The 72,089-nt window shown below is 34.8% G+C and overlaps 1 long non-coding RNA gene across 1 annotated transcript; it reads left to right on the top strand.

Moving 5' to 3' along the window:
• Positions 1-12,731: 12,731 nt before the first annotated feature.
• LOC126940556 (uncharacterized) lies at positions 12,732-34,849 on the top strand. Its single transcript, XR_007720797.1, has 5 exons — positions 12,732-13,003; positions 22,132-22,207; positions 25,844-25,960; positions 29,832-29,943; positions 34,394-34,849. It is a non-coding gene; the product is annotated as an uncharacterized LOC126940556 (long non-coding RNA).
• Positions 34,850-72,089: the final 37,240 nt, after the last annotated feature.

Below are 72,089 nucleotides of genomic sequence, written 5' to 3'. Positions count from 1 at the left end.
AAGAGTATTGCAATATATATATTTAACATATTGCCAACATTTTAGTGTAGAAAAATTGTCCAGAAATGTTATATTTCTCAAAATCATTATTAGATGTACTTATTTTATGTTATTTTATAGAATGTGATTTGAGAAGACTTGTTCCTAAATCAATAATTTTAATCATGTAAGTTTTAACTAAATTTAGATAGTATTTTAGACACAATTATTTCTGAGTGCCTAATTTAAGTGATTCATGTAATAAACAGAAAAAAACAGAAGCAAGATATTTTTGAATTAAGATGGGAAAATCTAGGATAAAAAAACATAAAGAGAAATTTGAGATTCAAGGGTGTGAGATAAGGTAGAATTTGGCTAACAAAACAAATGAGTAAGGAAGCTTTTATAAATTATGATTATACTTTAAATTCTGGGATACATGAGCAGAATGTGCAGGTTTGCTACATAGGTATACATGTGCCATAGTGATTTGCTGCACCCATGAACCCATCATCTAGATTTTAAGCCCTGCGTGCATTAGGTATTTGTCCTAATGTTATCCCTCTCCTTGCCCCCTACCTCCTGACAGGCCCCGGTGTGTGATGTCCGCCTCCCTGTGTCCATGTGTTCTCGTTGTTCAACTCCCACTTAATGAGAACATGCAGTGTTTGGTTTTCTCTTCCTGTGTTAGTTTGCTGAGGATGATGGTTTCCAGCTTCATTCATGTCCCTGCAAAGGACATGAACTCATTTGATTTTTATGGCTGCATAGTATTCCATGGTGTATATGTGCCACATTTTCTTTATGCAGTCTATCATTGATGGGCATTTGGGTTGATTCCAAATCTTTGGTATTGTAAATAGTACTGCAATAAACATACTTGTGCATGTGTCTTTATAGTAGAATGATTTGTAATCCTTTGCGTGTATACCCGATAATGAAGTTACTGGGTCAAATGGTATTTCTAGTTCTAGATCCTTGAAAAATCGCCACACTGTCTTCTACAATGGTTGAACTAATTTACACTCCCAACAGTGTAAAAGCGTTCCTATTCCCCCATCCTCTCCAGCATCTGTTTTTTCCTGACTTTTTAGCGATTGCCATTCTAACTGGTGTGAGATGGTATGTCATTGTGGTTTTGATTTGTATTTCTCTAATGACCAGTGATGATGAGCTTTTTAAAATATGTTTGTTGGCCACATAAATGTCTTCTTTTGAGAAGTATCTGTTCATATACTTTGCCCACTTTTTGATGGTTTTTTTTTTTTTTTTTTTTTGTAAATTTGTTTAAGTTCCTTGTAGATTCTGGATATTAGCCCTTTGTCAGATGGATAGATTGCAAAAATTTTCTCTGTAGGTTGCCTGTTCACTCTGATACTAGTTTCTTTTGCTGTGCAGAAACTCTTTAATCAGATCGAATTTGTCAATTTTGGCTTTTGTTGCCATTGCTTTTGATGGTTTAGTTATGGAATCTTTGCCCATGCCTATGTCCTGAATGGTAATGCCTAGGTTTTCTTCCAGGGTTTTTATGCTTTTAGGTCTTACATTTAAGTCTTTAATCCATCTTCAGCTAATTTTTGTATAAGTCATAAAAAGAGGTCCAGCTTCAGTTTCTGCATATGACTAGCCAGTTTTCCCAACACCATTTATTAAGTAGGGAATCCTTTCACCATTGCTTGTTTTTGTCAGGTCCTTTTAATCACTCTATTGACCAGGTAGAACATTCCTCCCTTCCTTTCCCTCCTCTCCTCTCCCCTCCCTTCCCCTCTCTTCTCCTCTCTCTTTGTCCTCCAGCAGAAATAAGGATTTGGATAATTCTGATCCTTTTATATGGGACAGAACAGGAAAATAAAGACTAAAAAAAAAATACCTTTTATAAGATCCAAAATGAATTTCCTGAGACTTCAACTTTTGCTGAGCAGAATGAGAATAGAAAAGATTTTCAGATTGTTTACTAGAAATTGGTCCAGTTTCAAAATTGCCCACATGTTATTATAAAGCCTAGTTAAATGGAGCTTAAAAAAAATCTTAAAGAATAGCTATTTCCTGAGAGGGAGATACACGGAATCAAGATCAAGGAAAGATTTTCCCCATGGGCATATATATCAGCTGATTACCAGAACCATACCATTACAATGCTCCAAAAAAAGTATCAGTGACAGTGTCAAGCTGTTACATATCATCTAATTTTACTCTTGGAAAGCATTTTTGTCTTAAGCTATTGGAATTAATATATTACTTAATTGGTTTTAGCATACATGTGGACCATCAATTTTAAGTGGCATAATAGTAATCTTTATGCTTAAAATGAAATATTTATAATTTTAAAAAGTAATAAAAATCAGTGCATATGAGTGTAAGAAGAATACATTTTTCCAATAATATTGATCCATATGATGAGTAGCTAAAATTGAAGCTCCTGTTGTAGTCTAGCAGTTTGTTTATTTTTCTGGCACTTTATTTCCATTAAATTCGGAAATATCAATTTAGGTTGTTAAATTTGGCAATACGTATTGGGTAGCTGGTTCAAATAATACTTTGTATTTTTAACAATTATGCAGTGATTTCTCATTGAATACCACTATTATCTCTCTGTGAGTTGATACATAATGCATTATGCACAAGATATAATATTTGGTGGCAGATGAAAATAGTTTTAAATTTTACTCTTTGAGACCAAGATAGTGGAGTAGGAGATACCAATTTTCATCCAACTACTCTCTCTACATGTATAAATATACTAAGATACTCTCTCCTTCTCTCTCTCTCTTTCTCATTCTTGGTTGCAAGAATGGTTCATATTAAATACGCATATGCATATTTAATGCTTCACCAGAATTAATGTTTTTTAAAGATACATTCTGATGATGTACTGTTAATAAAAAATAGTTAATAATGTAGCCACCTGACTGCCTCAGGTTTAAGAACAACAAACAAATTTACTGAAAAAATAACTAAAATATGCTTATGCATATTTAACAAAAGGTAAAAATGACATGATTGTCTCAACATACAGAAAAAGCATTTGACAAAACTCTACACTCTTTTGTGATAAAAATTCTCAATAAAAAAGAAACACAAGGAATATACTTTAACATAGTATAGCTCATATATGGAAAGTTCATAACTAATCTTGTACTTGATGAAAATCTGAAAGCTTTTCCTCTGAGATCAGAAACACAAGGCTACCAACTCAACATCGTAATGAGTGACCTAGCCACAATTTAGACAAAATAAATACTAGACATCTGAATTAGAAAGGAACCAGTACAATTATCCTTAAAAAGACCATCTGATCTTTATATAGAGAAAATCCTAACTCTTACAAAAACAAAAAAACCTGTAAGAATAAGTATATATATATACACACACACACATATATACTAGTATATATATATACACACACACATATATACTAGTATATATATATACACACACACATATATATACACACACACATATATACTAGTGTGTATATATATATAATTTATATATTTACGGAATATCTGTCATTACCTGTGCTTCACCAGAATTACTTCAGTTTTTAAAAGATATATTCTGATGATGTACTATTAATTAAAAATAGTTAATAATGTAGCCGCCTGACCCCCTCAGGTTTAAGAATAACAAACAAATTAACTGAAAAAATAACTAAAATATAACGTATAATTCTTCATAACTTTACACACAAAGATGCTTCAATCTACTGTTTAATGACTATCCAAACTTAAGAAGGCCTGTTTGCCTGGGCCAGGCCACAACGTTATTTTTTTTAATTGTAAAGCGATAGAAATTTAATGAAACTAAAATTCAGACAATAGTCTAAATATTTTACATATCTAGCGAATGCGATGACATGCAATATTTACATATTGTCCTTATTACCTTCAGTCCTCCGTCACAGATGTGGATCTTGGAAATGCTGTTAAATCTTAGAGCTGATAGTGCTCAGAAGCTGGTTCAGGGATGGCTTCAGAGAGATTATCCCCCAGTTTACATCAAAGAGTCTTGGAGAACAGCTTAGTTTGCCTTACAAAAGAGAGAGGAGTTTTTCTGATCTATTTACTACTTTTTCCAAGGCTGAATGCAAGGTTTTTGTGAAAACAATTCCAACTTTCTCTTACTCTATTAAAGAGTGAATGTGACAAAGTTTCTCTCTAAACAATGGAGATGACACATAGGTATAAAAACTGGCAGATAAATAGGATTTATAAACCACAGGGTTTAGGCAGTGGGTTTACAAACGATGCACATCTGACATCAATGTTTCACATTCAGGCAAAAATGTAATGAACTGTTGGTGATTATTGTGTGCAGAAAAAAATGATGATAACATGGGCTCCATTTTAAATACTACAGCATGAACGACAAACTCTGAAATCGTAACATGCTCAACCTAAATAACTGTGAGACGTGGCCAATCTCAGGCCCCAATCTGGAAAAATTTCCCGTAATCTTTTTATTTACTTAAGTATGCTACTTGAGCAAGAAACTTTAAATTATATATATGGTCTCTGCTGACTCTATTTTACTAGAGTTAAAAAAAAAATCTGTTTCACATTTTAGAAACTCACGTCTCTTTCTACCTTCCACGCACCCCTCTGAGGGGAAGCCTCGTTTTTCTCACACTACAAGAATGCACTTCAGGCAGATGTAAAGACTGGGATGGCTATTAGTGGAGATGGTACACCTGGCAAATTAGCCTTCAATTCACCCTCAGAATCAATAATCAGTAAAGTATAGCTTTTTAAAATGTTTTAATTTTGTTTTCTGGGTACTTGCAGTGTTGTAGGCAAACAGATATGTAGTCAGACTTCCCAGAAAAACAAAAGGCGGCCAAGAATTTACATCAATACGCATTGAAAGTGCAATACAAACTTCTTAAAGGACTGAAGGGTTTCTCACCTTTATCAAGTGTTGACAAGTAGGGTGTCTGTTTTGGGAAGATGAGGGCTAAGGAAACATGCTACTCTAATCAGAAGAATTATATTGTACCTTATTCTTGAGCACCTTTCATCATTATTGTTCTTGTATAATTTGCATAAAGAAAGAAAGAACCTTTATATTTGTATATTTCAGTGACTGAAAGCAAAGTCTGTGAAAAGAAGTTGGGTATAGTTGATTATATGGAGATCACCTCCAGATTATCTGGAGAGCAGGAAGGGTGCAGGTGTGTGAGACAGAGAAAATGGAAGAATCGCAGGAAGATGTTTTGCTTGGGGGGCTACTGCTGTAGACCACTGTGACCCAACTCTCCTCAGAGGTACAAGAGGTCTGACCTACAAGAGGTTATGGTGGCCCTTTGTGCAGATTTGCCCACCAGCTCCCATTCTCACATTGGATGAAGGTACTTGCTGGAAGCATTAATTGCTTTCCACTTCATGGAAAACTCCGATGAAGAAAAGCAGAAAGATGAGAGTGATGCAGGATGTTTGAGGTTTCATTCTTTTTCTGTACAAAACATTAATCCATCATTGCTTCTGTTGGTGTCAGAATTGAGCTGAGGGAAGATGGCAGAAAAATGACTAGTTCACTCAATACTCTTCCATTAATCACTGCTCTGCATTTGCAACTGTGCATATACTGCATCTTGTGGACTGCGTATTTGTGTCCTCCCCCAAATTTCTATATTGACAGCTTAACCCCCAGAAAGATGGTATTAGGAGGTGAGGCTTTTAAGGTGTAATTAGGTCCTGAGGCTGGGATCCCAGCAAACTCCATGACAGAGTTAGTGTTTTTTTTGGAAGAAGAGAGCTAGCCCTCTCTTATTCTCTGCCAATGATACAGCACCTTTAAAAATCAGTTAAAAACTTGTAGGTCCATAGGTTGAAAGATTTGTTATTATTAATTACAGTCAATAATTATGAAATACAGCTTTAAAAAATCTGCATTTTGAATCCAGGTTTTGAATCCAGGTAACATATCTAGAATAGGTGGTTATTTTGAGGAATAAAAATTACATAAATATAAACATTTAAAATTTATGAACTATAAATATACAAATAAACAAATACAAATGTATTTTAATATAAACCATTATTTCTTTACTAGATCATCAGGCATTTATGGGAAATTAATATTATTAAAAATTGTATTTGTTTATTATAAACATTGGAATGTATATCAGCAAAACTACAATAAGTTATTGTCTTAAAATTTAAAAGGCAGTCATTTTCCTATGTATTTTTTTACTAGCCATATATCCCCCAAATACTGAAAACATCCCTCAGGTATTTTAAAAATCTATTAAACGTTTACCCAAAATAGAACATCTTTTTCTGTATATCATCTAAAGTGAGCAATTAACGTTCTCTTTAACGGTATATTTATACCATTATACATACCATATATGCACTATCACTTAAGGACTTAATTTGAGCTCTTAAATAACTGGAGGACCATTCATGTTTTTCTATTCCTATTAAATTGATGTGAGGTTAAATATTATAAAGCATCTGTTGCAAAATGTGTTTTAACATCTATATATGTAACTATATATACATATAGTGAAATTTCTTAAGATACAATATATTTTTCAAAAAGTATTGTATAAGAAACTTAGAAACACACAACATAATCACTTTAATGTCATGTATATTTTCCTTAAGAAATTTAAATGTTATCCCTTTAAAAAGATATATCATAAAATATTTCAGAGAAATAAAATATTACTACTTAGATTTTCTTCATGTTCTTAACATTTATTGGACATGTACAATATACTAAGTTGACTAATGTGTACTTGTCTTTTGGATCACAAAATATAAATTTTATTTAATTGCTTGAATTGTCATTATTAAATAGAATAGAAATCATAAAGACCAAAAGAAAATTATACACCTTTATGATTTGAACAGTAACTGTTCCATACTGCATTTTAGAAAATCAACTGTGAGATGGTGAAGAAACACTCTTAGCAAAGTTTGTAAAATACCATATTTTCACAGAATGCCCTCAGATATTTTGAATTTTATGTATTGATAATACTGTCATATACAACATTTTTATTCAGTTTGGTTTAGAGTATTAGAATATCGCAAATTTCAAATAATGTTTGACATAAGGATACAATGTTAAATGATCTAGCTGCCATCAGTACTAGAAAAGAAGCAAACATGTGAACATGCTGATAGAGACTTTCCAGCGTCTGATCCTTTATGGATGAGCCAGTTCTTTTCCAGCCTGATTACTCTGCCATTCACTGGAGCCTATCTTGTCTGGAGCTGTCATGCTTGGTCTTTGACATTAACAATAAGATTAGGGCCAGCACTGACTGTCATAACAGCAGCAGGAGCCTAGAAAGATAGTAGGAAGCTCGCTCAGATGCAATTACATTTAAAGGGAGACCATTAAATCCATACTTACAGAAAATCATTCTCCAGCTTTACAGAGGGGAAAAAAATTACTGAATTTTTACACTTTAAGTTGACAGCATGAAAGAAGTAAACAATATAATGTGATAGTTATTAGACTGTTAATTGGTTACAGTTAATGCTTCTTCATTCAGGTGTTGAAAATCTCTAAATAAATTTACATAATCTATAATAAGTAAAGAATAATTTAAATTAGCTTAAAGCTTCCCTTTGTTCTTGACAATACATAATTTCTGAGTATAAAGCCATATTAGTTTATACTATCCTTCCTCATTCCCCCATTTATTTGACCAGTGTTTACATCAGAGAATGAATCATATTCAGAAATGAACAATATCAAAGTCCTTCTTCTTTTAAGTAAATATATTTTTATTTCTAATATCAAAATCTACATAGTATATGAAGTTTTTATACTTTATATGCAAATTTTATACTTTATATGAAATAATATTTTTCCTAGTGAGCCTATTTTAACTTGAAGTAATGGTATTGCTTAATAGTGATATTTTCTGATAAAATATAATGAATTGTGGCAAACTGGCATGGAGGTAATGAGGAATTCAGGATCACACACAATAAGCTGAGATCATTGTTATAACAATGTTTAAAATAATATTGTCAATACTAATACTAGTTTTTCTTCTTTGTAATGAATTACCACACACTAAGAGGCTTAAGCTAATATACTTTTGTTATCTTATAGATACTACAGGATAACACGAGTCCAGATGCAGCTTAGTTGGTTTCTATGCCAATGTAGTCTTATCATTATTAGGCTATTGAGATTAAACCCTCATGATGCTTCATTCAAGAATTTTTGCTGGACTGCATTCCTATCTGGAGGCTTGACTGGCAAGAATCTGTTTCTATCTCATTCATGTACTTGGGATAATTTATATTCTGGAAGCTATGGGGGGGCAGTTCTCTCTGGTTATAGGTGAGGGGCACTCATCTCCTCAAGGCCATAGTTTTTTTGACATGTGTTCCTCTCAGAGGCCTTCTTACAAATGGCAGCATAAAACTTCCAAGTCAGCAAGCAAGAAAGTCTATCTCACTCTCTGCTAAATAGTGAATTTTACATAATGTAACCCAATAAAGAGAGTAACAGCCCCTCGCTTTTGCCATATTTTATTCATTAGATGAAATTCACAGGTTCCATCCTCATTCAACAGTGTGACACATTGGTAATCACCATAGGGTTGTGCTAAACAGTAATTATAAAGAAGTTTTGTTTTGTCAAAAATGATTGTGATTTTAAAATAATAAGAAAGATAAACACATGGACAGATATGACAATTCATCTGTATCTGGTTATGAATGAGTTTTTAGAGCAGAATAATTTCTAGTTCAGGGAATTTTTGAGGGAAAAGTTCAGCCAAATCTCAGAGTTAGAGCCATATCTCACAGTTCAACCATAGTTGGAAGATTATGTGTTTAATAAAATAATCTTTTAAGCATAAAACATATCATCTTTCAGCACAGGAACTGCTCTGCATTCCATTCACTTTTCCAAATTTACTCTCCACCCTTTGGTAGCACGTTCTGTGCCTCAGGAAGCTAAATTTTATGGATAGCATCAATGGAGTCATTGATTTTCTGATTTCCACCTGTATTTGGCCAAAACGAGACACCTGAAAAAGATCAAAGTGAAAGAAGAAAATGAAGTAGAATTAGTAATTTTTTTTCCTTTTAATCCCCAAACTCCTAATTGTCAGTTTTTGCACTACTCTTCATGTTAGTAGTGACCACCCCTTATTTCTGCTTCTACAGGCCAAGGGATAGTTTCCTGAAGCTATTGTCCATGCTCTAAGTCCATGTTAGTTCCTACATATTTATAAATAGTCCTAACGGGAAATACGAGATCTTTGGATATGACTGTTTATTATTCACAGAGTATCTAAGAATCAATTCCGCATGTCACAATTTTCCATGGGGTGAGATGATAAGAGTCAATTGTTCACCTATTCACACAGTGAGGTTGCACCACTAAAGGAGATCCCAGAAATTATGAGACTCAGAGCTTATACATTGGGGCTGATGCATTGGCCTGTCCTCCTTTAGGAAAGAAGCCTTTACTCTGGGATGAAAAAAAAAAAAAATAACTTTTTGGAGAAAAGGTGAATGTCTCCCTAAAACATAAGCAAGTTGCTCTGAGAGAGATAAGTATGTAAATATCCAAAAAGAATACACAATCTCTAATTTTCAAGTCATGATTGCCATTAAATTATCCTTCAACAAAGTTGACTAGTGCTCTTATCAGCGTATATATGGAGATTTCTAACTCAACACTCTTTATTCAATTTTTTAGCATTATCTCAAGCTTTTTCCTAGTTGGATCTTGTTTAATACAGGCTGTAAGTAATCAAATTGAGATATGAATACACATAACCTTGCTCCTAAGGTAGTGTTATCAATCATTCTGCTATGTGTATGTTCTGAATCCATAAACGTTATTGCATTGCCTGCAACAAAGAAATTATTTCCTTAAAAATCTTCTATTATACTTTCAAGAGTGTATAATTGAATATTTTCAATGTCTGCACAATAAAATAACCCAGAAAATATTAGTGTGATAAGATAACATATAAATAAATTAGAACAATAGTATAGTTCTTCAATTAAGATGATATTTGTTAAGCATATCATTCCTCTATGACTTCAAAAAAATTGCAGTGAACAGGGAATAAAGACACCTTACTGTTCTCAAATACACTATTTCTGTTTTAGGAGACATTCTTTAGTTCAATGTCCTAAAGCTTCACCTAGACTATAATAGGAACACAGACATTTTATTTTCCTAACAAAAATATTTTGGAATTTATTTGTATGTAACTATTAAATATAAAAGTACAGATTAATAGTTATAAATATAGCATTTTATAGATCAATTTTCCATTTATCTGCCTTTTATAAAATCCTGTCTAGTTTACCCTCTTATTTTTCTTTCCAAGCACACAGAACAAAACCATTTTTTAGCATCACTTTAACTTATTTCGGGACTTTATACCTGGGCTCTGTTCAATTCAATATAGTTGTAATTGATATGACTCACCTACAGACTTGGTCCATTAAAAAAACTTGTTCTATGCTCAAATATTTCTTCAGCCAGGTGTTTAACATGGCAGTGTCAGATGGATGGAGAACAAATTTCTAGATCAACACTGGGAGGAGATATACCAAATTGAGTTTCTCCTCAGTTTTGAATTATGATGTAAGACAGACATAAAATTTTATATTCTTAAGCCATTGATATTTGGACTTGTTTTTAAAAAGAGTGACAACTAAATTAACTAAACACCAACCCTTTTTATACCACCCTTTATTGAGCAAAATACAAATATATTGACAACACCTATAGAGCTATTATAGATACTGGCAAATTAGTTAGGTCAGATATTCCTTCAGTTTCAAAAAATCTCAAAATTCACATCATCATCATCATCATCATCATCATCATCAATAACATAGTAGGCCTCTCAAATAGTCAAACACCCTACTTAATTCATATTTTCTCTGAGTAAATGAAAAGGACTGAAAAATCCAAGGCTATCACTAGTATGAGTCTAGACAAGTTTATTCAGATCACTTGAGATGAATACTCCAAACTCAATCTAAATAATTCTACTTCAGCCACAGAATTAAATAGCTTATTTTAATATGGTCTATATCTAATTCTTCCTCATCAGTTGATTCCTTCTGATATTCTTTCACATGTGCTTTAATTTGATGCTTCTTTCAGTTTATTACATTAAAATTGAGCTACTAGAAACATAGTAAGAATAAATGCAAATTCCCTTTTCCTTTCATAAGAAATATAATAATTCCCAATTATACAGTAACCATTAAACTAGCACTCTAAAATTTTCTGAACAAGTGAAATAATTACAATTTTCCCTGAGATAGTTAAATATCTGCCAATCCTCAAATACGTGAAATGATAATGTTTTAACCAGGAGTGTTTGTTTGTATTTGCTATTCACACACCAAAAAAGATATATCTTAAGAAACTTACAGTGGAATGTTTGTTTACTTTTGCTTTTGTTTTTTATGTAAAGGAGACAGACTTCTAGAAAAGGTAAAACCCTAAAGTGAAACAATTCAATAAACTATGCGTGCCAATTACAGGAGAAAGAAGTGGATGTGGGACTTTTAGGAGACACGCAAAATATCATCATTAAAATGAAAACATTGAATGTTTATTGATGAAGTTAACATATGTTGTCTGAATCAATGAGCAAGAACTAGACATAAACAAGTGAAAATAGAGTGAAAGAAAATTTAAGAGGCTTTATAGGAAAACTATTTCATGCCAAGATGCTTTACTAGACCATCAAGAGATTTTTCTAAAAGACATGCATTGTCACTATTGAAACCTTTGAAGACAGACAACAGAAGCTCCTCCAAACAGTTCTTTAATATACATCCCTTTGTAAATGCTATTGACAACTGTATTGCTCTGAATAATGCTCTGATGAGATGCTCTGAATCTCCTTGTTTTCCTTTTTCTTTAAAGAGATTATTGGCATTTTACCCACTTTGTAGACACAATTAATTATCCCTCCAAAATAAATGAAGTTAAGTGTGTTTTTATTTTAATGAATGCTCTTAATGTCTTTCCCAATGGTGTCAGAAGTATGGAGAAAAAGTTCTGAGTAAAATAGAAGAGCACAATTTAATTAACACATCTATTTAGTAAAACTGTTTTTAATATTTACATGCAATTTCAAACTATATATTCTTGTTTAGCAATTGTAAACTTCAGTCTATCATTCTTCCCTGGAAATATTTTTAGACCTCAACTTCTATCATTTCTGTGAGGTAAAGTATCTCTGAGCAGATAACTGAGTGAGGGTAAGTGCCAAGCTTATATCTGGGGGAAGAATCCACAAAGAGGTAACAGTAATTTCAGATCTGAAAGTGATATTTGAGGTAGATGCTTGGCCTTTCTGAGAAACTGGAAGAAAAAAGAAATGCCAGAGTGTCTAGAACAAAGTCAATGAGTGGGTGAGTCATAAAACTCACAGAGTCAGATTAGCTATTATTTTCTAGATCTTGGTAAGGACACCAGATTTTATTCTGAGATAGAAATGTTGATAAGATTTGAGTGGAAATACACTGGATTTTGTATGCAAATGTGAGACTGTAGAAAGGCAAGAATGCATGCGAAGAGGGCAGATAAAATGATATAATCCAGAGGAGAGATGCTTCCTGGAACTATTGTAGTATGTAGAGGACTACGTGCTCACAAACAGGGTGGTCCCCATAAGTCCTGCTCTCGCAAACGAAGCAGGGCGTTCCCGACAAGTCCTACCCTTGCAAACGAAGCAGGGCGTTCCCAATAAGTCCTGCTCTTGCAAACGAAGCAGGGCGTTGGGGGCCTGTTTATATGTAAACATCTTGAAAATCCAGAAAGTCAGGGAAAGGTCAGAAAAACAACGATGTGTCTTGTGACTTGGCAACATTCCACAAATGACTGTATAAAATAAAGCGGAGCGCACCATTCAGGGCGGCCGCCATGTTTGTCTTGTCTTGTGTTGTCTTGTGTGTTCATTCCTTTGTTTAGGAAACACGCGGACCCCAACATCTGGCGCAGTGAGCAGGGTCCGTGGCTCCACGAGAGCAAGGAACCGGAGGGGGAACACCCCAGGCAGGTAAATAAAGAAAGGGGGACCCACGGGAAAATTATGGGGAATTCCACCTCTCTGGCCTCTGAATATTTGCGGTTACTCCAGGGACTGTTGATGTCTATAGGAGTAGAAGTTAGTTAAGGAACATAAGACTTTGAAGTGATTGTTTGCCCATGTTGAACAACATTGTTATTGGTTTCAATATCAAACCAAAGTGCAGTTAAATCGAAAGGAATGGTTACAAGTGGTTAAAGTCCTGCGTCGAGCTCATCAGCGGGGGCAAACGATGCCTCTGACTTTGTGGACTTTGTGTAATTCCATTACTCAGGCATTAGAGTTACTTGAAACTGACTCAGAGCATGGCGATACTGCCACAGGAGGTGAGGCATCTGAAGGTTTAGAGAGGAATGATCTTAGAGAGGAACATGTTTATGCCCTGGTTATTGAAGACAAGGAATTGGAAAAAGAGCTAATGCCTCCTTCATCTGAAGGAAATTCTGATTTGCAGCACATTTTAGAGATGTTACAACAGTTGTTAAAATTGCAAAATACCGCTGCTCCTGTTTCTCCTATCTCTCCGCTAAAAGGATTTCCCTTTGCCTCCACCTCCAACCTCTTTGTCTATGTCAGGTCAGGTTTTCTCTGTGCCTCTTCCTCCTGTAGGAGAAAAGAAGGAATAGAAGGAAAAGGGTGATTTTGAGGAATTAGATTTATTAATTTTTGAAAGAAATGAAAGCTGCAATTTCTAATTATGGACCTCAGTCACCGTTTGTCCTTGGCCTTCTCGATTCCTTCTCTTCAGAACATATGATGATTCCTATTGACTGGGAAACGTTGGGACAGGCTGTCCTTGATCGTTTGCAATGGCTTCAATTAAAAAGTTGATGGTGGGAGGAAGCAAGAGTACAAGCTAGAAAAAATGCTACACGAAATCCCCCAGGACCTACTGAAGAGCAGCTTACGGGTTCAGGACAATACGCCACTCTTAATACTCAGGCAGGCCTAGATGATATTGCTCTCACTCAGATTAAAGCCTTGTTTTTAAAAGCGTGGACTAAGGTTGAAATAGCGGGTAAAACTTCTTTATCTTTTGTAAAGATCCTACAAGGAGCCACAGAGCCATATCCAGATTTTGTAGCCCATCTTCAAGATGCTGTATTAGAGACTGTAGGTTCAGGCCCTGCTGCTAAAATTCTTTTGGATACTTTGGCTTTTGAGAGTGCTAATCCTGAGTGCCAAAAATTGCTGCGTCCTCTAAAAGCTAGTGGGGCTGATTTAGATGAATACATTCGGGCTTGTGCAGGTGTTGGAGGAGCTATTTACAATGCTCAATTGTTTGCTGGGGCACTTTCTAAGGCTTTAAAAGGCAATTCTAAACAAGGTATATGCTATCAATGTGGGAAACCCGGTCATTTTAAAAAGGAATGCCGGAAAAAATTAGGCTTTTCTGCTCTAAAAGAAAAAAGGTTACCATCTAATATGTGTAAACGATGTGGCAAGGGTCGACATTGGACCAATGAATGCCATTCAAAAACTGATAAAAGTGGGAATGTACTGTCACCCCTCTTGGGAAACGGGAGCCGGGGCCCGCAGGCTTGGGGCCCCAACAACTACAATGCAGGCCTACCCTAGTACCCAGTGAGCAGTGGCTTAGAACATCAAGGAATGACCTTGAGTCCTCCTTAAAGACATCTTACCCTACCCCAGTTTCTCAGCTTTATGCTGCCACTAAGCAGAGTGCCGCTGCTGACCTAGCTATTGTCCAGCCTTATACTTTAACTCCTAATAGAGGAATATATAAGTTGGCTACCGGAGTGTGTGGTCCTTTGCCAAAGGGACATGTAGGACTTTTACTAGGGTAAAGTAGCAACGCTATGCGGGGGTTAATGGTGGTCCCAGGAATAATTGATCCTGATTTTACTGATGAAATCCTTATTATGGTACAAGTCTCACAACTTATGCGCCTAGAGGCAGGGGAATGTATTGCATAATTGCTTTTATTGCCTTTTTTTCCTTTCTTATCTGGAGATGTGTCTAGTCAAGGAGGTTTCGGTAGTACTGGGAAAACTGTTTTCTGGGAAACTTTAGTTTCTGATCAAAAATCTTTATGTTCATTGCAAATTAATGGGATACTTTTTGAGGGCTTAGTCGACACAGGAGCGGATATATATAATAATGTTTGGCTCAATGGCCTGATCATTGGAAAAAGAAACAAGTATCGGTTACTCTATCCGACCTAGGTACTGCTTCTATAGTCTACCAAACTGTCGAGCCCCTGAGCTGTGTAGGACCTGAAGGACAACAAGGAAAAGTGTTCTTTTATATTGTATTTGGGGCCGCGATCTTTTACAACAATTTGGTGCCTTTTTAAGCATTCCTCATATTTCTTCAGCTGCCAAAAATATGATATTCAAAATGGGCTACAATCCTTTAAACTCTTAGCCACTGTCCACAAGCCTCAAGCTTTACAATTGAAGTGGAAAACTACAACTCCTGTTTGGGTGGAACAGTGGCCATTATCTAAAGAAAGACTTAAGGCTTTAAAGAATTTAGTTAAGGAACAATTGGCCAAGGGGCATATTGAACCAAGTACTTCTGCATGGAATTCCCCTGTGTTTGTCTTGTAAAAAAAAAAAAAAAAAGGAAAAGGGCACTTATTAACTGATCTTAGAGCTGTAAATACTTGTATTCAACCTATGGGGACTTTATCCCCTGTAGCAGAAGAAGATTTGTCATTTGTAGAAAATAGAATTAATGAAGCTCACCTTGATTATATTGTACCCAATCTTCCACTTTCATTGTGTCTTTTTCATACTCCTCATTCGCCAAGGGCCGTTTTACACCAAGATAATAATATTCTGGAGTGGCTGTTTTTGGCTAATAAAGCCATTAAGAAAATTCACCCATATATTGATAAATTGGCTGAATTAATTATTAAAGGACGACATCGAGCTCGTCAGTTGCTTGGTGCTGACCCTGTAAAAATTATTACCCGATTATCTAATCAATACATTGAATCTCTGCTGGAAACTCATGAGGGTTGGCAAGTGGCTTGCGCTGAGTATACTGGTTCTTTTTCTCAGCATTATCCTAGTAGTAAATTGTTTGCTTTTCTGCAACAATATTCTTTACTGCCATATAATCCTATCTCTTACACTCCAGTTAAAGGTCCCAACTTTTTTACTGATGCTTCAAGCAATGGAAAGGCTGGATACTGGACTTAAGACAATTCAAAAATTTCTCACTATCCATTTGAATCAGTCTTTATTATTTGTAACTCTTACTTCCCGCATTGCCCCCCTTTTTATCACTCATATTCATTCTCATTCAGCTTTGCCAGGACCTCGAGGCATTCAACAAAATCACATTTGGCAAATGGATGTAACTTATGTTCCTTCCTTTGGTCATTTAAAATATGTTCATCATACTATTGATACGTGGTCACATTTCCAGTGGGCTACGTCATTACCCTCTGAAAAGGCTGACTCTGTTATTACTCATTTACTTACTTGCTTTGCAGTTATGGGAGTCCCTGCTGAATTAAAAACTGATAATGCCCCTGCTTATTGCTCTCGCAAATTGGCTGCCTTCCTCTCTTTATACCATATTCATCATTCCACTAGTATTCCATTTAACAGTCAAGGTCAAGCAATTATTGAAAGAGCCAATGCTACCTTAAAATTACAACTTTTAAAGCAAAAAGGGGGAGATGGGCGAGATTCCCCAAAACATCAAATTCTGAAAGCCTTTTTTACTTTAAATTTTCTCAACCATTGGCGCCAATTACAGCAGTCTGCAGCGGTGAAACATTTTCAACAGCCTTTAGAAAAGCCACAAAACAGTAATCTGTGGGTGTATTATCCTTCATTACAAAGGAAATATTTAAAAGAAAAAGTTTTACAATGGGGCCGAGGCTATGCTCTTGTCCGTACAGGTGCCGGACCAGTGGTTTCCATCTCGACGGTTGAAACAGTGCCATGGCGAAGAGGAGCCAATCCAAACAGTTCCTGAAGCAATTCCAGGAGCTAAATCTGAGCGCTCAGAGAACATTCACCTTTGGAACTCGTGCGGAGCCCCCGACATGGGGACAACTGAAACAGTTAAGAAGCTAAAGGGGTTGTTCAACAAGCTAGGCAGCCCAAAACCCCACTGACTTTATTCCTGGCTATGCTGGCCATAGTAAATTGTCAGGTAACAGCTGGAGAATTTACATACTGGGCTTATATTCCTTTTGCACCCTTATATCAAGGTGTGGCCTGGGGAGACAGAGAAGTCCCAGTATTTACTAATGATACTGCTTGGATGCCATCACCTTTTTTAAACCAGGATCCTAAATTAGACACTGGCACAGGAAATAGTTCATATCAATTTGGGGTTAAAGGGTTACCTATATGTCTTGGGGGTAGTCCGCATTGTCTGCATCTTTCTCATGAGGCTTGGGCTGTTCGCTATAACCATAGTCATATCTCTGCCTTTACTATGATTGTTGTGGCTCAAAGTTTCAAGTATAATCATACTGCAGTACTTAATGAAACTCTGCCAAGTACATTATCTTTATGCCCTATCCCTGATGTGTCCGGAGGTGTTTCCCAACTAGAGTGGACTAGATGTAGAAGTAGTGGGCCACGATTATTGTTAAAAGTAAAAGGGAAGAGTCGTAAATACTTTGTTACAGATTGGAGTGTACATGGAGATTTTCAGACTAAATTCAGCCATGTCAACCTGCGTTGGCATAAGGTAATCACAGCATTTCTGCAGATGGCAATGAAACTATTATTTGGCATGATGGTGGTCTATCACCCCTTGCCACATTTGGCTAATACCTCACAAATACAAGGTCATATTTGGAAGTTGCTAGCTGCTGGTAAACCAATGTTCACTTTCACGGGAAACATGTCCTTAAATCTTACTAATATTGCTAACCCTTTCCATATATCTTTGCATCAAATATAGTTCTAGATATGTTATTGCATGTGTAAGAAAGCCTTACTTGTTGTTGACAGGAATTTTTAAATGGGATAATAATACCGAGGTAGTTAACTGTACAAACAATTGTACATTCTTAAGTTGTATAAATACTACTTGGTGGAATAATAATTGGAATGAGTCTCATTCCGATTTATATATACTAAGAGCCAGAAAGAAACCTGGCTACCTGTAAACTTAACATGTACTTGGAGTGAATCTGCTGGGGTTACTCAGATTTATAAGGTTATGCAAGATCTTGTCCACCGCAGTCGGAGAATGGTTGGAATCATCGTGACCGCGGTGATAGGACTTGTAGCAATTGCTTCCACTGCCGCTGTTGCTGGATTAGCTCTACACCAGCATATACAAAATGCAGAATTTGTGCAACAATGGCATGAACAATCACATTTGTTGTGGCAGCAGCAATGAGACATAGATGCTCATTTGACTGAACGAGTAGATAATCTGGAACAAGTGGTTTCTTGGTTGGGAGATCAGCTAACAGTGTTGAATACCCGAGCTTTGTTGAAATGTGATTGGAACACTACCCAATTTTGCATTACTCCTGTTCCTTTTGACAGCACTGTACATAATTGGACTGAGATAAAGAGACTTTTAATTGGTCATAATAATCTTTCCCTAGAAATACAAGAATTAACACAGAATATTTCTGAAACATTTTGCAATCAGTTACCGTTGCTGACTGGTGCAGATTTGATGACTGGTATTGCACAAAGTTTGACGTTTTTGAACCCTATGAGTCCTGTAAAAAATTTTGCTGACCTCTGTTTCTAGTAATGTATTGATTGTTGTTCTTGCCTTTGTCATTTTTCACAGTCTGCTGGAGACGGTGCCAAAGGGCAAACACCGAATCCCAGCGAGCCCAACATGTAATGATGGTTTTAAAAGAAAGTCAAACTTGTAAATAAGGAAAGGGGAAATGTAGAGGACTACGTGCTCACAAACAGGGTGTTCCCCATAAGTCCTGCTCTCGCAAACGAAGCAGGGCATTCCCGACAAGTCCTGCCCTTGCAAACGAAGCAGGGCATTGGGGGCCTGTTTATATGTAAACATCTTGAAAATCCAGAAAGTCAGGGAAAGGTCAGAAAAACAACGATGTGTCTTGTTACTTGGCAACATTCCACAAATGACTGTATAAAATAAAGCGGAGCGCGCCATTCAGGGTGGCCGCCATGTTTGTCTTGTCTTGTGTTGTCTTGTGTGTTCATTCCTTTGTTTAGGAAACACGCGGACCCCAACAGTAGTAAATGTAGAGTAAGAAATGGTCGATAGATAGATAGATAGATAGATAGATAGATAGATAGATAGATAGAGAGATAGATAGCAAGAGAGAAAAACAGAGAGAGAGGGCCATACATACATACATACATATATGTATATATATCTACCCCAGCATCCCAAAGTGCTGAGCTTATAGGTATGAGCAACCATGCCCAGTCTGACAACTTGGTTTTGAGTAGAGAAATCAAGCGACCCTAAAGAGTATAAGAAAATGTATTGAGGATATAAGAAATTTTGTTGCTGACAGAGTGCTAGATCTCTATCTAGAGATACATCCAGATCTGTTGCTAGAGTTCTAGATCTCCATCTAGAGATAAATTTGACAGAGATAGATCCACAGGGATCAGTGGAAAGTCTGGTGTTAACTCTGTAGGATGAGACAACGAGCCAAATCAAGAGGTATAGCTAGCTGCATAGAGAGGAGAATTTTTTAGGTCAATTGGGGCTTGATAGGGCTAATCACCATAGTATCTAGGAAAGACATGCTTAATCGGTTAACATTGTTTTCTTTCTTGGCAGTAATATCTTTGGCAGTGTTTAGTAAGGACACAGTGAGCTATGGAGAAAGGGGAAGAATGTTGAGTTCTAAGAGCCCATTTTTCAGTGTTGAAGAGTATGATATAGTAAGGTTGAAGTTTTGTTCAAAATCAGAAGGTAAAAAATCATTAAATTTCAAAAAAATGTGAAAACAATTTCAGGTAACGATATAATTAGGAAATAACAGTAGCTATATGTCAAATTTGAATATATTGATATTACTTATTTTGCTTTATTATGTTATTCTTGCAATACTACTCCAAAGTAGCAGCCTACGTATTTCTCCTTTTTCCTCTGTTTTCACCCATTCCTTTTGTTTCATCAGCCTTTGAGTTCCTATTGTGTGCTAAGTCCATCGCAAGACCAATTAGGACATAAATTGCAGCAAGTTTTTACTTTTTCTTAAGCTATTTTATTCTCCTGGCAAAAATAAATTTACATGAACCAGATATTCTAGATAGCTTATAGTACTAGTAATCTGAAGAGGTATACTACACATGGAAGAAAGAACAGGAATCCAGTATTAATTTGGTTGAAGAGAACCAAATAAAACTTGATCTGTCTGGGCAGTGGAAAATAGGTCACACCTAAATCGGTTTATGTTGGGTGATTAGGGGCTACAAAGGTAAACTGAAGCAGATGAAAGGGAGAAAAGTAACTTATCCAATTTTACTGCAGTCAAAACACATCTGTAAAGAAACTTCTTGTAGAGCTTTGTCTTTGAGAAATAGATTTGCAGAAAATGGTCACACTGCATTTTTTTCTGTAATGATTTTGCTTTCTTGTGGGTTAGTATTCCAGCTAGTGTGCTTGTATTGTGAATCCCTCCCAAACTTGTTGCTACTGTTAGTTCTGCAAAATTATCATGGTTTTAATGGACACAAGAAATGAGGAAAATCAAAGCAATCTCTCTTCTGTCCTACATTCAGAGCAATGTGGTTTTGCACTATTAGGCACAAAGCAAAAAATGGGCACTTCTACAATTTTACAAACTAAAGTTAGCAAGGGTAATTATATCTGTCATTTCTTTTAATTTTAGCTTTGAGGGAACTGAAAGCTGAACAGCACTAAGTAAGTTATCTATGTAGGCACAACTTTTTAGCCTAACTTTAGTATGATCCTTACAAAAGCAAAAATGTATTGAGGGTTACTAAGTGCTAATCACTGGGGTCTATATAATAGTTACCATTTAAGTATTAAATGTATCTTCCATTATACTACACTAACAAAAAAATTGCATTAATGCATGTTTGTTCTAATAAAATATAAATTCATGCATTTGGAAGCAATTTTAAAATACCAAAATATTAAAAAAGAACAGGTCAGGAATTTCTTTCTCTTTTGATGTAATATAATGATCTATAAGAGCAAAATCAATTTTAAAGTTTGATACAAAATTGAGTGGAAGATTTTATAAAGTCAACATAAAGGCCATGAAAATTTTATCTTAAATATACTTTAATTTATAAATTTGTTGATCATGTTAATTAGTAACAGGCTGCAAAATATTGTTAATTCCTGAAAATTTAATTTGCCACAATTCTAAGTTACTTTGGAAAATAAAGGAAGGTCATTTTAACTAACCTTTAATGTTACAATGCCTCTTGAAAGAATGTTTACCTTCCAAACATTGAAATCAAATTGGATGGTTTAACCTATCTTTGTTAAATTTAATATTACCTACATCTAATTTGCATATGTTATTTTCACCTTTAATTTTAAACAGTAGCTAAGTAACACAGCCTGAGACAATGCAATTGACATTTATTATATTACAGTTTAATCTCTAATTTGCTCTTCTTTCTAAATCATATTTTTACATAGATTGTTAATTGTTAACTATTTTCACATCTATTCTAAGGTTCTAAGGTACATGTAGACATTTATTAATCATTTTCAAATCATCAGATTTTTGTTTTATTCCTCTATCTTGCATGTTATTTCTTGCTTTACATATTTTTGTTCCTATTTTTATCATTTTATCTTACTTATTTGATTTTATTCTGTTACTCAAGCTTCTTCAGCTCAACCGTTAACTCATCTTTAATACTTGTTCTTAGTTTTTAATACAGGTTTAAACAGGTGACATTGTGTCACTCAGGTTGTTTTCGTAGTATTTTAATTGCTTTTACATTTTAATTATTTTGTAATTTCTTTGTATTTTATTTAGCACAAATGATTTTCACACTATATTTTTACTTTTAAGATATATGTTTTTAAATAATCATTTATTTATTTCTAATTTAATTGCATTTACTGCTAGAGAGAATAATCTTTTATGGATTTTTTGGAGGCTTCCCTCAAGAACTAATACAGATTTGACTTTTTTTTTTTTTTTTTTTAAGACTGAGTCTCGTTCTGTCACCCAGGCTGGAGTGCTGTGGCATCACATTTGACTTTTTAAAGTATTCTACTTGTGAGGTAAATCTTGTGGGTTTTTTTGTTTGTTTTTTATATTTTATTTTGTGTTTCATTAATGTTACATACTACATCATGAATATGTCATGTAAAATGTTGACTGGGTCAAACATAAAACACAAACATTTAGATCAATAATTTTGTATAAATATAAATGGATATTTACAAAACTCCATAATAAATATTTTATAGATATATAAGTATCTCTAGTGATATATATCACAGAAGTGTCCAAAATAAGAACAGGAGTTTTATGTGTATGAGTTTCTGTTGATACCCTACCATTTAAAGAGAAAACTACCTTCCGTATCTCTCTCTTCTGCCTCTTTCTTTTTACAAAACACACACACACACACACGTGCGTGCGCGCACACACACACATACACATATACACACACATACACACACATGAGTGAGTCTACATATGGATATAAAAGAAAATAAGATTAGCAAACAGACAAAAATACAACAGGGCATTATATGCGCTATGAGAATCTATTAAGCATTACCTGTATTCTTTGCAAATGAGGGACCAAAAACTCAGAGATGTGAAGAAAAATTCAAAGCTACCTAGACAAGTATTTAAAGAAGTATTCCAATGTTCATAGTTTTAATTTTACATCATATTTTATAGGATCCACTAATACTTTAACAACACTGTAATCTATGTTTTGTTTATAAAATGATGTGGTTGTTCCTATATATATTTGCATTCGTATCTGTGTAAATTGCAGCTCAGAAAATTTGACATGGCTATTCCATGTCAATTGGATTCCATGTCAATTCCATGTCAATTGAATGAAGAGAGGCTTCATTCAATTTTCTTCCAACAAATTGTTTTAGCATTATACAATGTTAAGTGAAAGGACTCTTTTGATATTATGAACCGGAACAACAGGGGTGAAATTGATAACTGTAGTCAGTATTCATTTCGCCAAAATGTATGATGACCTAAGCTCCCTAGTATAATGCCAAATCAAGATGAAAGGTGCTAAGTATTAGACTCTGGGAAACACTGATACGTGGCAACATTTTAGAATATTTTTAGTGATTATTTCCCTTGGAAGCAATACAAGTAGCTATTGCTCACACAAAATTAAACAATAATTTTAAAACTTTACTATCTCATAATCTTTGTAGTAATCTCCATATTATCCAAAAGAGCAAAAATAACGACTAGGAAAGCTTACTAAATTTCCCTATATCTCAAGACTAGTTAGTGAAGGGCAATTTTTAAAAACACTTTTATGGTTCCCAGGCTTGGGTTCAGAGCCTCTTTATAGTAATACTGTGCTATACAAGTAACTACTTTTACAAATTTTAGGACTCTAACACAGAACTCAATTAATAAGTCTTAATATAATTCACTTGTTATATAAATTATGCTCAGTTTCCAAATACACTTGGCATTCGTATTGGTATCTGACATCAAAAAATTTATTTCCCAAAAGTATGTAATTCCATTTATCTTTTCTTTTTACCTGATTTTATTGGAAAGTAAAATTTAACAAGGAGTCTGTGGTCCAGACTCACAATATCTAAAGTGTTATTTCACGTAATAGTGCATAATGCTAAGACAAATTGCCAGCAGAAAAATGAATCTTTTCTGAACAAATTCAAGACCTTAAAATTTTTTGAAAAAAAATTGCCAGTTTAAACACTTTGTTTACCATAGACATTTTATTTATAGAAATATTCAGGAGTTATGTAGTTACATTTTATTTACTGCTTGATACTGCTACAAACCATTACTGTAATTGAAAAGTATTTAATTTTAATTACCATCTTTTCACATTTAAAATATATACAGTATCAATATGACAATTATTTACTAGTAAAATTATTATGGACAAGTGTGAATATGTTAGTTAAAATATAATATTGTGAATATTAATAATAGAACAAAGACTAACATTCCTCCAAATTAGCAACCAAAAAAGGTCACTTTTTTAAGTTACAAATTAGTAAATATTAAAAATAATAGATTTTATTCTAGTAATTATGTAACCCAGTATTTAGACTTAGAAATTATGAAGCACATATTTATACTCTATTGTTGTTTATAGTAGAAAATACTCAAGCTTTCTTGAAATATGTTTTTGAGCATTATAAATTCCACTATGGTACCACAAATAATTGTTCAAAAATTATAATTATCTTTTTACCTTAAATATTTATAGATTATTTAAATTGATTTCAATAAATTTTAAGTTCAATGTTAGTTGAAATTGAAGTAAAAAAGATAAAAATTCTTCATAAACCTCATTAGGGATTCCTTTCCATATATAAGCTATAATTTTAAGAGCTATTTGGAACTTAAGTTCTTTAATTTATAATTTAATATTTTTAAATGCTGAATGATCAATTTGTGCTGATTTTAAAATTTTAATATAAAATATTTAATATTTTGATGTTTAATATTAATGCACAAAGTAGCTCTACGTGTCTACATTCAGTATGTTTATTGTTTAACACGTTATATGATCACATTTAAAAAATAAACCCGTTGGACTTCTTCCCCACATTATTCCCAAACTTCTAAAATGCAAACGCTGAAATTATGCATTCCATTAAACAGTATAGATAATCTTCCGCCTAGAGGAATATTATTATCTACATTTTTAAATAAAATAGCACTCAAATGTTAGGAAGTTTTGTCACAAAGTGCCACTTCAACGTCAATAGTGGATACACATAAATGGTAAGAGGTTTTGCTGTATACATGGTTTAAAAATACCAGTGAATCACCGAAAACTCTTTCTCTTTGCACATATATTTTGGTGAATATGATGACATGTATATGCATCTTTATCAAAATATCTAAAAGAAAACATAGAAAGTGCTAACATTTCATGGAAATCTCCCCTTTAATCACTATGAGCAAGGAAATGTTTCCTTTCTTTGTTTCTGCTAGGTTTCCTTTTTTTCCAGCCGAGTTGGCAAATTTTTCTTTTGTTCATTTCAAATTATCAGAAGTTTGTTAAAATTATCAACCTGGTATGAGGCCGAATTTAATGTATTTTTTTGGTTGTTGAGGGGGAGAATTATTTTATTTTACTGTTTGAAGTCACCGCAAGCTTTGAAATACTGGAATGAAGGAAGCTGGAAGGTATATTAAGGACCTGCTAATTGTAAGGTCAGAGATATGAAGGAATAATAACTATAAATTGTGATATCTTGAAAATTAAACAGAGAAAGAAAGAACAAAAACACATTACCTCACTTTTTCCATATTAGTAATATTGCAAGGGCTTTTTTTTTTGTTTGTTTGTTTGTTTGTTTGTTTTTCTGTTTTACCTACAGGGAAAGGGAAGGATATAGTATAGACTTATTGTAATATCTTCATCATTAGTCTCTCTGTTCTCTGATATGAGCAACTGAATTTTTCATAACTCAAGTCAAAGGTAATCAAAAAGCAGTGTCTAGAAAATTCCCCTAATTATGACACCTTCCCTGCCCACTTTCAAAATGTTTGCTGATCTTAAACTTCTCTTCTGCATAAATCTGCATCTGAAAGTCAGTTTTTAATTTGCCAGGTGGTCAGTTTGAAGCCACACAGTTGGCTATTTGACCTTTTGATCAAGCACATCAATGTTCATATATTCTAATTAAGTAAATTTTATTATTATCATGTTTTAGCATGCCTTCTGCTCAACTGCTTTCAATTGTCTACGCTGCCGTACATGTCACTGAACTAATCTGCTATTTCCTAGAAGACCATAAACTTTACTGGAGCCTGGTGCAGACGACTCAAGAGTAAGGACTAACATATTTATTTACAAAGTACTGAATCCACCTCACAGTCTTTTACTCTCAAACAATAATCTGCTTTGCAGTAGTGCTATTTGCCTTTGAGAAAAACAAAAACTGTAACTTTTAATCATTTATCTGACTTTCTTCACTTAGTTTTTTTACTTAAGCTCCATTTAGTAACTTAAACAATTTAAATTCAATATTTTAAAATCTAATTTTGTAATTGGAAAAACTTTTTTTTTTTCTTTTCTTTTTTTGCTAAGGTCTCTCACTGTGTCACTCAAGCTAGAGTGCAGTGGTGCAATCTCGTGGGGAGGGTGGGTGAGGTGGGAGGATCACTTGATTTCTAGAGGGCAAGTGATCCTCCCACCTCAGTCTCCCAAGTAGCTGGGACTGCAAGCATGTACCACCACATCTGGCTAATTTTTATATTTTTTTCTAGAGAAGAGGTTTTGCCTTGTGTGCAAGCTGATCTCAAATTCCTGGGCTCAAAGAGAGCCACCCACCTCGGCCTCCCAACGTGCTGGTACTACAGGCATTAGCCACCATGCCCAGACACAAAAAACAATTTTCCAATCAGGAAATGAGTATGTGTAATTGTATACGGAGAGCTTTATACCAATATTATGCATTAATTTAGATAGACAAGTACTAGTATTTGGTTTCTAATAAATTAGAAATCCAGTGTGCTATAGATATATCTTGCATTTCAAAGTTATTTTTTCCTAACGTGCTTTGAATTGACACTTACAAACAATGAGCAGTATTTATATAAATCCTATTAAACATCTCAAAGTCAATATAGCATATAATAATAATAAAGGCAGCAACAATTCTAAATAATAATAGCAAAGAATTGCCACAGTGCTTACTCTGTATCATGCAGTCACCTATGTATTACATATGTCAGCAATGTGTATACATACACACGCATACACACACATGCATATATATACACACACATACACACACATATATATATAGCTTTGTATTACTTTGCAATGTATTCTTGTGGGCTTTTTAAAGTCAATGAGAAAACATTGATCAGTAAAAACAAAATCATTTTCTAAAACTAACATGCAACTCATCAAAACAGTGTTTTGAGTATTACAAAAGCAAAAACATATAATTTGAAAACAGTTAAATATCATGGATTATATTTTTATGAAAATATTTTAAGTCTTTATCTAACAGAGGGCTTTATTTTTCAAAGAAGATCAATGGTTAAATATAAAGATACTTAATTCTTATATATGTTTGCTTATTTTATGTAGGTTAGTATGTATCTGATTAAACTTACTTATATTTTTCATATTCATCCCACCACCATCCAAAGGACACAGAGGAAATAAAATCATCAAGATGGAGGTCACTGCAATTATGCACCATGACTTCAACCATTATGACACCATTTCACAGTAAAAGCATTCTCTTGTTCCAGGAGAAAGATATCTCCCCGATACTATAACACTTTCAGCCTAGAGAAACTACACAGAAGCAAGATAAGACTTCACGGAAGAAGTTTTGTGTACTTCTTGGCCATCACACTACCATAAAGTAGAGGAGAGATCAGTTTCTGTCCTCCTCTCCCACTTCACCTGTCAAATATCTTAAGAGTGAATTTATCCGGCCGGGCGCGGTGGCTCACGCCTGTAATCCCAGCATTTTGGGAGGCCGAGGCGGGCGGATCACAAGGTCAGGAGATCGAGACCACGGTGAAACCCCGTCTCTACTAAAAATACAAAAAATTAGCCGGGCGCGGTTGTGGGCGCCTGTAGTCCCAGCTACTCGGGAGGCTGAGGCAGGAGAATGGCGTGAACCCGGGAGGCGGAGCTTGCAGTGAGCCGAGATCGCGCCACTGCACTCGCCTGGGCGACAGAGCGAGACTCCGTCTCAAAAAAAAAAAAAAAAAAAAAAAAAAAAGTGAATTTATCCATACCTAATTTTTTGATTATCTTAATTACTCCCAGAGGGTCAAGCTCTCAATCATTTTTATCCAGAGTCTCATTACTCTACTATTTCATATTGCTTAATCTGACCCAATTTCCCAACTTTCTTTGCCCTACACTACATTCTAGAATTAATTGGTTTATTTTTTAACAATAAAATGTTTTTATTTTTAAATTATTTTATCCTTCATGATTCCTCTGAATGTTTCTAGTGGAGGCTCAAGATCTGATGATTTATTTATCCTGTAACGCTCTCAATTGGAGAATATTTTTTTCTCTCTTTAAATCATATACTCCAGAGCTTGCAGGTGAGGTATGTATCTTCCTTGTTTTCATTGCCATTTCCATCTTACTTATCCTAAACATCCTTTTGGGAACACAGCTCCTTTGTGGTTTATATCATGAGATTTCCTACCTCTAACCCTTGAGTTAGCTCTTTGATGATCTCCCAACATTTCCTCCTCAGTTTTTGATATCTTTATCAACTGGTCCTTTCCTACCACTACTATTTCTCTATTTCTGAAGGAACACATACTTTCCATTTCACATTTTGGCCTCACACATGTAACCTTTTGACTTTGGATGTCAGCCTACTCCATTTCAACCCTATTTCACAGTCATATTCTTCTGAGCAACCTATTTTATGACCATAGACACCTATCCTTTCAGGTTAGCTATTGTATTATCTTCACTCCTACAAATACTCCGTGTCATTTAGCCTTTTGCTTTTTTGACCCTCACCACTTACTAAACCATCAATAAAGTGCTTCATATTCTGACTTTTCTCTTTACTTAAGATTTAATCAATTATCTTTCATTAAGATCACTCTCTTGGGCTGGGCGCAGTGATTCGCATCTGTAATCCCAGCATTTTGAGAGGCCGTGGTGGGCAGATCACCTGAGGCCAGGAGTTCAAGACCATCCTGGCTAACATGATGAAACCCCGCCTTTACTAAAATACAAAAAATTAGCTGGGCGTGGTGGGGTGCACCTGTAATTCCAGCTACTTGGGAGACTTAGTTGTGAGAATCTCTTCAATCCAGAAGACAGAAGTTTCAGTGAGCTGAGATCACGCCACTGCACTCCAGCCTGGGTGATAGAGTGAAACTCCATCTCAATAAATAAATAAATAAATAAAATAAAATACTCTCTTGGAAATACAGTAATCGCATTATTCTACTTCTCTGTCCCACTCACTTGGCAAAACCCCAACACTAGTCAGCCCAACTCTCTGTAGCTGAAATTCATTGGAAAAAAAATGACAAATCTGATGAATCTACTTTTAAAGTTATGGACACAGATCTCAAACAAACACTCCATACCAATCTGGCTGTCTAAAAATGGCATTATTTAAATTACTGCATTACACATTTCCTCCATGTTCAAAATTCTTCTCTTTCCATCCCCTGTTAATAAAACTCTGAAAACCAAAACACAACCCAGAGTCCTTTAAGCAGATATTTTATTGAAAAATGGTAAATAGAATCAATCTGACAGGAATTTTCTGTTCTACCACATCCAAATGCCAACTGCCTAAATCTTCGCTTTGTCATCATTTATAACGGAAGTTCATCCCAGACTCATTAGTGACTTATTTTTACCTTAAATGATATGTAAAACATTGTTCTCCGACATTGACCCCAGGAAAGTTTTATAGTATGCTAAAGGCAGCGCAAAGCAGAAACACTAACGGGAAGAGTTATATGACTCGTGAAAAATGACTAGCAGTTTATCAATCAGGTGAAGGAAAAAGGGCATTCTAAACGTAAAATACAAAGTTCTGAAAATGAAAGAGAAAAAGTTTGTTTAAGAAACAAAGTTAGTTGTTATGCCTTGGTAGATTAAAATGTGTGTGTCTGCGTGTATGTGTGTGTGGAGAAGGGCTGTGTGAGAGAAACTTTTAACCAAGTTTTTTTCTGTTGCAGATTTAAGATGCAGCCAAAATGTTTAATTTTGCCAGGAGAAGAAAGCTATACCAGGAAAAAAGTGGCTACCTCTACAGAGAACTAGTTCTTCTCTGGCATCATCCAATTCTAGGTATTAAGCCTGAGTGACCCATGCATGTCCTACACCAGGGGTCCTCAACCTCGGGGTAGCAGACACATACCAGTCTTGGTCTGTCAGGAACTGGGCCGCACAGCAGGAGGTGAGGGTGGGCAAGTCGGTATGACTGCCTGAACTCCAGCTCTTGTCAGACCATCAGCGCATTAGATTCTCATGGGAGCGTCAATCCTGTGTGAACTGGACATGTGAGGGATCTAGGTTGCTCACCTTTTATGATAATCTAACTAATGCCTCGTGATCTTGTTACCGATGGGGGGATGTCCAGGTTCTTGGCATCTTGAACAAAGAACTGGACAAAACGCACAAACAAAGCAAGGAAAGAAGGAAGCAACAAAAGTAGATATTTAATGAAAATGAAAGTATATTCTACAGTGTAGGAGTGGGCCCTAGCATATGAGCTCAAGGGCCCCTTCACGGAATTTGTGGGGGTTTAAATATCCTCTAGAGGTTTCCATTGGTTAATTGGTGTACTTCCTCTGGAGAGGACATTTCCTGTGATAGCTGAAGTGTGAGCCTTATGTTTCCTACCTCCAGACCCTGTTTTCCTGCCTCAGTCTGAGGAGGAAGTTTCATCCCAAAACAATGCCCCAGACTCGTGAAAAAAATTGTCATCCAGGAAGCCTGTTCATTATGCCAAAATAGTTGGGGACCATTGTTGTACACCATCCTCGATGATAAAGACCCTCTTAGCACCTCTGGCTTTCTTTCATGCCAGCTGGCTAATTGTCTTTTAAATATTCAAAGAAAATAGATTAGGATATCATTTTTATTTTACAAGAAGACTCCTTTGCCTCCATGTAAAGGTTTCAATATCTGTTTATGAAAGGTAAGAAGACAATTGGTCTTTGGCAAGGAGAAAAAAAAAAAACATTTATTTCCTATAAAATGGGAAATAGATGCTTTTAAATTAATACTACTAGTAATATGTAAATTAATATCTAATTTAGCTACCAGATTTAATGCTGAATTATAGCATTTATGTGAATTCATATATGTGAATTATAACATTTAATCTTCACAAGACTTCAGGTATAAACTGTTTTTATATATATATATATAAAAAAATGTGGCTAACAAGAGCAAAATGACTGGGCTATGCCTTACTGTTTAACTTAGTTAAGAATTGAGAAGATAATTTTTAACCAAGTCAGCTGTCTCTGAAGGCCATGCTGTAGAACAACTGCACATGGCCTCCACCAGAAAAAGGAGTAATTAGCAATTTAGACAGAAGTTTTTCTCATTGGGTAGCGTGCATAAAGATCAGTTTCAGTAAATATTCTACTACATTTATATATTTTAATAAAATATATTTAGATATGATTCAGAATATGAGCCAAAAATTATGAATTCTATTATTCAATATAATTGAAAGTTCTAATTGATACAGTTTCTCTATGCCCTATCTCTTCATATCATTAAACAATTATTCAAATAATCAAGTTATTATTGACACATACAACCAACCAATGAAAAAGGGTAACACAATACAATTAGGTAAACTCGTTTGTGCACATGTGTTGTTGATTGACAAAAATTTTATGGAGCTATTAATAAATAAATGCTCAGCTATGAAACACAAAATGTCTATACATTTTCTAACTAACTCCCTGTAGAACACTCAATTTGCCTTACTGGGGATGTGGAAATTATGAGGAATATTATGTTTGTTACAGTCATTTCAGGTTTTATAAAGATAAGTTGCTCTTAAAGACTGATTGCTTTAGAATTATCAATACTTCTGATTTAGAACATACATACACAAGTACACATACAGACACACACACACGATTATTATAGTTACATGTTGCTGCTAACGTGTTATCCCAAAATTTGTGACTTAACAACTTTTATGATGCTCCTGATTTGTGGACCAGGAGGGATCCAGGCAAAGTTTGGCAGGCAATTCTTCTACTTTACCTGCTCCACATGCTTTACTGAAGTGGCCTGGTCATGTTTAGCTGGCAGCTTGGCTAGGCCGGAAGTTCCAAAGAGGCTTTACTCATATGTCTCCCACATTGGTATGGATACCTGGAGGCTGGGATCAGCTGAGCTGCTTTCTCTGTCAATTATTTGCAGAGTTTTCCTATGCGGTCTCACAAATAACAAAGTAGAACTTCTTACATAGCCTTTCAGACTTTTAAGAGGAAGTGTTCCATGAAAGAGGAACCTGAAGATCCCCTTATCTGGGCCTGGAAGCTGTAGCAGGATGACTTCTCCCACTTGGTATCAGTAAAAGCAGTCCCAGTCTTTGTCTAGATTCATAGCAAGGTGAAAGACCCGTTTCTCTGTCTTAATTGACATAATTTTATGTATTTACTGTGTACAATATGAAGTTTTGAAGTATGGATGCTTTGTGGGATGGTTAAATCTAGCTAATGAGCAAATGTATAATCTCACATAGTTATTGCTTTTGTGATGAGAACACTTAACATCCACTCTTTTTGTATTTTTCTTTTTCTTTTTTTTTTTTTTTTTTTTTTTTTTTTTTTGAGACGGAGTCTCACGCTGTTGCCCAGGCTGGAGTGCAGTGGCGCGATCTCGGCTCACTGCAAGCTCCGCCTCCGGGGTTCCCGCCATTCTCCTGCCTCAGCCTCCTGAGTAGCTGGGACTACAGGCGCCCGCCACCGCGCCCGGCTAATTTTTTGTATTTTTAGTAGAGACGGGGTTTCACTGTGGTGTCGATCTCCTGACCTTGTGATCCACCCGCCTCGGCCTCCCAAAGTGCTGGGATTACAGGCTTGAGCCACCGCGCCTGGCCCCTTTTTGTATTTTTCAAAAATACAACATATTATTTTTAACCACAGTCACCACACTGTATTATATATCTCTTCAACTTATTCTTACTATCTCACTAAAATATATGTGCTTTGGCCAATATCACCCGTATCCCTCTTCCTAAAAGCCCCAGGCTCTGATCACCATTTTATTCTCTATTTTTATGGGATCGACTTTCCATCTCTTGATGTGTATTTAAAAGAAGGTAGAGCTATCTTTAATTCACCAAAATAAACAAGAAGCTGACTAACAAATTAGTAGTAAGATATAGTTTATATTATATTTTTATTAAATATATTTCCATCTTGTTCTTAATCAATAGAATCTGAGCATAAATATATGTATATAATTATATATCAAAGCATACACTTTTCTTAAATTATATTAAATATCCTCGTTGCATACAAGAAAGAGCTTTTTTATTTGTCATTGTAGGTTTGAGTCATTTGGCTGTGACATAATTTTGAAAATCATGACTTTTATATAAAATTATTAATTTTATACATTATTTCGAGAAAATTAGATTCATGCATCTATCAAATTATTTTGTTTTTGGAAGCATAATTTTATTTAAATTAAGTTTCTATTCATATGTCTTGGTAAATTCAGATTTTCAAAGCACATTGGTATTTTATAATAATACAATTTTTGACTCTAATAATGATATTTAACTTTGCATTATTTCTAAAACCTTCATAAGGTCTTCAGTGAAATCATTTGTAGTAGCCTCAAAAATACAGCTATATCCTTCTTCCTCTAATTTTGTAAAGGAAGGAAATTATTTAGTTATCAACCAAAAGCAATGGAAGCTTCCGTAAATCATTTCAATTTATAGGCATCTTTTGACATTTATAAAGCAAAATATCTGCTGACAGCAGACCAGAATTACTTTATTCTGAGTGGTAAAATTAGCATTCAGTCCAGTAAATGGAAATTTTAGTTACAATTCATTAATATGTTCTTAAGCATTTTTTTTAAACAACTATCTATGTACAAGAGAGACAGCATCAGCTCCTGACAGCTGTCCTCTCTATGCTTTCCGTAAACAGAAAATGAAGCAACATCCCACTCATTCTCTCTGGAAAGACAGCTTTCAGAGCTTTATGCAAATAACATGACCCTCTAGCTGTGGCACATTCTTCAAAAAGACACCTACCTTCAAAAGTGACAGCAAGTAATAATGTGACAAACGAGCATGCAGCCTGTACGTGTGCCACATATATCACCTAGAATCCTTGGATGTGATAAAATTAACGTGACCTCTACTGCCAAGGACATTATAATCAATGCAACAATGTGGCACAGGAAAAGCAGAAATCGTGGGGGCTATGTGCTCATTCAGTAGACGTTTAAATAAAGCTTTTTAAAGTCAATTGGCCTTTTTATTTTATTTTACTTTATTTTTTGGCAGAGATACATTGACTAATAGAATTTCCATTGTCTTTATTACAAGAAGATGGCACCATATTTGCTGATAGTTGGGAACAAAGATAGGTTACATATGATACACTTGAGTAATTAGAGTGTAGGTAGGTAATATAAAACTTCAATGAATATTGATATTGAGATTAAAGATCTTGGCTTAATGTTAGTGTAGCCTGCTCTACGTTTTGCTTTGTTTTACAATTGATTTTTTTCCCTTTTACAGAGAGAAGACAAACGATGCATCTTTTTCTTTTTTATTGATGAGAGAATTATGCAAATAAGTATAATAAAATATTTCCAACTGGCTTTGCAAAATAGATAATGTATAAATGAATTGTTTTCAGTGTACCCACACAGGAGTGCAATACACACCCCATGAGAGCGTTATTGTATCTTAATTGTAGCAATCAAATTTAAGAAAAAAACATAGGGCACTTTTAAAATCTGTCTTGACAGGTTTCTGGCAAAAATTAAAACATCCTAAACAAAAATAATCTTTGTGGTGTCAAGCTGAGACTAGGCCACCAACTGATACAGACATCAGAATGCTGCAAAAGTAGATTTAGATGATTGCTTATAATTATTTTGGAGCCACTGAACAGGATCATATATTTTAATAATTTATATTCAGTGTTCATAGTTATTTAAGATTGTGGAAAATAAGTAAGAACTAACAAACAATATGATTACATGTCTACTGATAAGGTTGGGAAAAAAGTAAATTGAGTTCATCATATATAAAAATATATTCATAATAGAAATGAAAAGCATTTGATCCCGGCTTCAAAATAGTACATATTTTCTCAGTATAACCATATTTTTTATGTTAAACGTATACATGTAGTAATTATATATGTTGAAAATATTCATGTAGTAATAAACAAAAAAAAGGCATAAGATGTAATTATTGTTCAAATATGACATCCCATGTTAGAAGAAGTTATATACACACTCAGAAAATAAGTTAGTAGCTTAGAAATAAATTCTTAATAGTAAAGACCATTTAAAGGCCAAATGGTCTTTGCTATTATAAATTTCAAAAAAACGAACTATAAAGTTCTCCTTTATTTCACAAAGAAACTCGTCTCTTCAAGTGTTTCCAATTACACATAAGAAAAGGTGTAGGCATAGTAAGGAGATTTGCTCACTTTATAATCCTATGTGCATTTATAAAGCTATAAGCTATTTCAAAGATTAAGAAGCATACAAAATTGTGGCTGTTTCCTCAATATTAGATTTAATATGTATTGAATCTGGTATTTTTAGTTTATTATTAATTTATATTCATTTTTATCAAAGTTATGCCTGTGAAATGAGTAAAGACAAATAGTTCTTCATAGCTGACTTGGAGAAAAGTAGTCCTCTGCTTCCTTTCAGTCACGTGTTCTGAGTGCCCCAGAGGCAAACACTTTTGATTATGTTCGTTGTTCAATTTGGCATTAACTGTTTGTCCCTAAATAATATGTTTATAATTTCTAGATTGGTGCAAACATAATTGCAATTTTTACCATTAAATATAATTTCAAAAACCACAATTACTTTTACACCAACCTAATACTTCTTTATCTTTCAGTATTAGCCAATTTTCAATTATTTGTAGTTTGGGTATAAAGATTTATTTCTCATTTCACAGCAATTCTGAAACATATGCATGGAGCCCTGCTATATCTTCCCATTAAAATTGTATTATAAATTTTATACAATCAGTATTTAATTTTAAAGGGTTATGTAGACACTAGTCACAAATGATTATGATTCACTATGTAAGCACTGTTCTACAATTGAATGCTAGTACATTTATTTGTATTCTTTAACATAAAATCATTTTTATTTTAATGCTTATTTAGCTTACTATGTATTTTTTTCTTTTTTGTTTTTTTAGTACATGGATGGTAGTTTTGGTAGAGATATTGCAAGCATGAAAGGCAAATTCATATCCTGAGTAAATGTATATTCCAATAAAAATAAATAGCTGTGCCTTCCCTGATTGAAGTGGTTCAATATAATCACCCTGTGACCAGGTAACTGGCTGATCACCCCATAAGTGGTGCCCTATGAGAGGGCTCAGTATTGCTCTCTGCTGCTGACTGATTGGGCATTCAGCAGTGGCTTTAGCCAGGACAGCCTTGTTAATTTGAAGTCCAAATTGTGGCGCCTCTACATAATCATCATCTCTGTAACCACGTCCGCGTTGTTAATGTGCCCATTGGACAAAAACAAAAGTGGCTGAGGAAAGAGACTAACTGAAATACACAAAATGAGGCATACATAGTATCTATCATCATGGTATTTCACGTAACATTGTTTCTGACCAAGAAACTCACCTCACAGCCAAATAAGTATTATTAATATGTCAATGGGCACATACTCATGGAATTCACTGATCTTACTACTTTCCCCACATCACCATGGCCTTTTGAAGACTCAGTTATATGAGAAGCTAGGTGGCAATACACTGTAGGGTTGGGGCAAGGTTCTTTAGAAGGCTGCATATGCCTTAAATTTGCATTCAACATATGATACTGTTTTTCTCAATAGCCAGGATTCAATAACCAGCCTCCAAAAATCAAGGTTTAGGAATGAGAGTGATAGTACCTATCATTACCCCTAATGACTTGCTAGCAAAATTTTTGCTTCCCACTCCCACAGCTTTATGCTCTGCTCGCCTAGAGGTCTTAGTTCCAGAAGGAAGAATGCTTACACTAGGAGACACAAGAATGATTCTGTTCAACTGTAAATTAAAACTGTAACCTGGCCACTTTGGGCTCCCCGTGCCTCTGACTCACACTACAGAAGGAATAATGGTATTTGCTGGGTTGATTGATCTGGACTACCAAGGAGAAATTTGATTGCTTTTCCACAATGGAAGTGAGAAAGATTATATCTGGAATGCGGGAGATCTTTTAGTGTCTCTTAATATCACCATGTCCTGTGAATAAAGACAATGGGAAATTACAACAACTAAATCCAGGTAAGACTACAGATGTTTCAGACTCTTCAGGAATGAAAGTTTGGATCACTGGATCACTCTGTCAGGTAAACAAGGAACACAGAATACGAAGTAGAATAAGCTCATATGTATGTAAATACCAGCTAAAATAGTGTGATCCGTTAGAGAGATGAGGATTAAAACAGTCCTGATTATTTCCTCCTTATTTGGCTATGAATACATTTGTGTGCATATTGCTGACCAAAATTAAGGCCATGGAGGCAGAAATAATTCGATAAAGGTTTTATTGGATGCCAAATTTGAGAGTCAACTTGGGAAGATACATCAACAAAGTTGAGCATATTCTAAAGTCTCAGAATTTGAAATGTTTCTAGGAGAATATTTAGAAGGGAGAGGAACTTTTCTTATCACATTGTACTCTTTCACTCGAGGGTACAATACAGAGGTTACAGTGATTGGCTGCCGATTACAACATGCAGCATACAAGCTAAAATGTTTTGCATGAAAGACAATCAATAAAACTTCAAACTCCATAAACAAACCAGAGTCCTTTACAATGTAAGTAAGTTAAGTATTAATCGTTAACTTACTTGAAGAATTCACTATCACTATAAGATTTGAGAGATTCTCAGTAAGATTATTCACTCAAGAATAGGATTTAAGCCGTGAATCACACGACTTTTCCTAGGAAGTTAAAATAGTTTATTATTTAAGTGTAGAGTGTGTAACTTAACCCTTCCCTGACATGGCCATAAGTTCTGTTTATAATTTAGTATCTTATTGCCACAGAGTCCATTCCATCAGTCTTAGGATCTCTATTTTAGCATTAATTCCAGTCAGTTGTTGTGTCTAAACTGCAAAAGGAAGAAGATGTATTTGACCTCTTGTCTCATCGTGGTGACAAACCTAGTTTTTAAGTTTTTCTATGGAGTTCCCTTGGCCAAGAGTTTGTTCATTTGGTCAGTTGGAGGGGCTTAGGATTGTGTTTTTAGCTTATAATATATACATATGGTAAGCAGATATATTTATGTTTTCCTCTTATTATTTTATCAAATGATATAAAAATATTGGCTTTATATCCATATTTAAGTACTGTTAGTTTTACATCATAGTATTTAAGTTACAGGATATCAGGAGAAGGGTAACCATCAAGCTCAAGTATCTTACCTCCCATTCTAGAAAAGAGATTAGTGGATTTTTTTGTTGTTGTTGTATGCAGGATAGTTGTGTTGTCTTAGGTGCAATTATGACCTTATTATCTTCTGTATTTGGAGATTAAACATGGTTTACTATGCATGTGGAAGCCAATGTGTATATGAGAACCAAGTTGATAAGTGATAGACTTGTAATAGTTAATTTTATGTATTAACTGGGCTAAGAGATGCTTGGATTGCTGGAAAAATGTAATTTCTGAGTGTCTTTGTGTGGGCATTTTAGGGAGAGATTAGACTTTGCATCACAAGACTGAGTATAGAATATGCCTTCACCAACATGGGTGAGCATAATGCAATTTTTCTGGGGCTAGAATAGAATAAAAATGGAGAGAAAAGGGAAATTCTTTCTCTTCTTGAACTATGACATCCATCTTCTCCTGCCATCAGAAATTGGAGCTTCTAGTTCTTTGGTCTTCAGAATCTAGGACGTTCTCAGGCCTTCAGACTTGGCCTGAATTACACCACCAGATGTCCTGCTTCTCCAGCTTACAGATGGCATATGGTGAGAATTCCCATAATAAATCTCCTCATATATGTTTGTGTGTGTGTGTGTGTGTGTGTGTGTGTGTGTGTGTGTGTATCATATTAGCTCTCTCTGGGACCCCTGACTAATATATTTAAGTTAACATCATTTTACTTTAATGTCTGTTCAGCTTTCCATGTATTCATTTTAATATTATATTGTAATTGTCATAACATTCCATCTTTTCACAAATATTTTTGGCTGATTTATTTGTACTTTTTAATTTTATTTTCCTTTGTAAAACACAAATTTCTCATACAGAAAGAAAATCTTTATTTCTGAATTTATTTTACTTGTTTTATGTCTATATCCCCTTTATCATGTAAACAAAGTTGCTCTGTATATAATGTCTTATAAATTGTAAGTATGAATGAGATAAGCTTTTTAGAAAAATTAATTCCCGATTGAGTTTATTTTTAATCATATTGTTTTAATTTTACCCCATTCACTAAAAAGCAGCTGCAAACCACATCATTTCCATATAATATTTTATTTGATCCCTATCTGTGAGGTAAGGTGAATGGTAATAATTCTGTTTTGTTTGTTTTGTTTTTTAATCAATCTTGAGCTTTAATTCACAAAATATACAATTTTCTCATTTAAATGTATAATCCATTTTTGGGGTATATTCACACAAGTGTGCAAACACCATCGTGATATGAGACTAGAGCATTTTCATCTCCCTAAAAAGAAACACCATTCCCATTAGCAGTCACTTTTTTCCCAAGCCACATAGAAACCACTAATCTACTCCCTATCTCTATAGGTTTGACTTTTCTGGGACATTTCATTAAAATAGAATCACTAATATATTTTCATAATGGTTAGCATGATGTTTTCAAGGTTCATCCATGTTGGAAAGTATAGGACTACCTCATTCCTTTGTATCACTAAATAACATTCTATTTAATGGTATAATATTTTTTTAATGACCTCTCCTTCCAGTGGTGCATATTCAGGTTGCTTCTACTTTTTGAGTATCATAAATAATTCTGCAATGAACATTTCTGTACAAGTTTTTCTGAAGATAAAGTTTGCAATTATCTTGGACATATATATTTAGAAGTATAATTACTGGGTGACGTAGTATGGATATTTTTCCCCTCCAGATCTCACTTGGAAATTTAATCTCCAGTGTGGCAGTTGGGGTCTGGTGGGAGGTATTTGCTTCATGGTGACAAATCTCTCATGAATGACTTGGTATCATTCTCACAGAATTGAGTGAATTCTCCCTCTTAGTTTCCATGAAATCTGCTTGTTAAAAAGATTCTGGGATTTCCCTAAATCTCTCTCTTCCTCCTCTCACATCATACCCTTCACTTTCTGCCATGAGTGGAAGCTTCCTAAGCTTTCAGAAGAAGTAGATGCTGGCACCATGTACATGATTATTGTATAGCCTGAAGAACTGTGAGCCCAATAGAACTCTTTTCTTCATAAATTACCCAGCATCAGATATTCCTTTACAGCAATGCAAATGAACCAAGGCAATGAGTCTATTGGTAACTCCATCTTTAATATTTTGAACAACTGCCAAATTGTCAGAGTGACTTCACTGTTTCATACTTTCACCTGCAGCAGGTGAGGTTTTCAGTTTCTCCTTATCCTCAGAAAGACATGTTATCATCTGTCCTTCTTATTTTAATCAATCTAATGTATGTGAAGTGATATCTCATGATAGTTTTGGCAAGTATTTATCTAATGGCTAATGAGTGTCGAGTGTCAGTATATTTTATTGGGTTTCTTAGTCATTAGCATATCATCTATTTGAAAATTTCATTTGAAAACATCTGTTCAAATCCTTTTTTTTTCCATTTTAAAATTTTGTTCTTTTTTGTCATTGTTGTTTTGAGACAGAGTCTCGCTCTGTCGCCCAGACTGGAGTGCAGTGGCGCCATCTCGGCTCACTGCAAGCTCCACCTCCCGGGTTCACGCCATTCTCCTGCATCAGCCTCCTGCGTAGCTGGGACTACAGGCATCCGCCACCACGCCCAGCTAATTTTTTGTATTTTTCATAGAGACGGTGTTTCACCGTGTTAGCCAGGATGGTCTCTGTCTCCTGATCTCGTGAACCACCAACCTCGGCCTCCCAAACTTATTTTTATTATTTGTTGCTGGACTTGCTTTGTTAGTACTTTGTTGAAGGTTATTTGTCTATATTTATAAGGGGTATTGATATTTGGGTTTTTTGTTTTGTTTTTTCTTTTTAATTATTTTTTATTATTATACTTCAAGTTCTAGGGTACATGTGCATAACGTGCAGGTTTGTTACATATGTATACTTGTGCCATGTTGGTGTGCTGCACACATCAACTCGTCAGCACCCATCAACTTGTCATTTACATCAGGTATAACTCCCATTGCAATCCCTCCCCCCTCCCCCCTATGATAGGCCCTGGTGTGTGATGTTCCCCTTCCCGAGTCCAAGTGATCTCATTGTTCAGTTCCCACCTATGAGTGAGAACATGCGGTGTTTGGTTTTCTGTTCTTGTGATAGTTTGCTAAGAATGATGGTTTCCAGCTGCATCCATGTCCCTACAAAGGACACAAACTCATCCTTTTTTATGGCTGCATAGTATTCCATGGTGTATATGTGCCACATTTTCTTAATCCAGTCTGTCACTGATGGACATTTGGGTTGATTCCAAGTCTTTGCTATTGTGAATAGTGCCGCAATAAACATATGTGTGCATGTGTCTTTATAGCAGCATGATTTATAATCCTTTGGGTAAATACCCAGTAATGGGATGGCTGGGTCATATGGTACATCTAGTTCTAGATCCTTGAGGAATCGCCATACTGTTTTCCATAATGGTTGAACTAGTTTACAATCCCACCAACAGTGTAAAAGTGTTCCTATTTCTCCACATCCTCTCCAGCACCTGTTGTTTCCTGACTTTTTAATGATTGCCATTCTAACTGGTGTGAGATGGTATCTCATTCTGGTTTTGATTTGCATTTCTCTGATGGCCAGTGATGATGAGCATTTTTTCATGTGTCTGTTGGCTGTATGAATGTCTTCTTTTGAGAAATGTCTGTTCATATTCTTTGCCCACTTTTTGAAAGGGTTGTTTGTTTTTTTCTTGTAAATTTGTTTGAGTTCTTTGTAGGTTCTGGATATTAGCCCTTTGTCAGATGAGTAGATTGCAAAAAGTTTTTCCCATGCTGTAGGTTTCCTGTTCACTCTGATGGCAGTTTCTTTTGCAGTGCAGAAGCTCTTTAGTTTAATTAGATCCCATTTGTCAATTTTGTCTTTTGTGGAGGTTGCTTTTGGTGTTTTAGACATGAAGTTTTTGCCCATGCCTATGTCCTGAATGGTACTACCTAGGTTTTCTTCTAGGGTTTTTATGGTATTAGGTCTAACATTTAAGTCTCTAATCCATCTTGAATTAATTTTCGTATAAGGAGTAAGGAAAGGATCCAGTTTCAGCTTTCTACATATGGCTAGCCAATTTTCCCAGCACCATTTATTAAATGGGGAATCCTTTCCCCATTTCTTGTTTCTCTCAGGTTTGTCAAAGATCAGATGGCTGTAGATGTGTGGTATTATTTCTGAGGACTCTGTTCTGTTCCATTGGTCTATATCTCTGTTTTGGTACCAGTACCATGCTGTTTTGGTTACTGTAGCCTTGTAGTATAGTTTGAAGTCAGGTAGCATGATGCCTCCAGCTTTGTTCTTTTGACTTAGGATTGTCTTGGAGATGCGGGCTCTTTTTTGGTTCCATATGAACTTTAAAGTAGTTTTTTCCAATTCTGTGAAGAAACTCATTGGTAGCTTGATGGGGATGGCATTGAATCTATAAATAACCTTGGGCAGTATGGCCATTTTCACGATATTGATTCTTCCTATCCATGAGCATGGTATGTTCTTCCATTTGTTTGTGTCGTCTTTTATTTCACTGAGCAGTGGTTTGTAGTTCTCCTTGAAGAGGTCCTTTACATCCCTTGTAAGTTGGATTCCTAGGTATTTTATTCTCTTTGAAGCAATTGTGAATGGAAGTTCATTCCTGATTTGGCTCTCTGTTTGTCTGTTACTGGTGTATAAGAATGCTTGTGATTTTTGCACATTGATTTTGTATCCTGAGACTTTGCTGAAGTTGCTTATCAGCTTAAGGAGATTTTGGGCTGAGACAATGGGGTTTTCTAAATATACAATCATGTCATCTGCAAACAGGGACAATTTGACTTCTTCTTTTCCTAACTGAATACCCTTGATTTCTTTCTCTTGCCTGATTGCCCTAGCCAGAACTTCCAACACTATGTTGAATAGGAGTGGTGAGAGAGGGCATCCCTGTCTTGTGCCAGTTTTCAAAGGGAATTTTTCCAGTTTTTGCCCATTCAGTATGATATTGGCTGTGGGATTGTCATAAATAGCTCTTATTATTTTGAGGTACATTCCATCAATACCGAATTTATTGAGCGTTTTTAGCATGAAGGGCTGTTGAATTTTGTCAAAAGCCTTTTCTGCATCTATTGAGATAATCCTGTGGTTCTTGTCTTTGGTTCTGTTTATATGCTGGATTATGTTTATTGATTTGCGAAAATTGAACCAGCCTTGCATCCCAGGGATGAAGCCCACTTGATCATGGTGGATAAGCTTTTTAATGTGCTGCTGAATCCGGTTTGCCAGTATTTTATTGAGGATTTTTGCATCGATGTTCATCAGGGATATTGGTCTAAAATTCTCTTTTTTTGTTGTGTCTCTGCCAGGCATTGGTATCAGGATGATGTTGGCCTCATAAAATGAGTTAGGGAGGATTCCCTCTTTTTCTATTGATTGGAATATTTTCAGAAGGAATGGTACCAGCTCCTCCTTGTACCTCTGGTAGAATTCAGCTGTGAATCCATCTGGTCCTGGACTTTTTTTGGTTGGTAGGCTATTAATTATTGCCTCAGTTTCAGAGCCTACTATTGGTCTATTCAGGGATTCAACTTCTTCTTGGTTTAGTCTTGGAAGAGTGTAAGTGTCCAGGAAATTATCCATTTCTTCTAGATTTTCTAGTTTATTTGCGTAGAGGTGTTTATAGTATTCTCTGATGGTAGTCTGTATTTCTGTGGGGTTGGTGGTAATATCCTCTTTATCATTTTTTATTGCATCTATTTGATTCTTCTCTCTTTTCTTCTTTATTAATCTTGCTAGCGGTCTGTCAATTTTGTTGATCTTCTCAAAAAACCAACTCCTGGATTCATTGATTTTTTGGAGGGTTTTATGTGTCTCTATCTCCTTCAGTTCTGCTCTGATCTTAGTTATTTCTTGCCTTCTGCTAGCTTTTGAATGTGTTTGCTCTTGCTTCTCTAGTTCTTTTAATTGTGATGTTAGAGTGTCAATTTTAGATCTTTCCTACTTTCTCTTGTGGGCATTTAGTGCTATAAATTTCCCTCTACACACTGCTTTAAATGTGTCCCAGAGATTCTGGTATGTTGTATCTTTGTTCTTATTGGTTTCAAAGAACGTCTTTATTTCTGCCTTCTTTTCGTTATGTACCCAGTAGTCATTCAGGAGCAGGTTGTTCAGTTTCCATGTAGTTGAGTGGTTTGGATTGAGTTTCTTAGTCCTGAGTTCTAGTTTGATTGCACTGTGGTCTGAGAGACAGTTTGTTACAATTTCTGTTCTTGTACATTTGCTGAGGAGTGCTTTACTTCCAATTATGTGGTCAATTTTGGAATAAGTGCAATGTGGTGCTGAGAAGAATGTGTATTATGTTGATTTGGGGTGTAGAGTTCTATAGATGTCTATTAGGTCTGCTTGCTGCAGAGCTGAGTTCAATTCCTGGATATCCTTGTTAACTTTCTGTCACGTTGATCTGTCTAATGTTGACAGTGGAGTGTTGAAGTCTCCCATTATTATTGTATGGGAGTCTAAGTCTCTTTGTAAGTCTCTAAGGACTTGCTTTATGAATCTGGGTGCTCCTGTATTGGGTGCATATATATTTAGGATAGTTAGCTCTTCCTGTTGAATTGATCCTTTTACCATTATGTAATGGCCTTCTTTGTCTCTTTTGATCTTTGATGGTTTAAAGTCTGTTTTATCAGAGACTAGTATTGCAACCCCCGCTTTTTTTTTGTTCTCCATTTGCTTGGTAAATCTTCCTCCATCCCTTTATTTTGAGCCTATGTATGTCTCTGCGTGTGAGATGGGTCTCCTGAATACAGCAGACTGATGGGTCTTGACTCTTTATCCAGTTTGCCAGTCTGTGTCTTTTAATTGGAGCATTTAGTCCATTTACATTTAAGGTTAAGATTGTTATGTGTGAACTTGATCCTGCCATTATGATATTAACTGGTTATTTTGCTCGTTAGTTGATGCAGTTTCTTCCTAGCCTAAATGGTCTTTACATTTTGGCATATTTTTGCAATGGCTGGTACCGGTTGTTCCTTTCCATGTTTAGTGCTTCCTTCAGGGTCTCTTGTAAGGCAGGCCTAGTGGTGACAAATCTCTAAGCATTTGCATATCTGTAAAGGATTTTATTTCTCCTTCACTTATGAAACTTAGTTTGGCTGGATATGAAATTCTGGGTTTAAAATGCTTTTCTTTAAGAATGTTGAATATTGGCCCCCACTCTCTTCTGGCTTGGAGAGTTTCTGCTGAGAGGTCTGCTGTTAGTCTGATGGGCTTCCCTTTGTGGGTAACCCGACCTTTCTCTCTGGCTGCCCTTAAGATTTTTTCCTTCATTTCAACTTTGGTGAATCTGGCAATTATGTGTCTTGGAGCTGCTCTTCTCGAGGAGTATCTTTGTGGCGTTCTCTGTATTTCCTGGATTTGAATGTTGGCCTGCCCTACTAGGTTGGGGAAGTTCTCCTGGATGATATGCTGAAGAGTTTTTTCCAACTTGCTTCCATTTTCCCCCTCACTTTCAGGCACCCCAATCAGACGTAGATTTGGTCTTTTTACATAATCCCATACTTCTTGCAGGCTTTGTTCATTTCTTTTTCTTCTTTTTTCTTTTGGTTTCTCTTCTCGCTTCATTTCGTTAATTGATCATCAATCGCTGATACTCTTTCTTCCAGTTGATCGAGTCAGTTACTGAAGCTTGTGCATTTGTCACGTATTTCTCGTGTCATGGTTTTCATCTCTTTCATTTCGTTTATGACCTTCTCCGCAATAATTACTCTAGCCATCAATTCTTCCACTTTTTTTTCAAGATTTTTAGTTTCTTTGCGCTGGGTACGTAATTCCTCCTTTAGCTCTGAGAAGTTTGATGGACTGAAGCCTTCTTCTCTCATCTCGTCAAAGTCATTCTCCGTCCAGCTTTGATCTGTGGTGGCGATGAGCTGCGCTCCTTTGGAGGGGGAGATGCGCTCTTATTTTTTGAATTTCCAGCTTTTCTGCCCTGCTTTTTCCCCATCTTTGTGGTTTTATTTGCCTCTGGTCTTTGATGATGGTGATGTACTGATGGGGTTTTGGTGTAGGTGTCCTTCCTGTTTGATAGTTTTCCTTCTAACAGTCAGGACCCTCAGCTGTAGGTCTGTTGGAGATTGCTTGAGGTCCACTCCAGACCCTGTTTGCCTGGGTGTCAGCAGCAGAGGCTGCAGAAGATAGAATATTGCTGAACAGCGAGTGTACCTGTCTGATTCTTGCTTTGGAAGCTTCCTCTCAGGGGTGTACTCCACCCTGTGAGGTGTGGGATGTCAGACTGCCCCTAGTGGGGGATGTCTCCCAGTTAGGCTACTCAGGGGTCAGGGACCCACTTGAGCAGGCAGTCTGTCCCTTCTCAGATCTCAACCTCCATGTTGGGAGATCCACTGCTCTCTTCAAAGCTGTCAGACAGAGTCATTTGCGTCTGCAGAGGTTTCTGCTGCTTTTGGCTTTTGTTATTGTTTACTGTGCCCTGTCCCCAGAGGTGGAGTCTACAGAGACAGGCAGGTTTCCTTGAGCTGCTTTGAACTCCACCCAGTTCGAGGTTCCCAGGGGCTTTGTTTACCTACTTAAGCCTCAGCAATGGCGGGCACCCCTCCCCCAGCTTCGCTGCTGCCTTGCGGCGAGATCACAGACTGCTGTGCTAGCAATGAGGGAGGCTCCATGGGTGTGGGACCCTCCCGGCCAGGTCTGGGATATGATCTCCTGGTGTGCCTGTTTGCTTAAAGCACAGTATTGGAGTGGGAGTTACCCGATTTTCCAGGTGTTGTGTGTCTCAGTTCCCCTGCCTAGGAAAAGGGATTCCCTTTCCCCTTGCTCTTCCAAGGTGAGGCGATGCCTTGCCCTGCTTCAGCTCTTGCTGGTCGGGCTCCAGCGGCTGACCAGCACCAATTGTCTGGCACTCCCTAGTGAGATTAACCCAGTACCTCAGTTGAAAATGCAGAAATCACTGGTCTTCTGTGTCGCTCGCGCTGTAGTTGGAGACTGGAGCTGTTCCTATTCCCCATGTATCCACTTTTTAAACAAATTTTGGGATCTGTTTTTTCTTTATGTCTTTGTTTTTATAATGTCTGTGTCTGGGATAGCATACTGGCGTCAAAAAAAATCGCTTTGGAAGCATCTCTTCCTCTTCTATTTTCTGAAAGCGTTTGTGAATGATTAGTATTAATTCCTACTAAAACTTTAGTAGAATTTTCCAGTATGGCCATCTGAGATTTTTTTATATTTTTTTTTTTTTTGTTTGTTTGTTTGACTTGTAGGTGACGTTTTAAATTACTAACTCTATAGTTTTAATTTTTATTAACATTAAATTAATTTTAATAAATTAATTGTTTATTTATTAGTTTAGTTATAAATAAACAATTGTTTATATTTAAATTTATATATTTTATATGTTTATATATATTTAAATATATTTATATATTTATATTTATAAATAAACAATTGTTTATTTATAACTAAACTAACTGTTTAGTTCTTCTGAGTCAGTTCTGGTAACGTGGTTTTCTATTTTTTTTTTTTTTCATTCTATATTACCATCTTAATTACATGGTTTGTTGGTATATCATTGTTCACGGAATTCTCCTGTAATTTTTTTTTTTTTTTTTTTTTTTTCATGGTTGTAAGCAATGCTTTCTCTTTCTTTCCATATTTTAGGGAATGGTGTCATCTCTTTTTTTAAAATTATTGTTTTGATATTTTTCTCAGCCAGTCTAGCTAAAGATTAATTGCTTTCGTTGATATTTATAAAAATTCAACTTTTACTTTGTTTGATTTCCCCTAATGTTACTTTTCTTTTCTATTTCATCAATTTTTGCTCTAATGTTTATAATTTTTTTTTTTTTCATTTTGAGATTGCTTTGGTTTTAGTCTGTTCTTTTTTCTAGTTCATCGTGAAAATGTCACCTTACTGGTTTGACATCTTTCTTCTTTTTTAATGTATGCGTTTGTACCTATGTATGCTTTCCATAAGAGTTGGTATGATGTACATTCCTTTTTATTTATCTCGAAGTGTTTTATGCTTCTCCATATGATTTACATCTAACCCATTGTTTATTTAGACATGTGTTACCAAATATCTACTTTTTGTGAATTTGTTGTATTTTCTTAGGTTATTGATTTTTTTATTCCAATTTGACTTGAGAGCATAATTATATGGTCAATGCTTTTGAAACTCATGAAGGCTTGCTTTGTTATCTAGCATATAATCTATTCTAAATGATGTTCCACATATTGTTGCGGGAAGTCAGGGACCCCAAATGGAGGGACCAGCTGAAGCCGTGGCAGAAAAACATAAATTGTGAAGATTTCATGGACATTTATTAGTTCCCCAAATTGATACTTTTATAATTTCTTATGCCTGTCTTTACTGCAATCTCTGAGCATAAATTGTGAGGATTTCATAGGCACATCACTTCTCCAATCAATATCCTTGTGAGTGCCTATGCCTGTCTTTACTTTAATCTCTTAATCCCATCATCTCTGTAAGCTGAGGAGGATGTATGTCACCTCAGAACCCTGTGATGATTGTGTTACAGCAATGTTCAGGGAACAAGAGAGATAAGACTTTGGACTCTGACTGCTGGTGAGCCAGATGGAACAGAGCCATATTTCTCTTCTTTCAAAGACAAATAGGAGAAATATTGCTGAATTCTTTTCTCAGCAAGGAACATCCATGAGAAAGAGAATGTGCCGTGAGGGTAAGTCTATAAACGGCCCCCTGGGAGGTGGCCATCTTTTATGGTTGAAGCTGAAGGGATGAAATAAGCCCCCGTCTCTTGTAGAGCTCCCAGGCTTATTACGATGAGGAAATTCCCACCTAATAAATTTTGGTCAGACAGGTTGTCTGCTCTCAAACCCTGTCTCTTGATAAGATGCTATCAATGACAATGTGTGCGGAAACTTCATTAGCAATTTTAATTTCGCCCCATCCTGTAGTCCTGTGATCTCACCCTGCCTCCATTTGCTTTATGATATTTTATTACCTTGTGAAGTATGCGATTTCTGTGACCCACACCCTATTGGTACACTCCCTCCCTTTTTGAAAATCGCTATAAAACCTTGCTGGTTTTAGGGCTCAGGGAGCACACGGAGCCTGCCGACATGTGAAGTCTTCCCCGGACACCTAGCTTTAAAATTTCTCTCTCTTGTACTCTTTCCCTTTATTTCTCAAACCAACTGAGATGCTTAGGGAAATAGAAAAGAACCCACGTTAAATATTGGGGGTGGGGTTTTCCCCAATAATGTATGCTTGTGAATAATGTTTATTCTGCTGTCATTGGGTCTAGTGTTCTACATATGTCTATTAGTTAAATGTTTTATCAAGTTGTTTAAATTTTGCATTTCCTTGGTGAACTGCCTATTTATTCTACCACTATTAAATGTGGGGCGTGAAATTCCCTCAAATTATTGTTGAGTTGTCTATTTTGTCCATCAAATTTTTAGTTAAGTTTAATAACATCTGAAATGTTGTTTATATGGTTTGGCTGTGTCCCCACTCAAATCTTATCTTGAATTGTAGTCCCCCTAATCCCTACCTGTTGTCAGAGGGACCAGGTGGAGGTAATTGAATCATGGGGGCCGTTTCCCCCATACTGTTTTCATAATAGTGAGTGAATTTCACGAGATCTGATGATTTTATAAGTGTCTGACATTTTCCCTGATGGCATTCATTCTCTCTTCTTCCGCCCTGTGAAGAGGTGTCTTTTGCCATGATTGTAAGTTTCCTGAAGCCTCCCCAACCATGTGGAACTGTGAATCAATTAAGCCTCTTTCCTCTGTATATTACCCAGTCTTGGGTATTCCTCATAGCCATGTGAGAACGGACCAATATAGATGTTACTATCAGTATATGTGATTATAAGTATCATATCTTCAGGATGAATTTACTATTTTAATATTATAAAATGTCCTTCTTTGTCTCCAGCAATTTTATTGCCTGAAAGTATATTTTGTTGGATATGAATATAATATTTTCAGCATTCTTTTTATTACACTTTGCATAGTATATATTATCAAATCATTTTATTATTTATTTATTTTTCATTAATTTCAACTTTTATTTTAGATAGAGGGAGAACATGTGCAGGAGTGTTACATGAGTATACTGTACTTAGGTAGTGAGCATAGTACACCATAGGCAGTTTTTCAAACCATAGCCCCCACCAATCCTCCCCCATTTAATAGTCTGCAGTGTCTATTGTTTTTATGTTTATGCCAATGTGTTCTCAATGTTCACCTCCCACTTATGAGTGAAAATATGGAGTATTTGGTCTTCTGTTCCTTAATTAATTCACTTAAGATTATGGATCCAGCTCCATTCATGCTGTTGCAAAGGATATGATTTTAATTTTTTTATGCTTGCATACAATTCCAGGCTATATATGTCCCACATTTTTAATATTCAGTCCACCATTGAAGGGCACTGAGGTTGGTTCCATGCATTGACTATTGTGAATATTTTGATGATAAACATGAGTAAATGTGTCTTTCTGGTATTATCTATTTTTCTTTGGGTATTCACGCAGTAATAGGATTGCTAGGTTGAACAGTACCTCTGTTTGACGTTTTTAGAGAAGTCTCTGAACTGCTTTCAACATGTACTGAAATAATTTGCATTCCCACTAACAATGTATAAGTTGTTACCTTTTCTCCGAAGCCTTTCCTGAATTTGTTGCTTTTTGACTTTTTAATAATAGCCATTTTGTATTTAAAAGTCAAAAAATACCAGATGCTGGTGAGGTTGCAGAGAGAAGGCAATGCTTATAAGCTATTGATGGGGGTGTAAATTAGTTCAACCACTGTGGAAAGCAGTGCTGTTATTCTTCAAAGAGCTAAAAACACAAACAGCATTCTCCCCAGCAATCCCATTTCTGGATATATACACAATATAGTAAAGCCATTCTGACATAAAGACGCATGCACTCATATGTATATTGCAGCATTATTTACAATAGCAAAGATGTGGAATCAACCTAAATGCCCGTTAATGGCACACCGGAGAAAGAAAAGGTGGTACACATACACCATGGAATACTATGCAGCCATTAAAACAAAAACAAAAACAAAAAAAAGCTCATGTCCTTTTCAGTAACATAGATGGAAGTGGAGGCTATTGTCCTTAGCAAGTTAAAGCAGGAACAGAAAACCAGATGCCACATATTGTCATTATAAGTGTAAGCTAAATGATGAAAACACTTGGATACAAAGAGGGAAATGATAGACACTGGGACCTAGTTGAGGGTAAAGGGTGGGAGGAGGAAGAAAAATAGGAAAAAACAAACAAACAAACAAACAAAAACAAAAACTATTCGTTACTAGGCCAAGTAACTAGGTGATGAAATAATCTGTACAAAATACCCTGGTGACACAAGTTTACCTCTGTAACAAACCTGCTCGTGTACCCCAAACCTAAAATAAAAGCTTAAATATAAACAAGTAAATAAATAAATAAAAGTCATTCTGATTGGTGTGACATAGTATTTCATCATGGTTTTTATTTGCATTTCTTTTACCATCAGTGATGTTGAGCCAAAAAACATGAGTTTTTCATGTTTTTTGCCATGTATATGTCTGTGAACTTTGCCCATTTTTCTTTTTTTTTTTGTTGATTTAACTTCTTTATAAATTCTAGATATTAGACTTTTGTCGGATGCATAGTTTGTGAATATTTTATTCCATTCTAAAGGTTGTCTGTCTACTCTCTTGATTCTTTCTCTTGCTGAGCAGTTCTTTTTTTTAATTACGTCCAACTTGTCAGGATTCTTTCTTTCTTTCTTTCTTTTTTTTTTTTTTGTAGTTGTTTTTGGGAAAATAGTTAAAAATTTTTTGCCAAGGCCAATGTCAAGAATGGAATTTCCTCAGTTTTTGTCTAAGATTTTTTATAGTTTGAGGTCTTACATTTATATCTTTAATCCATCTTTATTTGTATATTGTTACAATTCACGAGGTTCTATAGATCTCTGAGGTTTTGTTTATTTTTCACCAGTTATTTTTCTCTTTCTCAAACTGAATGGTCTCAATTAACTTACTTTGAATTTCATTAATTTTTCTTTTGTCAGTTCAAATTTGCTCTTGTACCCTTTTAATGACTTTTGTATTTCACTTATTATCTTAAACTTCAAAATTGTAGATGTTTATTTTTCTTTTTTGATGTTATCTATTCTGTGAAATATTGTTACCATATTTTTATTTAATTACTCAGATTTTTTTTTTATTTTTTGAGTTCATTGATAATGGCTGATTTAATATATCCATCTAGTTCTTGCATCTATGTTCCTTCTGAAACAATTTCTATGGATTTTTTTTTTTTCTTTTTTGGTATCTTGGAAGTGTACTTCCCTATTTATTTTCGCAATTTGTATTTCATGTAAAAAATGAATACTTAGGTTAATATAAAATGACAGCTCTGGATATGAGATGACTCCTCATTCCAGGGCTTGTTATTGCTGTTTTATTGTTGGTGGTGGTAGTGCTGCAGCTGATGTAGTAACTCTTTCGTGTGTGTGTGTGTGTGTGTGTGTGTGTGTGACTTCCTTGGGCTGATGCTATAGTTTGTTTCCTCTGTAATTTGTAATCACTGAAGCCACTGCTTGGTTAGCTAACTCTCAGCTAATGGTGTCCAGAGTTTTTCTTAAATGCCTTAAACCAATAAGCCTTTCACTCTTCACCAAGTAACTCTGTGTATGAATTTGGACATACATTTAACTCCTTTCAGCTAACAACTCTGCCTCAGTGTTAAATTCTTACTTGTGAGGGATCTCAATATTGGCCAAAGCTGAATAATTGGAACCCACTCAGGTCTTTCTTGGGCATGCACACAGCCCTGCACTGGAATATGGCTCTCTAGAATAACCAGAAAAATCTCAGAGCTTTTTAAAACTCTCTCTGTCAACATCTGGTTTCTTTGAAATTACTTTTAGGTTTTGACCAGTCTTTAGATTGTGCCACCAGCTATCACACCACCAGATATAAAGCATCTGATTATTTCCAACAAATGCTGTTGAAATAAGACTTTTCCCCAAAAGGAGCTCTGAGTTCAAACTCATAACAAAAAATGCCCTCTAAATAGGTCTTTCTCACGGAGCTGCAAAGCAGATCCAACAGTGGCAATGCTCTGAAAAGGAGAACTTTTAGTAACTTCAAAACTGATCTTTTCCTTTTGGTGGTTTCAAGGCATCTTACTGCACATCCTGCATTTGTAACGTCAGTGGTTTTCAACACCCTGTGTATTTTTTTTTCTTTGAGCTAAGATTAAATATTACAATTATTATACTTATATCCAGATTTTGGGTGTACAACTCTCAGGCATCTAGATAAGTTATGCCTTCCATGTTCCAGAATTCTTTTTTAAATTGCAAATAGAATTTTTATTTTCCCACCCAAATTTCACTTCAGTGTCTCCTAATTGTTTACGTATATTTAGATATACTTGGCTGCAGGAAAATTTATCCATGACATAATTCCTGATATCTTTTTCAATCTCATTTCTTAGAAATTACTCTTTTTCATATGTTCTTTGCAATTCTATTTTATGGGTCTAGGTTACACATTTTCCATTCCCTTTGGATTACAAGCATTCTTGCTTTTTTCACCTTTCCTCATCATTTCCAAGCATACACTTACAAAGATTCTGATGAGCTAAATATAATGGCTTTTTTTCCAAACAACATAAATATTCTTATTTCTCTTTGAGTATAGGGAAGTTTATGCAATTTATTTTTTTGTTTAATGTAGTTATCACAGTTTCTGATTTATTTTATACATTGGAAATGTATATTTGCTGAATATTAAATCAATTAGTCATATAGCATATGATTCAGGAAACTGAGTAAAGGTGCCATAATGGGCGAAAAACAACAGTAAGTATTTTTCACCTATGGTTTGTTTTTACTATTTAGAGGGTAAATAAATTAGCTTTATTGAAATGTTTTGCTGTTATTCATTTGCTTTTTCATTGTACAAATGCAAATATCTAAGCTCCTAGTCATTAAGACAAAACAAAGCAGTTGGAAGTGATGAGAAGACATCCCGTGAATAATTTAATTTATTTCAGTAAGTTACAATTACATGAATAAAATGAGTGAGCCTATGCTTATTCATTTCAGCATTGTTAGTAAATTGTTAGGGAACTAATGATCAGATAAGTCAGAGAGGATAAGCATTTTCACAAGAGGCATGCCATTTAAAGTAACAACTGGCTGTCAAGCCAATTAACAGGCAGGTAAATAGTTTGTGACAAAATTAAAGGTATAGTCTACAAGAGCAAAAAAACTCTGCATCTATTTTTTAAATTTATTTGTTATGATTTAATCTATGTAATAAAACATTTTTAAAAGATTTATACAATATGTATATCCAACATCAAATCATGTAATTGCTATTATTATGATATACATTTATTCAGATTTTAAAATATACTATATATCTGTATCTATCTTTAAATGAAGCTATTATGAATATATTTTTTGAACTATATGAATATTTAGGAAAATTATTTCAATTATTCTACAGCATTACTCTAAAGTCTCTTTATTTTTCTCATTTATATATGTATCATACTATGTTTAGCTTATTTCTATGATTGAATAATTAGATTATGTCAATGATTTATAATATAAATTATGTTTGTATAAATACTAATTCCTGCATATGATTCACATGGTGTACAAATGAGTGGATGTATATGTATGTCTGCATATTTCCTCAAAAATTTCAAGTTTGTTAGAACACACAATATACATATTCTATAGTTCGTAATGTTATGCTGTTTTACATATCTGCATTTGCAACACATGCTGTTATCAATATATTTATTTATTTAGTCAATAAACTTTCCAAAAATTTATCACTGTCATTGCATGTTTCAAAAACAGCTATTCTATTCTTACCAGTTCTATCTATTTATTCTATAGTACAGAATGTTTGACTCTAATTTTGTGTAAATTTCTCTTTAATCAACTAATTAATATTTTTTATAGGGGAAAGCACAATGACTAGTAAATTTTAAATGCCGTTAAATTATTCCACCAGGGACATATTTCAGCCAGAATGAGTTGCTTTTGTGTTTTGTCTTTATTAAATACTACAGATTTACTGATTCTTACACGTACACAAGTCAATTTTATTGTTAATTAAGGCCATGTTTTCATGATAATCAGTAATTATATAACTGTTTAACTCTGTTGTTAAGACAGCAAGATAAATCATTTGGAGATTAGAATAATACATTGCAAATTAATTTTTATTACATTTAAACATTGCACTTTATATACTACCAAGTTAAAAAGAATATTTGGAGCTCTGTGACATTTTGATGTAATTTTTTTGTTTATTTCAATTTTTAACATATATTCATTTCTGTAATTGCTTGACATATTTAAAAATATGTAACATATTTAATGTAACAAAATGACATTTCTACTGACATAGTTAATTTAATTATGTGCTTATTTTTAATAATCCATCTTACATACGAATATCAAATAAGTCGTATTTTCTGCCATTCCCCAGAAAAACATAGACAACACATACAAATTTACTGTAGTAATTTTTCTTTCTTTCTTTTTTTTTTTTTTTGAGACAGAGTCTAGCTCTGTTGCCCAGGCTGGAGTGCAGGAGTACACTGGCGCCATATCCGCTGCAACCTCTGCCTCCTGGGCTCAAGCAATTCTTTCTCTTCAGCCTCCTGAGTAGCTGAGATTACGGTGTGTGCCACCATGCCTAGCTAAACTTTGTATTTTTAGTAGAGACAGGGTTTCACCATATGGGCAAAGCATCTCTAACTCCTGGAGCTAAGTGATTTGCTAGCCTCGACCTCCCAAAGTGCTGGGATTAGAGGTGTGAGCCACTGACCCTGGCCCAATTGTAATTTTTCTAATTTTTCAAATAAACAATGCTTATCCCTTGTTAAACACATGCACACACATAATAAACACACACACATGTTTAGAGGGGAATGTAAACAATAGAAAATAAGTAAAAAATATCACTGTCCATTAGGTACACAACTTTCTATAGCAGAAGCAACCATACCAGCCAAGATCTAATATTTTCTTCTGAATTTCCTGAGGTCATCTATTCATTTAAAAATATAGTACTGTGTAGGGATGGGTTGGGACTGAAGGGTGTGTAAATAGTTATGTGCTTAATACTATATTGCCTGTTTTTCCTTGCTAACTACTTTTTTTCTTAATAGGTTATGATTCACAGAATAGACTACATGGAGTTTCAATTCTATTGAAGTATTAACTACTATAACTTTATCTTGAAATAATTTATTATACATAACTAGACAAATGGTTGTACATTAATAAATTATCAAACACTTTGGGAGGCCGAGGCAGGCAAGTTCAGGAGTTTGAAACTAGCCTGGCCAACATGGTGAAACCCTGTCTCTACTAAAAATACAAAAATTAGCCAGGCGTGGTGACCCGAGCCTGTAGCCCCAGCTACTCGGAAAGCTGAGGTGGGAGAATAGCTCAAACCTGGAAGGCAGAGCTTGCAGAAATGAGATAGGGCCACTGCACTCTAGCCTGGGCAACAGACCAAGACTCTGTTTCAAACAAACAAATAAAAAATCAAACAATACTATGATAGCTTTTAAAAATATGTATTTCCTAATATTTGCAAGTTTATATCTAGAGTATAAATTTACCAATACTACAAATTAACATTTTAAAGCAGATATTGCCAACTTTTTCTCCAAAGATATTTAATACTTTTAATATTTAATACTTTTTAGTACTTTTACTGCCACCTGGAATTCGTGAAATACCTGTTTTTTTTTTCATTTCTTCATTTACTTGAAGTGTCCTTAACTCTTTATCATTTTTGTCTTTGCTATTCACATAAGTAAAAACTAGGTCATCATAATTTTAATTTGTATTTTGAAATTACAAATTTAAGACTCTTTTCAAATGAGTAGTGAGTCATTTTATTTCCCTTTCAATTCTAACTGTACATTCACACATATATAGTCATTTGTTAATATGTAATACATAAATGCAAATATATTATACAAAATCTAGCAAATTTTAATATATTGGTGTTTAATCATTTGAAGATTTCTGAATAAATCTATTGTATAATGATTTCCACAGTTAATGTTAATAAAATTATAGATTCATTATCCACAATTTTGACACCTCAGTTTAAAACCTATTACTTGAAATATGTTTTAAATCACTTGAACTTTTACTACAAGCAAAAGTTTCTAATAATCTTTCCAAATGTTTAACGTTAAAGTTGTTTGGAAAAAAAGTACCTTCTTTATTTCTTCCAAACCTATAGAATTTCAGCTATAAATTAATAGTAGTATGATGTAATAATATTTTAAAATAGTTATACTCACATAAAGTTTTTATTAGATTAATATTTCTAATTAATAAACATGCATATGTTATGCAATAACTATGCAATAAATCTTAAAAATAGAAGACAATATATCTGATTTTTATGGCTAGTAATTTGACTTCTTACAAATATGTAGTTCTGAATAAGCAGATAGTTCTCTAGGCAAAAGGAACATAAGGAGAAACAGAAAGCTGTATATTTCCCTTGTTTCTAGTCAGACTTATATGTTCAAAGTAATAAAGTATTTCTAAAACAAACAATCAAAAATATTTCAGAATGTTTAATTTGCTCAAAATATCCCGAGTATTTATGTGATTGACGATGAATTTCATTTAGTAGTAATTGTCTGGATTGGCAGTTTAAAATCATTTTTTTTCTGTCATTTATTGGTTGTACTGAATTGTTATATTAATATGCTATCTTGTTCCATTTCAATAAAATATGTCAGTTCATTTGGGTTTCAAAGTTAAATAACATGTGTGACTCTTGGTGGGGGGGTCTTTCATAGATCATGTTACCTTACTTACAGGACAATGCTGTAGAAGTAATTCCATGGGATCCACAATATAGCCAGTGGTGCTGACCACTTAGATCTGACTATAATTTCAAAAGTTAATGTGCTTCCTTGATAGGTTTTGTTGCATTTTTGTTGCATTGTTTATTGATAAAACAAACTATCTTATTTTACTGAATATAAGCTTTACTCAATTAAAAATAAACTTTAGAATAGTTTAATCTGCTACAATTTGGGACAAAATAATCTATGGCACAATCACTATAACTCAAATTCTCAGGAATTTTACTAATAGTCCATTTAATGTTTCCATGGAAGTGAGCATTTATACCTCAGGGAGCCTGACAGACACAAAGTCAAAATTGACAGTAACTTCATTATTTCAAAAAGGTGTTCAAGCAGATTTCTCCTATTTGTAAATTGGACATAAAAGTTTCATTAAATTATATGGTCACACAAGTAAAGATGAAATTCCCTGTCATAATGTACATGGTAAGGCCAATGTTGTTCCTGAAGTTTTAATGATAAAATTTGATATATTAGCTTGAAATAGCAGTGTGCAGGGTTATATATGTATGCCAGTTGTTACTGTGAGCAAAGATTTGGATATAAATAGAATTTTTATTTTATATTTGTCCACTAAATTAGCTATTTCTTTTCAGTCATTTACTGGGAAAAAATATGTGCTTGCCTATAAGGTTCAAAGGATAATAAAATATAAGTAGTAATAAAAGCAAGAATGGACATTGATGCTATAAAATGTTTGCTAGCAAGCTAAAAAATGTACCCTTATCACCCACATGTGTTTTTTTTTGTATTATTTTTGCCTTCATATTCATAATCATTTAAAGAGAAATATAAAAATGTTATGTAATGACTATAAACTGAAAATAATTAAACAATCAAAACCTCTTAATATAATTTATACTCCTAAGATTTTTCCCAAACTGTTAGAGATCAGCAATTTCTATGGTTATGAGAGTCCTGTCTGTATGCATGCATTAATACTCATCATAGTATTTATCTAATTTAAAAAAAAAAAAAATCACAATGAACTTCCAAACCTTCGGAAACAGGACATTTTCCCTGACACCTCTGCGCCTCAGGACACGGGTGCCTCACTTAGCCTGCTTCTCTCAACCCCTCATGGAAAGGGGAGCATGAAGGTGAGTGCGTGCAGGAGCTAGGGTGAGCGCTTTTGGGCATCGGCAGGAGCAACATTCTTGTATGGGCCGCATGGCAGCATCTAAGGGGAAGTACCCGTGACTCCCGAAGCCTCAGAGGGCATGTGTGACAGTGTGCTCTTTTAGCTTTGCCATCCGTGGACAGCTTAGGTGTTAAACAGCTCAGTGGGCTCTCTGCCTTTTCACGTGAGGCACTTGCTTTCCACCAGTGAGAGCAGAAAGTCAGTGTGACAGCCTTTAGTTCACACTCATGTCACCTGAGCTCTTTTTCGGCATCCACGAAAAATCAGGCCAAAGGAGCAAATTGAAGGGTGGTGAATATGGAGGATTTTAACGCAGATGAAAGTGGCTCTCAGTGGGAAAGGGCGCTGGAAGGGGAATGGAGAGTGAAGGTGATCTTTCCCTAGAATCCTCTCTGAAACACCATCAAGAAGCTGTCCCTCTGAAATCATGCTGCTTCTCTCTGATATGAAACCACAGTCTCCCATGACCAGATGTCCAATTGCTTCTTCTCTTCTCTGCTCTGCTCTCTGCCATTCAAGTAACTTTTTTGTTTGTTTTTGCTTTGTTTTTTTGTTTTGTTTTGTTTTTTGTTTGGCTCACTGCAACCTCTGCCTCCCGGGTTCAAGGGGTTCAAGCAATTATCTTGTCTCAGCCTCCCGAGTAGCTGGGACTTCAGGCCCCCTCCACCACTCGCAGCTAATTTTTGTATTTTTAGTAGAGACGGGGTTTCACCATATTGATTAGGCTGGTCTAGAACTCCAGGTCAGGGGTTTTAATGGGAACAGGGTATGGGGCAGAGTGGGCCACGGGTGGTTTTGGAAAAGGCAACATTCAAATGAGAAAACGTGAATGCATGTTCACACTTTGGGCTGCGGTTTTAGATTTGAGGGTGGGGTCTTCGTTTGGGACCCCACCCTTTTTCGGCCTAGAATTCCTCTGCCTCCTGTATCTATCACTTCTACCCACGGTGTGTATGTACATATACATATATATCTATAACAATTGTTGCTTCTGAGAAGTGGCCATGATAAATCTTTCAGATGTGATTAAAATGTTTTATATTTTGATAAAGGTTGGAGCTACAGAGGTTTTGAATTTGTCAACATTCATTAAAAGGGTAGCTTAAGACTTGTGCATTTCTTTGTAAATATCACCTCAAATACACAAAATAAAAGGACTATTACCATATATTGATTTCTTACTATTTATACACATGCTGAAGCATTTGGGAAAAGTAAACTGATGTCCGAATTTTGAAACTAATAATTCATAAGATAAATTGAAGGACAGATAGGTGGGCTATGTCTATTGAAATAATGAGGTAAAACTTTATTTGTAGAATTTAGATGGTGGGATATGAGTATTCACTGCAAAATTGTGTTAACTGTTTTATAATCAAAACTTTTAATAATAAACCTTTGTTAACAATAAAAACAAAATATGTAATTTGCTTGTAATATCTGGGTCTCATTATTTCCTTCATTTTAAATGTAGAATCTAAAGGTGTGATTGAAAAATTATGATACAAATGAGGTAAGTGAAAAGTCCGCAAAGTAACCACCTGTACTGCATAGAGTCAAATGTTTGTTGTATTTTGTTGGCTTTATTTTATCATAATTTTAGCTTCTATATATTGTGTGTTTCTCTAATTGTTTCATTTACAAAAATTATGTATTCTTTTATTATTTTCTAATTCTGTTAATGCATTACCTGCTGTGTTTTAAAATTCTTGTGTTCTAGTAAGTTTTCATTTGTGAAGTGACTTTTTGTGTCTCTAATTTCCACCCCATTCTGATATCTTATTTTCAGATTTACTAATTTTTCTATGTGCTCTAATATTTTTCTTACTTTATTTCAGCTCATTTTGAAATATTAAAGCTATACTTTGTTTCTGTTTGTGTGAATGTTTCCTGACATAATTTTATTATTTGAAATAATATTATTCTAGTCCTTATTCCTTATTTTATTATAATAACCTTGTATTTGATTCAATAGCAATCCTTTGTATTATTCCTTTTGATGTGTAATTTGCCTTTCTGATTTACTGGAACGAAGTATGTGTTTCAATGCCTTTTATAGATTCATAGCTTTACAATTACCTCTTTGGTTCTATTTATAAAGTGTTAAAATTTGTGGCCTCTGATTTCCTAAGACCTCTCAGTTATCTTTTGGGATCCCACTCTCTGCTATTGAGTGACTCTTTCTTTACTCTTTTTTGTGTCTTTATGGCACCAACAGGATTCTATCTCCAACAATTTCCCTGCAGTATAATATGGGACACCTTTCCAAATGAGCGGGTAATGACTGGTTTTGAGATTTCATGGAACTATATATTTTTTTAGACAATTCGAACCTCACTGTGGATTCTTGCACTCATCCTGAAGTGAAGGCAGTCCAGTTTTAGTTGTGTAAACAGGTTTACTCTACTTTCCAAAGAGAATCTGTTGGCTAATCTGCAGTTTCTCTCTTGTCAAGTATGTCCACCACTTTTTTGAATCTTCTCTCCACACAGATGCTGATATCATGAAAACATGTTCCTTTTCCTTCGATGTGTGTATTTGAATGTTCATAGATATAGCTTGTTATGTACTTTTGTTGTAGATACAGTCCAACAGTTTTGTTTCTAGTATCCAAATTCTCTGATATTTTCATTTTATTAGAAGAAACAAGAAGATTAAAAACTATAGCAGTTGCCATCACTATCTTTCTGTAACACTTATTAGTTTTTTAAAAGTTTTTTTGTTTTTTATTTAAAATTAATCTTTCAATAATTTTATTTATGTATTATATATTAATTTAGACTAATATATGATTTTGTGTATTTGATTTTTAAAAAATTTTCTTCACTTAAAATTTATATTTTACAAGATTTTTTACATGTAAAATTATATAAACCTAACAGTAAAATAATTAAATGAGGCCACAGTTACAATACCACATACACAGGGTATAGGAGATACAATTTCCCAGGTTATTTGCTTCTAAAAATTGTTATGAAATGTATTATTTCAGCATCAAATAAACTTAATATTATATACTAATCAGAATGGTCACTGACATCTATGTATGGGGGAAACGAAAACAAAACTGCTGCTAAGTTTTTCTTTTATTTTTCATCTTATAAGTGATACATTTATAATTATAGTAATTTATGAATTATAAATTCAATTTTGTTTTGTACCCTGGCAAATTAATATTAAGTTTTTGAGGTTGACATAAGTTGATTTATTCATTATGTAACGCAATCTTACTGTGAACCTACTTTTTCCAAATCATGTATGTTTGTATGTGCCTGTTTGTGTTTAGTTCTTGTTTTGATTTTTGTACTAGCTATAAAATCTATCCCTTAATCAGTAAGAAGCACTATAGATAACACTCCTGAGAAATTCTTTAAAACTTACAAATATAGAAAATATGTTTATATGTTAATACTTACATATACTTTATATATATATTTGCTATGCAGCACAGTGTTTTGATATACATACACATAGTGAACTGGTTACTACAGTCAGGCTTGTTAACATATCCATTTATTTACATAGTTACCATTTTGGGTGTGTGTTTTGTGTCTATGTGTGTCATAAGAATAGTTACAATCTACTATATTATTAAGTGTTAAGTGTATAATACAGTATATTATTAACTATAGCCTTCATGCTATACATTAAATATTTACAACTTATTTATCCTACAATTTTAATTTTTACTCTCACCCCATATCCCTCACTTCCAAACTTTGATCAACCAGTATTCTACTTTTCACTTCCATGAATTTGGCTATACTAGAATCCACATATAAGTGAGATCATGCAGTTTTTCTTTCTATGCCTAGTTTATTTCACTTAGCGTAATTTTTCAGGTGTATACCTGTTGTCATAGATGACGTAATTTTCTTCCCTTTTGAATTGGAATAATATTGAATTTTAAATTGTGTGTGTGTGTGTGTGTGTGTGTGTGTGTAGTTGACCTTTGAATAATGCAAAGGTAAACAATGCTGATGCCCTGCACAATAAAAAAAAAAAAAAATCCACATATAACTTTTGGCTCTTTGAAAGCTTAACTACTAATAGCTTACTGTTGAGTGGAAGCCTTATAAATGACATAAAAAATAGATTAACTTGGCCGGGCGCGGTGGCTCAAGCCTGTAATCCTAGCACTTTGGGAGGCCGAGACGGGCGGATCACGAGGTCAGGAGATCGAGACCAGCCTGGCTAACACGGTGAAACCCCGTCTCTACTAAAAAATACAAAAAAAAAAAAAAAAAAAAAACCGGGCGCGGTGGCGGGCGCCTGTAGTCCCAACTACTCGGGAGGCTGAGGCAGGAGAATGGCGTGAACCCGGGAGGCGGAGCTTGCAGTGAGCTGAGATCCGGCCCCTGCACTCCAGCCTGGGCGGCAGAGCAAGGCTCCGTCTCAAAAAAAAAAAAAAATAGATTAACTTGTAATTTGTATGTTATTTGTATTATATATAGTATTTTTACAATAAATTAAGTGTAGACAAAAGACATGGATATTAATAAAATCATAAGGAAGAGAAAATACATTTAGAGTACTGTACTGTACTGTATTTGTTGATACCGTAAGTTTACCATGTCTGTTTACAAGATGAATTGTCTGTCTGAAACTCTGCACAACCACAATTGCAGACCCCAGTCTATGCAGTACATATCAAGCAACTCAACTTTTACTTATAATGTCATGACTTTTCTCTGCTATTTGGGAGCACTTTCAGCATCACTAGTGGCACTTCATAAGGATCTCAGGATATTATTCAAGGCTTACAATATTGGACTAAGCATCATGAAAAATACATAAAACGGAGAGATCACTTTTTGCCGTGAGAAATAATTTACTTCAGATATAAATTGCTCATGCAGAGATCGTGAGGCTTAAATAGTGTTTTAAATGATACAACACTTCAGGTCATCCTAATAGCAAAAGGAGATGTCTAAAAATTATTATAGTACTACAGTAAGTATTATAGTTAAGTTTCAAACTTTCAAAATCTGAAATATTTGCACACTGACATGAAACCAGGACTGGAAAATCTCACACAAACACAAAAACTAATTAAACTTTGTTTTATGCATAAAATTCTTAAAAATATTGTGTAAAATTACCTTCAGTCTATGGGTATAATTCATACATTAAACATAAATGAATTTTACGTTTATACTGAGGAGCCATCCATAAAATATTTCCTCATGTATATGTAAACATTTGAAAATATTTCTAAAAATCAGAAATCCAAAACACTCTAGTACCAACTATTTTGGATAAAGACTACTCAACTACAGACATGCCTCAGAAATATTGTAAGTTTGGTTCAGACCACTGCAGTGAGCAAGTATTACCAAAAAATGAGTCATGCAAATATTTTGGTGTTCTAGGACATATAAAAGTTATGTTTATATTATACTCTAATCTATTAAGTGTACTATTATTCTAAAACAGAGTGTATATATATATGTTTGTGTGTGTGTGTATATATATACACGCCAATGTATATATCTTAATTAAAAACACTTTATTGCTAATCTCACTTCTGGTATATATCCAAAAGAAAGGAAATCAGTATATAAAAGAGATATTTGCATTCCCATGTTTGTTGTAGCACCATTCACAATAACACAAATTTGGAAGTAACCTAATGTCCATCAACGGATGAATGAATAAAGAAAATGTGGAACATATACATAATGGAGTACTATTCAGACGTAAAAAAAGGATGAGATCCTATCATTTGCAACAACGTGGATGGGACTGGATGTCATTATACTAAGTGAAATAAGCCAGACACGGAAAGACAAATATCACGTGTTCTCACTAATTTGTGGGATCTAAAAATCAAAATAATAGAACACATAGATATAGAGGGTAGAAGAATGGTTACCAGAGGCTTGAAAGGAAAGTGGGTAGGTGGGGAGGAGGTGAGATGGTTAATAAATACAAAACAAAAAATTAATTAGAAAGAATGAATAAGACCTAGTATTTGAGAGCACAATAGAGTGACTGAGGCCAATAATACTTTAATTGTAAATTTTAAAATAATTAAAAGAGTATTACTGGATTGTTTGTAACACAAAAGATAAATGCTTCAGCAAATGGATACCCCATTTTAAATAATGTGGTTACTATGCATTGCATGCCTGTAGCAAAATATCTCATATACCACATAAAATACGTATCTAATATGTACCCACAAAAATTAAAATATTTTAAGATCACACTGTATCAAATAAATACATACTATGTATAGCTATTTTTCAGTTAAAATTGCAACAAAATATTAAAGATTACTTGAAAAAACACTTTATTGTTAAAAAATGCTAATGATCATCAGAGAGACTTCAGCAAGTCAGAATCTTTTTTGCTGGTAGAGGGCCTTGCCTTAATGTTGAAGGCAGCAAGCTGATCATGGTCACAGTTGCTGAAGGCTCAGATGACTGTGACATTTTCTTTCTTTCTTTCTTTCTTTCTTTCTTTCTTTCTTTCTTTCTTTCTTTCTTTCTTTCTTTCTTTCTTTCTTCTTTCTTTCTTTCTTTCTTTCTTTTTTTTCTCTTTCACTTATCCTCCTTTTTTTTTTTTTTTTTTTTTTTTTTTCCTCTTCAACTTTTAAGTTCCAGGGTACATGAGCAGGTTGTTCAGGTTTGTTACATAGGTAAACGTATGCCATGATGGCTTGCTTCACAGATCAACTCATCACCTAGGTATTAAGTCAAGCATGCCTTAACTATTCGTCATGATGCTCTCCCTTCACTTGCTGCACCCCACCCGCAACAGGTCTCAGTGTGTGCTGTTCCTCCTCATGTGTTCATGTGTTCTCATTGTTTAGCTCCCACTTATAAATTTGCTGGGGATAAGGCTTCCAGCTCCATCCATGTCCCTGCAAGGGACATGATGTTGCTCCCTTTTATAGCTGCATAGTATTCCGTGGTGTATATGTACCAGATTTTCTTTATTCAGTCTATCATCAGTGGGCATTTGGGTTGATTTTCTGCCTTTGCTATTGTAAATAGTGTTGCAATGAACATATGTGTGCATGTATCTTTATAAGAGAATAATTCGTATTTCTTTGGGTATATACCCAGAAGCAGGATTGCTGAGTTACATGGTATTTCTGCTTCTAGATCTTTGAGTAATCAACACACTGTCTTCCACAGTGGTTGAACTAATTTACCTTGCAACCAACAGTGTAAAAGTGTTCCTTTTTCTCTGCAACCTCGCCAGCATCTGTTGTTTCTTGACTTTTTAATAATCATAATTATGATTGATATGAGATAGTATATCATTAGGATTTTGATTTGCATTTCTCTAGTGATCAGTGATGTTGAGCTTTTTTTCATGTGTTCTTTGGGTGCCTGAATGTCTTCTTTAGAGAAGTGTCTTTTAATGCCCTTTGCCCATGTTTTATAGTTGTGTTTTTGTTTTCTTAAATTTAAGTTTCTTGTAGACTCTGGATATTAGACCTTTGTCAGATGGACAGATTGCAAAGATTTTCTCCCATTCTGTAGGTTGTCTGTTCACTCTGATGATAGTTTATTTTACTGTGCAGAAGCTCTTAAGTTTAGTTAGATTATATTTGCCAATATTTGCTTTTGTTACAATTGCTTTTGTTACAATTGCTTTTGGCACGTTTGTCAGAAAATCTCTCCCCGTGCCTATGTCCTGAATGGTATCACCTAGATTTCTTGAAGGGGTTTTATAGTTTTGGGTTTTGCTAAGTCTTTAATCCATCTTCAGTTAATTTTTGCATACGGTGTAAGGGAGTGGTCCAGTACCAATTTTCTGCATATGGCTAACCGGTTCTCCCAGCACCATTTATTAAATAGGAAAGGCTTTCCCTATTGCTTGATTTTGTCAGGTTTGTCAAAGATCAGATGTTTGTAGGTGTGCAGTCTTATTTCTGAGTTCTCTATCCTGTTCCAGTGGTCTATGTGTCTGTATTTGTGCCAGAACCATGCTTTTTTGGTTGCTGTAGGCTTGTAGTACAGTTTGAAGTCAGGCAGCTGTGTCTACGTGTGTCATAAGAATAGTTATAATCTGCCATATTATTAAATTTTAAATGTATAACACAGTATTATTAACTATAGTCCTCACGCTCTACATTAAATATTTACAACATATTTATTCTACAATTTTAATTTTGACTATCTCCCCATATCCCTCACTTCCAAGCTTCTGTCAACCAGAATTCTTTCTGATTAGGATTGTCTTGGTTATACAGGCTCTTTTTTGGTTCCACATGAATTTTAAAATAGTTTCTTCTAATTCTGTGAAAAATGTCAATGGTATTTTAATGGGAATAATATTGAATGTATGAGTTACTTTGGTCAGTATGGCCATTTTCACAATATTGATACATTCTATCCATGAGCATGGAATGTTTTTCCATTTGTTTGTGTCCTCTCTGATTTCCTTGAGCAGTGGGTTGTAGTTCTCCTTGAAGAGGTCCTTTACTTTCCATCTTATCTGTATTCTTAGGTATTTTATTCTTTTTGTAGCAATTGTGAATGAGAGTTCATTCATGATTTGGTTCTCTGCTTGCCTGTTTTTGGTGTATAGTAATGCTAGTGATTTTTGCACATTGATTTTTGTATTCTGAGAATTTGTGGAAGTTCTTTTTAGCTTAAGAAGTTTTTGGGCTGAGATTACAGGGTTTTCTAGATACAGGATCATGTTATCTGCAAACAAAGACAATTTAACTTCTTCTCTTCCTATTTGAATACCTTTTACTTCTTTCTGTTGCCTGGCTGTGCTGGCCAGAACTTCCAGTACTGTGTTGAATAGGAGCGGTGAGAGAGGGTATCCTTGTCTTGTGCTGGTTTTCAAGGGGAATGCTTCCATCTTTTGCCCATTCCATATGATAGTGACTGTGCGTTTGTTACATATATTATATTGAACTATGTTCCTTCACCACCTAGTTTACTGAGAGTTTTTACATGAAGGGATGTTGAATTTTATTGAAGAACTTCTCTGTGTCCATTTTAGATAAACATGTGGTTTGTGTCTTTAGTTCTGTTTATGTTATGAATTACATTTATTGATTTGCGTATACTGAACCAAACTTGCATCCTGGGGATGAAGCCAATTTGATGGTGGTGCATAAGCTTTTTGATGTGCTGTTGGATTCAGTTTGTCAATATTTTATTGTGGATTTTTGCATTGATGTTCTTCAGAGATATTGGCCTCAAGTTTTCTTTTTTTCATTGTATCTGTGCCAGGTTTTGGTATCAGGATAATGCTGGCCTCATAAAATGAGTTAGGGAGGTGCCCCTCCTTTTCAAGTGTTTGGAATAGGTTCAAAAGAAATGGTACCAACTCCTCCTTGCACCTCTGGTAGAATTCAGTTGTAAATCCATCTGGTCCTGGCCTTTCTTTGGTTAGTAAGCTATTTATTACTGCCTCTATTACAAACTCATTATTGGTCTATTCAGCAATTCCATTTCTTCATGGTTCAGTCTTGAGAGAATGTGTGAATCCAGGAATGTATCTGTTTCTTCTAGATTTTCTAGTTTATGTGCATAGAGGTGTTTATAGTATTTTCTGATTGTTGTTTCTATTTCTATAGGGTCAGTGGTAATATCCTCCTTATCATTTCTGATTATGTCTACTTGCTTCTTCTCTCTTTTCTTCTTTATTAGTCTAGATAGTGGTCTATCTATTCAAATAATTTTTTTCAGAAAAGCAGATCCTGGATTCATTGATTTTTGAAGGGTTTTTCATGTTTCTATCTCTTTCAGTTCTGCTCTGATCTTGGTTATTTCTTGTCTTCTGCTAGTTTTGGCTTTATTTACTCTTTGTTCTCTAGTTCTTTTAATTGAGATGTTAAGTTGTTGTCTATAGATTTTTATAGCTTTTGGATGTGGGCATTTAGTGCTATAAATTTCCCTCTTAACACTGTATTAGCTAAGTCCCATATATTCTGGTATAATGTCTCTTTGTTTTCATTAGTTTCAAGTAACTTCTTAATTTCTGCCTTAATCTCATTATTTACCCAGCAGCCATTCAGCAGCAGGTTGTTCAATTTCCATGTAGGTTTTGAGTAAGTTTCTTAATCTTGAGTTCTAATTTGATTGTGCTGTGGCCTGAGAGACTGTTATGATTTCAGTTCTTTTGCGTTTCCTGAGGAGTGTTTTACTTTCAATTATGTGATCAATTTTAGAATAAGTACCATGTTGTGATGAGAAAAAAAGTATACTGCGTTTTTGTTTGTTTGTTTGTTTGTTTGTTTTTTGGAGGGGGGTGGTGGAGACTGACAGTTTTTAAAAATTAAACAACAATGAAGTTTACCATATTGATCGACTCTTTCTTTCGTGAAAGATGTCTTTGGAGCATGTGATGCAATTTGAAAGCATTTTACCTGCAGTATAACTTCTTTCAAAATTTGAGTCAGTCCTCTCAAATCCTGTTGCTGCTTTATCTACTAAGTTTATATAAGACCCTACTATAACTTCTAAGTTATATAAACTTAGTAGTTTATATAATCTACTAAGTTTATATTTTATCTTTTTTAATGACTTTCAAAGGATCTTTGCCAGGGTAGATTCCATCTCAGAAAACTTTCTTTTCTCATTCATAAGGAGCAACTTTACATCCATTGAAGTTTTATCATTCGATTGTAGCAATTCAGTCAGAACTTCTGGCTCTACTTCCAATTCTATTTCTCTTCCTACTTCCACATTGTCATTTACCTCTCCCACTAAATTGTTTTGTTTTTAATTTAAAAATATTTATTTATTGTGGGTACATAGTAGATTTATATATGTATGGGGTACATAGGTATTTTGATACAGACATGTAATTTGTAATAATCACATTCAGGGTAAATATGGTATCCATCACTTCCAGCATTAATCCTTTCTTTGTGTTACAAATAATCCACTTATACTCTTTTAGTTATTATAAAATGTACAACAAATTATTGTTGATTGTAGTCACCTTGTTCTATCAAATAATAGATCTTATTAAACTCTTTAAAGTCATCCATGAGGCTTGGAGTCTACTTTTTCTAAACTCCTGTTAATGTTGATATTTTGAACAACTCCTGAGAATAACATAACCTCTTAATGGCATCTATAAACCTTCCCAGAAGATGTCAATTTTCTTTTCCCAGAGGAATTACTATATATGAGAGTTCTAGTATTAAAAAGGTTATTTGTTGAATGATAAACCTTGAAAGCTAAAATTCTTGAGCCACAGACAGCGAATGGATGTTGGTTAGAAGGCATGAAAACAACATTAGTTTCCTTGTTCCATCTTCATCAAAGCTCTTGGATGACTAGATGCATTGTCAATGAGCTGTATTGTTGTGAAATAAATGTTTATTTCTTAGGAGTAGATCTCAACAGTGGGCTTAAAGTAGCCAAGCTGTAGGCAGATGTACTGTCATCCATGTTTTGTTGCTCTGTTTTTAGAAAGCATAGGCAGAGTAGATTTAACATAATTCTAAGGTCTCTAGGATTTTCAGAATGATGATGAGCATTGGCTTCAACTTAAAGTCACCACTGTAAGTTCTCCCTTACAGGAGAGTCAGCCTGTCTTTGAAGCTTTGAAACCAGGCATTGACTGCTCCTCTTTAGTCCTGAATGCCCCAGACTGTATCTTCTGACAACATAAATCTGTTTTATCAACACTGAAAAAAATCTGCTGTTTAGTGTAATCACTTTTACCAATCGATCGTCTTTGCTACTCCTTCTGGATAACATGCTGTTATCTACATCAACACTTCAAGGTTTAACTTGCACTTTTGTGTTATGCACATGGTTTCTTTCATTAAACCTCAGGAACCAAACTTTACTAGCTTTAAATTTTTCTTCTTCAGTTTCTTTAGCTTTCTCACCCTTCATAGAATAAAAAGAGTTAAAGCCTTGCTCTACATTAAGGTTTTGGCTTAAGGAAGTGTTGTGACTGGTTTTATCTTCTATCCAGGCTACTGAAACATTCTCCATATCAGCAATAAGGCTGTTTCTCTTTCTTATCATCTACGTGTCCACTAAAACAGCATTTTTATTTCCTTCAAGAGTTTTTCTTTTGCAGTTGGAACTTGGCTACTTATCTGACACAAAAGATCTAGCCTACCTTGGCTCTCAGCATGCCTTCGTCACTGAACTTAATCATTTTTAGTTTTTTTTTTTTAATTTTTTTTTTGAAGTGGGAGAGGTATAACATTGTAGAGTTTCTAATTGACCTAATTTCAGCATATTATAATATTTGTTTCTTTCAGCAAATAAAGGGTCCAGAGAGTAAAGAGAGATATGAGGGTATAGTGGTCAGTGGAGCAGTCAAAAGATACACATTATCAATTCAGTTCACTCTTTTATATGGATGTGTGTCATGGAATCCCAAAACAATTTTATTAGGAACATCAAAGATTACTGATTACATATGACCATTGTGATGGTTAATATTGAGTGTCAAGTTGATTGGATTGAAGGATGCAGAGTATTGTACCTGGGTGTGTCTGTGAGGGTGTTGAAAGGAGATCAACATTTGAGTCAGTGGGCTGAGAGAGGCAGACACACCCTCAATCTGGGTGGGCACCATCTAATCAGCTGCCAAGGTGGCTAGGATCAAAAGGGGCAGAAGAACGTGGGAGGACGGACTGGCTGAATCTTCTGGCCTTCGTCTTCCTACCATGCTGAATGTTTCCTGCCCTCGAATATCAGACTCCCAGTTCTTCATCTTTTGGACTCGTGGACCTACTCCAGTGGTTTGCCAGAGGCTCTAGGACCTTCAGCCACAGACCGAAGGCTGCACTGTCGGCTTCACTATTTTGGAGATTTTGGGACTCGGACTGGCTGCCTTGCTCCTCAGCTTGCAG

The sequence above is a fragment of the Macaca thibetana genome, chromosome 17 (genome assembly GCF_024542745.1).
Source record: "Macaca thibetana thibetana isolate TM-01 chromosome 17, ASM2454274v1, whole genome shotgun sequence".
Taxonomy (NCBI): domain Eukaryota; kingdom Metazoa; phylum Chordata; class Mammalia; order Primates; family Cercopithecidae; genus Macaca; species Macaca thibetana.
Note: the sequence above shows the minus strand (reverse complement) of the source record. Positions and strands in the feature narration are given on the sequence as shown.